The sequence below is a fragment of the Ascidiella aspersa genome, chromosome 2 (assembly GCF_963924565.1).
Source record: "Ascidiella aspersa chromosome 2, kaAscAspe10.2, whole genome shotgun sequence".
Classification (NCBI taxonomy): Eukaryota; Metazoa; Chordata; class Ascidiacea; order Phlebobranchia; family Ascidiidae; genus Ascidiella; species Ascidiella aspersa.
In genome coordinates this window covers 15,393,318-15,454,493 of record NC_139448.1, presented here as the reverse complement: position 1 = coordinate 15,454,493, position 61,176 = coordinate 15,393,318, and the positions used below count along the sequence as shown (strand labels likewise).

The 61,176-nt window shown below is 35.9% G+C and overlaps 4 protein-coding genes across 4 annotated transcripts; 1 reads left to right on the top strand and 3 right to left on the bottom strand.

Annotated features, from left to right (window-relative positions):
- Positions 1-11,397: 11,397 nt before the first annotated feature.
- Positions 11,398-15,724, bottom strand: LOC146163924 (dynein light chain Tctex-type protein 2B-like). The gene is made up of 4 exons (XM_083383153.1): positions 14,615-15,724; positions 14,286-14,404; positions 13,893-13,993; positions 11,398-11,563 (listed from the first exon to the last, which is right to left on the bottom strand). The coding sequence occupies exons 1-4, from the start codon at positions 14,694-14,696 to the stop codon at positions 11,398-11,400; spliced, it is 468 nt and encodes a 155-aa protein (XP_083239279.1). The 5' UTR covers positions 14,697-15,724.
- Positions 15,725-15,782: 58 nt separating this feature from the next.
- LOC146163923 (desert hedgehog protein-like) lies at positions 15,783-24,118 on the bottom strand. The gene is made up of 4 exons (XM_083380631.1): positions 23,610-24,118; positions 18,751-18,880; positions 17,978-18,109; positions 15,783-16,495 (listed from the first exon to the last, which is right to left on the bottom strand). The coding sequence occupies exons 1-4, from the start codon at positions 23,907-23,909 to the stop codon at positions 15,783-15,785; spliced, it is 1,275 nt and encodes a 424-aa protein (XP_083236757.1). The 5' UTR covers positions 23,910-24,118.
- A 9,207-nt stretch (positions 24,119-33,325) lies between these two features.
- On the bottom strand, positions 33,326-36,443 carry LOC146163922 (small ribosomal subunit protein eS17-like). The gene is made up of 5 exons (XM_083383155.1): positions 36,407-36,443; positions 36,180-36,331; positions 34,285-34,456; positions 33,524-33,616; positions 33,326-33,394 (listed from the first exon to the last, which is right to left on the bottom strand). The coding sequence occupies exons 1-4, from the start codon at positions 36,407-36,409 to the stop codon at positions 33,524-33,526; spliced, it is 420 nt and encodes a 139-aa protein (XP_083239281.1). The 5' UTR covers positions 36,410-36,443; the 3' UTR covers positions 33,326-33,394.
- Positions 36,444-42,357: 5,914 nt separating this feature from the next.
- Positions 42,358-57,023, top strand: LOC146163921 (transient receptor potential cation channel subfamily M member-like 2). Its single transcript, XM_083380629.1, has 26 exons — positions 42,358-42,408; positions 42,643-42,744; positions 43,896-44,162; positions 44,690-44,867; positions 45,076-45,220; positions 45,536-45,704; positions 46,072-46,144; positions 46,210-46,310; positions 46,479-46,619; positions 46,930-47,107; positions 47,358-47,513; positions 47,678-47,780; positions 48,900-48,990; positions 50,598-50,732; positions 50,930-51,013; positions 51,167-51,221; positions 51,386-51,549; positions 51,618-51,755; positions 52,355-52,457; positions 53,119-53,276; positions 53,903-53,997; positions 54,651-54,817; positions 55,624-55,714; positions 55,906-56,081; positions 56,185-56,314; positions 56,552-57,023. Exons 1-26 carry the CDS (start codon positions 42,358-42,360, stop codon positions 56,652-56,654), a joined length of 3,354 nt encoding a protein of 1,117 aa, XP_083236755.1. The 3' UTR covers positions 56,655-57,023.
- The last annotated feature ends 4,153 nt before the right edge of the window (positions 57,024-61,176 follow it).

Sequence of the window (61,176 nt, the reverse complement as noted above, 5' to 3'; positions counted from 1 at the left end):
TTTAACAAATGTGGCAATTCCATGTTTCCGGCTAGTGGTATAATCCGCAAGGCGATATTGCTGAATCTTTAGCCTAGCATCTATGTCGCAATGGGTTTCTTGGAGTAGAATCAAGACTGCATGATGTTCTTCCGCCAGTCTTGTGATTACTTCCAGCTTAGCGTTGGTAAGGCCCTCTACATTTAACTGGAGAACCTACATCCTCTCATCTTTGACGATTGTCCGCCCTGAAAAGGGCGCAGTGTGGGATTCGTGGATGTGGTTCGACGTTGAAGCACTTGACGTTTTCATATCTTCGCATAAGTAGCAAGTTTCGTTTCTCAGGGCTGTTTCTCTTTTAAGTGGTATCGCTGGCGATCCGATATTAAAATTAACTTAAGCAATTTAAATGCGTTTTAAGATATACTTTAAAATGTAAATTGATGTCAAAAAGTAATTAACATATTATGAAGGTAACTAAACTTAACGTTAAAGCAAAGTTTGTCTTCATAACCTAAAAATGTTGCTTTGAACGTTTTTTATTTATTTATTTGGCTTGTTGGAGCACAGTAATTAGCCTATGTAATTTCGTATCCGATCGGTATCGCAATAAAAGAAAAAGAAAAATGAGTATCCGACATCACCACCAGTCATGTTCTAATAGTAGGCTACTATTACATATTCATGCCTAGAAATTAACTTTGTTGCCAAGGATTTAGAATGGCACACATCAAACGAATTGGGAACTTGGCAATTGACCAACATAATGTAATCACAAGAAAAACGTTTGCACGTCTGTCAATCAAGTCATATTTGCACAAACAAAATCGATATTTAAATCTACTTAAACAATATTAACGTAGGAGTACCGGCGAGGAACAAAGTCACATTCTTATAACATTGATTAATCGTGGTAAGCGAAATAAAGTGGCTAACTTGAAAAGGAGTACAATGGTATGTCATTGGTGATTAGTGAACTGTGGGCGCTCGGATTTTGACATTTTTCACACTATTACCTTTACCCAGGTATATCATACTTGCTGTTACTTTTGGCATTATATATCAGTTATTATGAGGCCGTATTAGGTCTAGCATTATTAGCAGCAGTAGCAGTTCACTTTCGTCAATATAGGTGTAATGTATGTTAAGTTAAGAAACAGAACTCAGCTAAAATGTTACTTGAAAATAATTGTGCTATTTATTTGAAATAAGTACGTCGACAGTTATATTTTTTGTGCAACCTTTAGGGAATTTTGGATGAAGTTAATCATATCTAATTTCAAGATATGCATACTATGTTATTATGTTGTATGATACACAATTTAATTTTGTACACGTTATTTGTTTTGACATTTCGGTAGCACAGTTGACAATTTGTTATTCCTTACTTTAACCTGATAAAGCGCAGAGTTTATGTTAAAATACAATTTGTCAATGGTGTCCCTACATTTTATTGTAGGCTATAGTAAGTTATCGCCTATATAGAAATAGAATCATTGTTTGTTAATTAAATATGTCGACCTAATATCAAAAGTGCAGTTTGGGCTTCATCGAAATCCTTTGTTACTACCATATGACCCTAGAATAAACGGCACTGTATGTCTGCTTAACCAAACTAATTGAAGTTAACGCAATTAGTGCGCTTCAAGTATTTTTGTAAACTGCGGTAGCATTTTTAGTTTTACTGTGAAAACTTAATAAACATAATCAAGATGTAGCCTATGTTTTTGAGGAAAATCTGGCAGCCACATGTCGTCGATAGTATGGCTCTTTTTAAAACTAAGATTTTCGCAACTATAACCAGATAAGGCTTTAAGTTTATAACAACCCTATATTTCTACATTATTTTAGCAGCGCAAACAGACATACATACGTGGTTTTCCATGAAGTCACGTAACGATGTATTTTTTATGAATTGTTGTGTAAAAAAATATGGATCTCTAAACAAAGTTTATAGATCCGCTATAACAATATTTAGAATGTTTTGGCTGCAGTGTAAAATTGCTAACAGTAACATGATTACAAATGCATATAAAGTGGCCGAAAGAACATCAATCAAAAATTATTATGGTCACCCGTATTTCAAAGCCGTAAAGACTCATGAAAACAACAGCAGCAATAGTAAAGCATGTTGTATGGTAAGTCGACCTTGTTGTACTTTCTTTCTGAAACAGAAATGTATTCTTCTACACTTAAGAAAATATTAAAAGTTGCTTTATTTCTTTTAATGCGGCCCGCGTTCTGCTAACAACATAATAACATTTTTCGGTATATTAAATTACCGGTACTCCTGTTTTAATAAAGTGCGGACTTGCTTGTGTATTAAGCAATGGCGTGAAGATTTTTGCCACGCCAGAGTACGTGAAGTATCAGTTAGTTTGTTTGGTAAAACATGGTCACAAATATGGGATGACCCAGGGGGCTACCAGGCCATACCCCCTCAAAGTAGATGTTTTGCCAAGTGTCAAACCAGCCTTAGTTACGTAACTAAATTAAATCACGACCTAGTATAGGCATGAATTTTCGTTTTTCAGGTTTGCAGTTAAACTAGTCACTTGATGTGGCCCCATGACGTTTAGTCGTTTATACAGGGATAAAACTACTCGTATCCTACTAAATATTGGTTTGGTCAAACTCTATTTAAAACAGTAACCAAGTGTCTTCCTTTGGAGACTGTTAGTGTAGAAATGCTGTGCGCACGTTATAATTGAACTTGACCTTTTATATAGTTAACTCCGAATTGCCGACAACTGGGTCTTATCAGTACGAATTCGGCCTTTTGATTTGCGATGCTTGTACTTGTACTTTCCGAACTAAAATATTTATAAAACGTGAATTGCTGTAAGCATGGAAACGTTTCCCGGGTCACGGTATATTTAACGTTCATTTATTTTGCAACAAGCAGGTTGAAAACTCTCGCGCTTAAGGTATGAGAAAAAAAAATCTGCTTATATTACTTAACGCCACAAATTGTGTGCGAAACAGAAAGCCACGAGGGCTCTCTAAAGGTGTTCCTAAAGCCATTTTCATGCAGATAAACAGTATCGCACAACTGTGTTTGATTTTTTTGTGTGGAATTTCATGCAATATCTTTAATATTTTTTCTAAGCGATTTTCGATTTGCTGTTTTGTCATCGGTGTTTCCATCACCGTCAGTGGCCTTGTCTTCATCAAGCTGAACTACCGTGAGGGGGAAGTGAGTGGCTTGTTGGTGTGCGGCGCCATTCTCTTTCTAGGCGGCGCCGCGTGCGCCGTCCTGGCCTCAGTGTGTTTTTTTACGGCGCGGAATCGGTTGGCAAAAAAGTTATGGGAGAAGCAGCAGCAGAAGCATCAGCAGCATCAGCGTTCGCACAAAGCAAAGAGACGTAGGAAACTAAGCACAAGGACCGCGACCGACCCGCTGATGCGACGCGCCATGACAAACGTCAAGTTTCGGTCTTGTGATGAAAGATGGGGAAACGAGCAGTGCACAACAACACGGGGTGCGGTGGCTGACAAGAAGGCCGGAAAGATTGTTCTGTTTCCGGTTAGACGATGCAGCTACGAGGTGGTTACGTCGCTCAACCAGGTTCCTATTCGACCACAGTTGCATAGTCGGCGTTGACGAGCGTTGCCCTCATCACATCGAGTTGAAACTTGTCGGCCGATTTTGGAGTTACGTCGCTTCAGACATGTTTTCAGCATGGACTGCAAACTGCTGTATGGACGCAACAAAAACCTATTTTGGAAGAATGTTTTACCAATGAAAACAAAGAAATACGGTCATACTTCTTTTGTTGGTTATAGGCCAGTGGTTCTCAACCTTTTTTTAGCTTACGAAACGGTAAAATTTCAAAACAAATTTTGCGGACCGGTGGGCCTTCAAAAATCAAAATCAACCCAAAATGCAAATATGACAAAAGTATGCAACTTAAAAGCAAAGAGTGGAAACTTAAATTCATTGAGCAATTTGCTGCTGTTTTTTTTTATATTATACGTGTTATACGTGGTTCTATTAAAGTTTTTCATATAGAACTGATCCTAAAATTTACGACTTAAACGATCAGTAGCGTAATTTTAAACAGTTGGGCACAACACTTGCATTGTGTCGTACGATAAAGTCCAAAGTAGACCATTAACTCTATGTTACGTCGCAATGTTGCAAATTACGAAGCTGGCGAAGTTCTAAATTTGATGGAAAGCATTCAGCATCTTGCATTTTGTAGTTGAGATTTAAGATTGTAATATATTTGGCGGACCGGCAGGAAAGTTGACGCGGACCGGCACCGGTCCGCGGACCGGCGGTTGAGAACCACTGTTATAGGCCATACTTTTTAGGTTCTTGTATTATATTCAAAGAGCAATTGCGCATTTTTGTAGAACTTTCGGATATCGTTTATTCCGTCGTACGTCTCGTTTCACAGACATTAACCGAAGTGGCAATGCCTTCGGAGCAACTGCATTATTTTGCTACCAATATAAAAGTTTATATAAAAAAATTGTTCGTTTTTTTCATAAATTTAAAGTTCATGGTGTTATTTTATTTCAATACCTGAATATATTAAACGTTTGTTATACTACAAAGCCAACCTTCAAAATAAAGAATAGATGTTTAGTTTTATAAAGAACGAAAATTCATTTAAAAAAGACAAAATGCTCAGCGCTTCATTTGACAATATTCTTGTTACAAGTAATGTCGCAATGTGCAAGGACGATTTACCTTAGGCTCACACTTAGTTGTGCAGTCAAGTGGGTTTAAAAATAACCTAACGCATATGGCGGTCATAACATTTCAACTTATAAGGCATAAGCCCTCAGATTAATGCGAACATCAGTAAGGACACATATGGATTAGATTGTCGATGTCGATGTCACGAAATCATTAGGCGGAAGATTATTATCGATCTATGGTCAACAATAAGCGATGGGGAAGAATTGAGTTTGTAGACCTACTACAGTTTTTTTATTTAATAATAATGAGGAAAGACTGTAGGGAATCATTACCGCTTTGTTGGCTTGAGAGATTTTCAGATTGTCGATTTTATTCCTGAATTTGAGTTAACATATAAAGTTGTATTGAAATGACAACTATACCTCCAAGGGATGAGAGGTGCTTTACAGTTCAACAATTTCATCCATATTTAGCAGCAATAGAAAAGTAGTTGGCTATAGGAGCGTTCATTTATACTTGTATTTTATTAGAAAATAATAATTTTAAATAAATGCAAGAAATTTAGCAACAACTCCCGTTCAGGTTACAGTCAGCTAAAGGCGTACGTAGGAAACGCACATTTTTGGGTAACAGTATATTAAAGGCATAATAAAAAAAACTTATTTGCTTATCCCTCTGGGGGTTAAAGCAGTTCTTAAAGCAGTTACAAGTTAAAGCAGTTCTTCTTAACCGGGGCGCTACTCCAGTATTTAACTTGTTATTTTCATTGGTTCCATGTTGGGGTTGTTTGTTGTTACTTCTGCTTTAATGCTGTCCTATGCTTTACATCAAATACCACATGTGTAGATAAGTAACCGAAGAAAAATGGTTCATGATTTTGCAATTTGCAAGCTTTTGGGCTACTATGTTTCAATAGTTTTGGGAAAATTTGCTACTTATTATTTTTGGACATTTGCTACTTATAAAAGCGAATTTGGGCTATGTTTGGTCAGAACAGTATGATATGGTTGAAGCCACCCTTTCCACAAATTTCGTTTTTGGCAACTTGAACAACAAAACTGTGAACTTTTTTTGGAGGAATATTACTGAACATTAATATTTTTATGTTTTAAAAAAAAAAATTTGATTGCTGGCTAGCTTAGGTTGCTTTGAGTAATGTAATGTGTAAAAAATTCTAATCGATATCTTGTTTACTTCCGGAGATATTACGCAAAGAATTTCGAGCTGCCAACTTCCCTTTGGTGCCATTGTATTGTGTGTCATCACACCGTTTAAAACTCGATTAAAGCAATGTTTAATTTTTGCACTTCGCGCGACATTTTTAGACGGTTTCCATGCAGCCTTACAACTGTATACACTGTCAGAACGGTGTTTAAATTTGAACACCAAAACGGTCTATACACGTTTAAAATCTAAACACTTAAACACCTAATTTAAACACCTTTGTGTTTAATTTTAGTTTTGGTGTTTAAATTATAAACACCTGAACGCTTTTATGTTAAACACCTGATATTTTGACGTGTTTAACAACGATTATTGGGTGATTTTAAGCACAATTGACGAATTTAAACATGTTTACGATTAAACACTTCATAATTTAACACGTCAATTATTAGACATGTCAATTCGATACATTCTTGTAAAGCAATAGCTCAAGTCATTTATGCTGACGTTATAAGATGTTGATTAGGGGTATTGGTATTTTAAAGCACTGAACAGTTGTTTTATGTACGATTTCAAATATTTAACTATACAAGTTTGCATGTATGATCGATTGATCGTAACAGATCACAATAAACGGAATGACTTAATTCATGGTTTCACTTAACATCTGTACGGCTTATTAGGCGTCATTTCATTTTTTAAATATAACGACAATCATGAAAATACTGGTTTGTGTTCTTGACGTGCCATTAAATCCAATATTTGATTTCATTATGTAGCTTGCGAATAACTTTGTACTACCCAAGTAAAAAGCGAAGCTGTGCGGTCTTGCGCCGCCATGACCTATTTAAATTGCGCCAGCAATAAAATACGCGTGATGAACACAATCTTTGGGAAGGACTTTTTCTAGGGCAATGCTGTATCGCTGTGAAGCTTATATATTTTTCAAGTTTAAATTGTTTAACGTACGACGAATAGTAAGTATTATTTATTAAATGTTTGATTTACGATATATTTTAACTATTTATAGTAAATTTTGTTTTGTTATAAAACAAGTTTTTGTCATATTGTACATTCTAAGTACATTCAATAAATCAACTCATGATTGAAATTATTTGAAATTGATTCGGTCCGATGAACATCAACAAAGCATATCCACTGGTCTGTGACTGTGACCAACGCGGGAATTCAAAATGCCGAAAAAAAGTTTGACTTTTAACCAGTACAAGTTATACATTACAGTTAAAGACGGTTTGGCGTATTTTTGGCTTTCGAGTTACTAAGATTGATGTAAAACAAATACTAATGTGTATAGTGGTGATTTATATATATATTATTTATTTTAATTTGCTTTTTCATAAATGTGTAGTGATAATGTTTTATTAGCTGTGCAAGACGCTTGAAGACGGGCAGGTCTAGAGTGTGAAATTTATGTTTAAAAAAAGTTTTCCAAGCGAAAACGAAATGTCTGAAATTGGATTATTGTTTCAGAATTGTAGGTATTTCATTCATAAATCCAAAAGCAATGAAAGTTGTAAAAGACTACTTCATAATAGTTTGGTGCCATACAAATGTAGACATGGAAAATTAAACGAAACAGGTTGGTAAGCTATTTCTTGTCTAAAGTAGCACTTTAATTATTCTGTTAACAGCCAAGTATGCTTTTATTAAATCATTATTATTAAAGGTATTTAGATTACACTGCTTTGTTTCAGGGCAATCAATGACAGCAAACCATTTGCTCTTTTCAACTTCAGAAAAACTTGGTTCACAGCAGATTAGGTTAAAAATGTAAGTAAATTTTACTTACATGTTTTACATTAATATAGTTTATTCCCATTTGGCTTTTATTTTGTTAGTAGCAGCCAGCAAATTATTTTTTTTATCTCTGTAAAATTTCTGAAGTACTTTAATATGTGTTTTAGTTTTAATTTATTTAAATCTTACATTAAAGCTTTAAATGTATTTGTTTAAATCTTACATTGAAGCTTTAAATGTAAAATTTAATATGTAGTACTTTTGGTATGCTACTGACGCTTTAATAAAATGATATAGTTTACATAATTAGAGTTTTTATTTATTTGCAGAAATTTTAACTGCAGTGTAAGATGGTAAAATAAAAGTCTGTGACAAAGTTCAATTGGAAAACAATAAAAGAGTATAGATCTACTAAAATTGATACACAAGGTAAACAAACTAAAAGTTTCTTCTTCCCAAGTTCATTTATCGAACCTTAAAATTTGTGGTAAATACATATAATTGAATAGATATTTAATTTATGTGTTGTGTTCCATAACTTGTGTATAATGTTTGGTCTGCATGTCCCAGTAATGGGCGACTTTTTTTGGTCAGATTGTTTATCACTAGTTTAAGCAATTATTTTGATAAAACATAATGGCCAATACAATATTTTGGTTCACATATTTACTTTTGATCTGAAATTATTTAATGATTTAATTGGGTTTTCATAGTAGGGTGAACCTTTTTTTTTTATTTTAGTGGGTCATGAAGATATTAATACAATAAAAATGAACTTGTTTTGTAATCATTGCGATGTCTTTAGGTTACAGTGTAACATAAATAATACATTTTCTAATGCTATGCTCAAAGAGTACATTGCCACCAAACCTAGTACATGTCATAATAATATGCTTTTGTAGTGATTGGTGACAAACTAAAACATATTTTTATGACATGACATGTAGTGGTTCTGGTGAATAACTTGAAAAATTTACTATGAGCAAAGGAATAAAGAGTTGTTCAGTGATAGTGTATAATTTAATCACTGCAGTGTAATATATTGATCTAAATTTATTTCTTAGGCAGCCATGCTCAACTCGTCTTCTAAAAAGAAAAGCTCTTCGAGGCCTTTATTGGGCAAACCTTTGGGGTGGACGGCACAGCAGCTTTTCTGCATTGGTATATTAGTGGATGGAATGGACATTACATTTGTGGAAGAACAACACTTGTTGAACGAATTGTTAAATTATATTTCATTGATATTCGAGCCTGTTAATATACACGAGATTTAAGTTATCCATCCTACTGCTCTGTGTTTTTATATGTTTTTAAACAATGTACGAAAGGCCCCACCTTAAAAATTTGCCAAACATAGCAATTATAAATATTAAAAAAAGGTTTCAAATTTGTAAAATATCTTCTTTTTCTCTGTTTTTCTTTTTATCACATACGCATTTTTGTTTGCATAAACACCTGCATTGTATTAAAAATGCGATATTTATATTATTATTCGCTTTGTTTGGAATAATAAAATTGTATACCTCATAATATATTGTGAAATTTGTTTGGAAACACTGAATACTAGCATTAAACACCTGGCAGAATAAACGGCAAAAGCCTAAACACCTGGAATTTTAACATGTTTAATTTTAAACGTGCTGACATTTCGCCCCTTTCAGGTGTTTAATTTTGGTGTTTAATCGAATGACAGTGTAGTCATTGTTTTCATATCAGGTTTGTCAAAATCAACTCGATGAAAACCAATATATTGAGCACGAGCATTTTTTTTGTGTGCCCAATGCTTTAGGGCTCCTATATTAAAGTTTACCCAATTAAAACCAAACAAACACATTTTTTTCGCGCTTCGCGTGATTAAGAATCAACGTTTGTGCTTTCACGTTGTCTCCCTGATAAGTAATCGAAAAATACCGAATGGCTTTTAGTATGATCGTTATTTAATATCTAAAAGGTGCGCATGGCACAGGACACTTACCAAAGGTCGCGTGGTAGAAAAAAGGTTAAGAACCACTGATCTAAACAAATGTGAAACTATAAAACGGGTTTATTTGTGACATCAGGGTTAAAATTACGACAGGGTAAGGTACGCAACAGGAAATCAAAAACAGCACAGCTGCACAAGTGACAGCCATACCATGAGACTATTTAATTGCTTTAAAAATAGATCAATACTTATGTATTTTTTCAAACGACGCCCCTCAAATATAAACTATAATAAGAATATTTATATATAGATATAATATTATAAGGTGTGAATAAGCGACTGATTGATTTCGTTTACTGAAAAAACACACACACTCCGCCATACTCATCGAGAATCTTTTAGGCCAAGAATGTATAGCTTACTACTTATAAATTACTCGAAGTTATTATTTAAAAATTGTTTTTTATTTTTCTCAAAAATAAACAATAAACAGCCCGGGACCCATCAGCACTGTTTTAGTTAAGTTATTTTGCAATAAGAATAAGATTTGTGAGTGCGACGAGTCGCCACTTACACCTAAAAAGGTGGCTGTGACACTTTTATCATTCATGGGCATTCGTAGGTTTGGGTTAGGAAATTCGTGACAATGAACAATTTGGGGAAGAAATTATGCTGAACGTTGATTACATAAGACGGATTGGTGCATTATTTCTTTTACGGTGTGAATAGAGGAGAATGATATCAAATTTGCAAAAGATACAAACAGCAAAGAAAAACCAATCGATCGCCAAAAGTCAGGGCTCGGAGCAGCATGTGGAATCGTACATACCGAAGCAATTTGAAGGACAACAGAGGTTACCTCTTCCGGTATGTTTTTTTGCACATAATACCACCCTAGAAACACCAGATCAAAGGTATAGTTAACAATGGTTTCATGGCGATAGTTAGAAATGAGTTTTCGTTCATATTCGTTCATTACTACTTTTCGGACAAGATGGTAATGTCATTAATTTGATTGTCAAAAGGGTGTGTTGAAAGCCAATATTCACTGAACTAACTAATAGTTTGCGTAAACACTTTAGGAAATATATTCATTCTTCTACAACGCAAAAACTGCTTGACATCATGTTATAACTTTCGCCAGACTTGCTTGTCCCATTGCGCTCGCTTTTTCAGGTTCAAATACTGCAGAGAAACCCGCGCCTTCGCCCACCTGTCTGCAGTCTCCTGCTCTGCCTCCTGCTGTTCGTCGTTGGTGTCGTCTGCATGAAGATTAGCACCACAAGTACCGACCTCTATATCTACCTGACCGGTGTACTCCTGCTGTGCACAGGCCTTGCATCTGCCGCCGTTTCACTGCTGGTTGTAACCACGCGAAAGCGTAAGCTGGACAAACAAGCCAAACTTCGCCAGAGCCGTGCCGAACAAAAACGTCAGACACAATGCAAGAAGCGTCCCGAAATTCCTATGGACGGTCTGATGCTCAACGCAGTGAAGAACATTGCCTTTCGGCAGTGTGATGAGGCTTGGAATCACGCAGGCGCCGAGGGCGTGTCGAGTCAGGGCGTTCGGGTCGTTGTCCCGGCTAGGCGCTGCCAATATGACGTTTTAGCGCCGAACAACATCTGGCAAACCGCATACGGATGACCGCAATTACGACTGGCTGGTTAAACTGCGCAGCCATATATACAGTAACAACTTGCAATTTTTTGGGAGACGCTTTTCGTCGAAAGTTAAAGCACTTTTTCCAGAAAGTTACCGCGAACCATAACAACTGAAAATTAATTTTTAAATTTGTTTCACTGTTGTCAAAACATTATCAGCATTATTTAAAAAGATGTATTGTTGCGTAACAGTAGTGCGTAAGTGTCTGGCTTCCCGTTAGTGAAATTTTAAACAAATAAGCAATTAAAGAAAATAGCTATTCTTGGTAAACGCCGTACACGACAGCCACAGCGCACTTGTCGCCGCTCTTCCACGTCGCTTCAACGAAGTTGTCCGTCGACTTGTCCCACATAAAGCGACTGACACAGAGGAAGTCGGCGTTGACGGATTCGCCCAGCAGAAGGTAGACAACGACCTTGTATCTGCGCCAATTGCAAACACTGTTCTTAAAACACCGATATTTAAATTTAATGAATATAGTCATTTGGCGTTACAGATAAAGGAAATTTGGCGTTACAGATAAAGCCAATTAAATCGTCCGCTAGCGCCTTTTACTTCAGTCACAAATGAGCTGTTTTACATTGGTTTCAAGAATGTCATTGTCACCATTAGTTTATGTGTTTTTACAAGTATTGCTTTCTTTTATACCAGTACTTCCCAACCTTTTTAGGTTTGCGACCCATTTGATGTTGTGCGACACACAATAAGACATGACCAAACGGATAAAGTCACATATAACCTGCATCTTTATTACTGGCGTACGCAGGTTTTTTTTAAGGTTTGGTTTGGGTGGCCGCTAAGTAGTTTTAAGAGACCGCAAGTGTTTCATTTAAATACCAAATAGTTGCAAGTCCAAAATTTGGGAAACCGCTGGAGAAATTTGGGCGACCGTTTCGGTCCCCCAAAACGCCTTAAAAAACACTGCGCGTACGTACTGGAAAAGCTAGTGCGATACAACATATCTAATTGTTAAGTAATTGTGATATTGTTCCATAAATTTTAAGTAATGACAATGCAATAATTTCCCGAACAATAAAAAACTGTAACACGTAGAAATGCTTCGCGACCCTCCTGAAATAGCTTTGCGACCCACTGGTTGGTATATAAGCACTGTTTTATACAATATGCCGTTTGGCAAATGCTCATAAATGTCGCTCACTGTTTTCTAATATACGAAAATCTGCGAGAGTGTTACTTTTTCATATTTACAATATTTATTTTTGAATTAACTGCATTTACATGTAGACTGTAGCAATCAAAAAAAAACATGAGACATTTTAAAAGAACGAAAAACGGCAAAGAAACTACGATGTGATTCAGATATATGGATGTATGACATGTGCAACCATATGGTGGTTTAAAGTAGGGGTCACCAAACTTTTTTCATGAAGGGCCGGATTTTACTAGGGCAGTGTTTCTTAACCTTTTTTACTTTGGGGCGCACCTAGAGACGTTTGAAAACGTGGCGGCGCACCTTACGAGCGAAGCGAGCGCGAAATTTTTGAGGTGTACAGATATTTCTCTTGAATTGCCTGCATTTTTTATTAGGTTTTACATTTGCATATCTTTAAAGGGACTTCCGGCTTTAATCTTTGAGACTAAAAACGTTATTTTGTTCATTAAAGTCTTAATCAGATTAATTTTGGACGGGTTTCGGCATGTTTTTTTTCTTTCGCTCGCGGCGCACCTAGCAGCCTTCCATGGCGCACCAGTGCGCCGCGGCGCACCGATTGAGAAACGCTGCACTATAGGGACTAGCGATTGCGGGCCGGATTTAAAATGATGTACTTTTTAAAAATTAAGATTGAGCTTTATAAAATTGTCGTTTAGTTTTAAATTTCATAGGGTTTACCAAACCTTTTCATTAAATAACTATAAGACTGACGATCGCGGGCCGAATATGAAAAAAAGCTTTATTAACTTGATTATCGTTAAAGGGAGGACATGCAACAAAATCTGTATTGAGCTTTAATAGATTGTTGGTAAGTTTAAAATTTCGTCAAAATTTCGTTTGAATTGCATCCGCCAACATTTGAACTGTCATTTTTATTGCGAAACAAGGTCGACTGTGCTGGCCGTATTTGGCCTGCGAGACGTAGTTTAGTGACCCCTGATTTAAGCTGATACAGCATAATGTTTTTGGAATTTTCTAACCCGACTCTTTAAGAAGCTAATTTCGAAGTCAGGTTTTCACTCAATATTTTGCATTTCAACAGTGTACAGCATAACCTATGACCTACAACAACTTAAGGGCCTTAATTAAGGGGTGTTCGATAATATAGGATTGGGACCGATACCAAGTGGTAGTATCGGCAGTCTTTTGATACTAGAGTAATATCGATACCGATCCGATACCAAATTGGTATAGAAATTTTAGTTATAATTTGCAAACTAACGCAACGATTCTACCTTGAAAGGAAATCTTACGAAAAATTAGTAAGTTAACAACTGGCGGTAACTAAACTTATTAGGGCATAAGAATCTAAAAGAAATCCTTCGAACGTTTTAATTTTGTCTAGTTTGATAAGTTTTATAGCAATGACGTCATCGCAATTTTAAATTTCGGATATCGGTATCGGACAAAATATCCAAAATCAGACATCTCTGGTCTCAGTTGTTAAAACATAAACTTTGGTTCATTGCATTGCCTTTAAGAAGGTAAAACGTTAACACCACCATTTATATGTTGAGAGTGCATTACAGATTTCATTTATTAAAGCAAAACACCATTACAAGTAACTTTATGCCCACCGCGAACCACCTTCCGCTTGTATCAAGTCCTTTACATTGAATTTTATGCGTTCGCACACCCGTAAAGTCAATCTCTGCTTCTCGTCAGAACTTTGAGTGGTCTGAAAATGTTCAAATAATAATAGCAGCAGAATGTCATGACTCGGACTTAAATAGTATTGCCTAATTTCATTTCAATATTTTAGTTTAAGGCCAAAAGTAAAAAGGTGGGGAGCGGAATGACAAGGGCGTTTGTCATGTCTTTAGTTTGCATAAGAAAGTTTCCTTTTTCACATTGTCCTGCCTCGGGTTTAAATAATTTCAACTTGATTCTGTAACATTCTAACCAAAGCAAATCGGACGCATCTAGCATAACAAAACGTCAGCTATACAGTAAGTTAGTCGGACAATAACCTGCAATAATTCACTCTCCAAAATATTTTGAGCAATTGTTTTGATTTTTTCACAGGGAAATGATAGGATTGTAGGCCTGCACTGCTGAGATGTGCTGTCTTGGGTTTGTTCGTTACAAACTGCGGTAAAATAATTTGTGTCAATTAACTATCGGCAAGTCCGTTCAATAATTCAAAAACAACTCATATTTAGGTTTTACTGTTATAAAGCTTAGGTAATCGTGCTAACAGCTTAGATTATAGAGTTCTAACATAGTTGCAGCCTGTGCATCTCCTTTCCTTGTATTTTTTGCAAATATACACTACAACTGTTAAAAAGCTTATACGTACGTGCATTGTTCGACGTATTGGCGAGTGATTTATTAGTTTTGGCAGTTGACTGTCTTGATGAAGATTTTTTCTTGCTTTTCATATTTGCATCTACCTTGCAATACTGAGAAGTTTTAATTACTTAATATAACAAGGCCGCTGTGAAAGCTGCACGAGTAAGCTAAACTCCTGGGGCCTTTTTAAGAATACCCTTTTGACTAGTCGTTTTTCTTTATTCCGAACGCTATAATTCCATTAAGTGTAGAATCGGTTCATCGTTCGGCGGTAAGAGAACGAAGATTGACAACGCCAGCAAAGCAAATCAAGGAAAGAAAAATAGTAAACACAAAGCGACAGAAACTTTTAAAAGCGAAGAGAAAGGGTACTTTCTAGCGAAAGGGTGAAAAACACTCGACAGACTGTACTGCTACGACGTCGATGCGACAAAATGAGCTGGCACTCTTGAGGTATAAGGACTATACTTGATCAGATCCGCTCCACCGGCGCTTGAGCGTTCATTCCCGTAGCATACCGCTGCCACTCCAAGTGTCCGTAGGGCTTGACGGGTCGTCGTATTGTCGAGCACCGAAACTATTGTGACAGGAAACAGCAATGAACTAGCATTGAAAAAAAAACGAATTGAAAACTTCTTTAAAAGCTTAGTTTACAGGTTGCGCTTTTGAAAAAGAATACTTACGTCACTGATAAGGTTGTGCGGCGCACCACTTATTATCCTACTATATACGTTTGGAACAAATTAAATTCATGCGAAAACTTAAAGAGATTTTTAAAGAAATAATACAATCTTCACAGGAAATTTGTGGCTGGTTAAATGCTGTGGTAAAAATAAAAACGTCCATACTTTGAAGAAAATAACTGTTCTGGTCAGCAGAACGGACGCATTGTATGCTTTGGGGGATTAAAAGAACACCTGGCGTAAATAAAAAGTTCACAAACGAAAATCAGTAATTTATGTGCAAAAATAATAAAACAATTCTACAACATTTTAGTAAGACTAACAGAAAATAAGTGAAACCATCGGTTGACGATTTATACAAAATTCGGAACAAGAGATAGCCAAGAAAACGTGTGCTGTAGTAAACAACTGCTCCAACCTCTACCACAGCAAAGTAATTTCTTAGCCTGTTGCCAAGTTTTATAGCTGAACTGGGATAGGCTAATTTCGCAATCAAACAAGCTGAAACATGGATTTTGGCAAAATCGTTAGGGCGCCTTGCAAAAGTGCTTTGGGGTACCAGTGGATGCCTGCATCACTTTTACCCATGGTACTTGAAAGCTGAAAAAATGTAAAAGTCCTTAACGGATAAAGGGCGGCATGCGCCAGGGGTTCGCTGAAATAAACGCCGTAGCAAGACGCCACTATATGGTCAACCACCAAAGTTCCGTGCTTCGTCAAGGGAGCGAAAACGCCGCGTCTCTGCGTTCGCCTTAACCCCGCAACTTTGGCGCCTGCTAGCGTCAGCGAACCGATAGGTTTTAGTCCGCCCGGTGGCGTTGCGAACACGATTTGGCCGACTTTTAAGCGCGACGCGTGAATTGCGTTTGCGCAGTTCCGCCAGTCCGGCGTAAAGCTTCGGCCCGACTCACTCGTAGTAGAGTTGCGTGGCATGCACGACTGGTCAGCGACGAAAAGCATGTGGTTTGGTGTCAGGGTCAGTTTTCCCCGATCCGTATTGACTTCGATGAAACTACTTGAAACTGATGAGTCCTTGTCGAGAAAGGCAACCACCTCGCTGTACTGCAGTGCGCCACTGGACCTTACGGAAGCCAGGATAGAGTCGCCGACCTTCAGTTGACTCATTGGTATTGTTTCTCCGCTTTTAAGGTGCACGGAACTGTCAGCTGTGAAGCACCCACCGTACAATTCCATATCCGAGTTTTCTGAATAAATAGGTATAAAATAAAGGTAGTTCACTGCAAATCAGACATTGGAAATAGTTATAAATTTAATGACCATCAAAGTCTTAATTTCGGTTTAAATAACGCTTGTTAAATGGTTGTTTGGTCTTATAAAACTTTATAGATGTTCAACAAAACTTTATACAGTATGTGACCATTTGGTTTGGGGATTATTTCTATGGTTTGGAGATTATATCTATGAAGGCGATTTAGGGGGAAGCTCCAAACGGATCCCGAACTGTTTGTGTAACCGACACATATACTGTTAGTTTTGACGTGGTTTTGGCATCGGTTGATAAACCTCATGTTGTCATTGTTGAGCACATTCGATGGACATGCTTTCTTCCAGGTGCCGCGGGTAAGCAAATACAACGATATACACTTTTATTTAGCGTCCCGATTGCTTAACGTGCGATGGGTTTGTTTCACCCCGTAAAGCCTGTGCAACTGTCGGTGCTTTGTTCGATCCATCATAATGCTGTGTGAAATACGCACCTCACGTGTGGTTATGAGTTTATTTCCTTTGAAATTTCCGCTTACTGTTTGAACAGGCTGCTACTGCGATGGACGGCTAATGCCCAAAAATAACAACTCGTTCAAAAAACGACGTAAGGCTCGCGTTGAGAAATCACACACAACACACACGCATTTTCTCGGCTCTTAAAAAGAGAAACAGTTGTTCCCCTAAATGTATACTTCTAACGAGAGATGAAAGAAGCTTAACGTCTTTTGAAAAGTTTCTGTACTTAAAATTGCCTAACAACACGGTATAAACGGTTTGAACAAGTCAATTTGGTCACAGCCCAATAGGTTTTTCATAGTACAACACAAAAAAGTGTGACTGGGTATGTATTTTAAAAACGTTTTTAATCCGAAACAGGTTGGCCCTTTTATTTAAATTGGTATGACTAATTTTAAAGCATTTGTTTTTTGACAACATGACACAAAGTCGGTTTACAATTGGTAAATAGGCGTTTCTTTCGTAAGTATAAGGTAAAAAAGTTGCAAAACAGCCTTAAATATGTTCAAGTGATTTATAAAGGATTTATTGACTTCGTTTAAATCGCATCTCTAAGTAAAAGTCAACTCATTCTAAATCCCGAATATATAGATTTGCAAATCACATTTTTTGTTTTGGTTTGTAAAAGTTGGAAGATTTTATAATGGGACAAACTTGTTGGATGTTTTGGCAAAACACCGTTTGTTGATGTATATAACGTTTATATATGTTTTCCTGGATGTTAAAGTATACTTCAGTGTGGGTTTATGTTGTAATAGGGATGAGGTAGGATAAGGATTAGTAAAAAAATAAAAATCAGCTTTTGATGAATATTGATAGTGATAAAGAAATAATTCGTATCCGCCAAAAACCAAGGTCTTGTCTGCCATTGTAAATTTTATCAGCATTGTTACCGTCATAAATATGGTAGACCTAAGATTTAGCGTTAATTTTGCGCCGCTCACCTGCTACGACACTTGCGTGGACGAAGGTTCGTTTATGGCGGACCCAGTCGAAGCCCGCCATCACCGCCAAGCGGGCGAGATAGCCGATTTTGTTTCGGTCGTTGTCGCTTGTGATAAAGTCCACCGCGCGCCCTTCAGGTAAACAAAAGCGACAAGGTTTGACGATGCGACAATTCGCAATAAAGCGATGCCAACAAACAAGCGCTGATGACAGATGGGTTTGGCCGCATACTTACGGGCCGTTTCCAAAACGGTGATGGTACTGCGTCAGGGGTCGCGCGACGTTTTTAAAGGGCGAAGTGGTATAGGGTTAATACTGTTTTTTGTTGACTTCGCGCGAGTGAGAATTACGACCTGCACCAAAGTGGCGCGGGGTCGGGTAGTTATATAAGTAAGTTTGCTAAACCCCGTTTTTATGCTGAGCGAAGGCCTGTTTAACACACAACGATATGTATTTCAAAACTTATTCCCTTTAAAAGTGAACTTAGGTATAATTATTCTCCATTTTATTATTTTTCAAAATGCGTTTAAGTCGTTAATGAACATATAGTCCTAAAACTTAATTTCTAACTTTTCAGTGGTTACAGATGTTACAGGCGAATATCCGCTACTGGAGTTGTTTAAAATATTTGCTGTAAATAAATAATTAGTTCTCGAATCAATATTATATGAAGAAATCGGGGTGTGTATAGTCAAAAGTAAATACCAATAAACGTAGGTGTAGAACTGTTTCATCGTTCCCTTTCTTGGCTATTACTCAGCATCGTTATTACCTTCGTAATGCAAAGGTGATTCCAGTTTGTAGATCTGATGGTCGATGTAGGATCTTAAAACTCTAAGCCTCAGACGGGGCCATCGGCTTTGCACCAAAAGGGCGAGAGCATTCACCCTGTCCTTGCACCTCTAACAACAAAAAAATGGGTTATTATAAGACCGGTCCATCTCGGTGAACGGTAAACCATTTAGAACATAGACTACGAGATGAAAACACACCAAGGTAAGGTCCAGAGCACTAAGTAATTTACCACAAAGACTGTTTCTTTCCTGAAATTAGGGAATTTCAAGTTTATAGGGAATTTATATTTAAAGCGTCTAGCTTCCTGGTGCCTAACTATAAGTGTGACGTTTCTCAACAGTATGTGTTCCATGTTCTTCTTTTTGTGGTTTTTGTGACTTGTACGACATTGCTGCACTCAAATGGCGACATTAATGTTAAAAAGGTCAAAGTGCGAGTTTACGTGACCCCATCATTTTAATTTTATGATAGCTAATGTTTGTTGTTTCCACATAAAATAAATTACGTAATCTAAGTCCCTGCGTTGTTCGCACGCGACAAATATTGATTTAAATTAATTTTCAAAATATTTTCTCGAAAAAAAAAAACATTTTGGATCATTCGTATTTCAAAAATGCTTTCAATCACCGTGAACCATGAAACGTTTTTCGCGATTTAATAGTTTGCATTACTTTCTGATTTTATTATCATTTTTAGCTTACTTTTTAGGGAAACGGCAACTGGCAAATTGATTTACATAACTGATGTGGGTAGTCATCATTTTGCGGAAGTAGTTACAATTATTTATTTATTAGTTTACAGCAGCATCCCAGTTTCATGCTGCTAGATAACTTCCTACACATAACACATCATAAACTTTTTCGAGCCAAAGTTTTCGTTGGGTGGACGAACCATGGCTAAAATATTTATGCTTAATCGTTTTCTCAAATTACATCGTATGTTTCTTTAAAAATTATCATCCAAGAAGTGAAGAGAATTACAAAATGGAATATTATCCTAATCTTTGTCCCCCATTATAAAGCAAAAGATAGGTGCTGAATTTTAAATAAGAGGATCCTCAAGGAGTAAAAAAAATGTAAAAAATTTACATTAAATTTGCGGTGAAGACCCTTCGGTGACTATTAATACATATTCATGTAAAGTGCCTCTCACACCCTTACCCATCCCACAACGGATAGGCCTACTTGACTATAAATACCTAGTAATGGTACTGGGGGAACATAAATCCCCCTTAAATGACTTGACAGTTGCACACAATTAGAACCAAAAAAGGGTTTTAACTTTTAAGAAACCAAATGCGACTTTTTCTATCCTAAGATTTGATAGCTTTCATCCCGAATTAACTGTGTGATACCCTATATAGTTTTTTAGGTGTGTTTTAGTTTAAATACGTACAGTATAGACAGTATTGTAAATGTGAAACATAAACTTGGCTGGCTATCACTAAAGGGGGAGGCAAACACAACCATAAAGGGGCCACAGGGGATATTACGAACTGATCCATACAATCAAGTAAAGACGACTCGCCGTGCTGACAATTAAGGGCTTTTTCCTATAAAGAGGGAAAGTCATAAGTGGGGACCTGGGCGAATCTGAAGTGCTTTCCAAACTTCGCAGTTTACTACACTTACCTCGCTTCGGTAAGCGGCCAGCGTTTTGTCAAGGATTCGCGTTGCCCTAACACTGCGAAGAAATCTGAATGGCGGCGACTCGAGGTGGGTTTGGAATTAACGTCAGTCGTTATCATATAGTCACAACAACCGTGAAAAAGCGCACCCAAGGCTTCAGGGCCGTCATTGAGCCAAACGCGATTGGGTAGCGACCTTTTGTCTGTGCCTGGTCCCTATTTTCTGAGAAAACACCAAACCAAAACATCCTATGTTTAGAATGGTACGCCCGCTCGTTAGGTCAACAACACCGGCACGGGGCTAACTAAGAGCGTTAAATGTAACAATTTATGAATTGTAACACAGGACAATTGCCCCCAAAACAACTGATTTACAACTTACAATCGGTTTAGGTATGCAGTAAACCGTTTTACTCGGTTTTGTCAATTTGTTGCAAACGGGGAAGCCGCTAAGAAAGGCAAACTCTTCAAATGAACGACGAAAGCGGGACAAACTAATCTAATAGAGTTGACTATAAGAGTTATTGGATTCAAATTAAGTGATTTTTACGTGATGATTAATTATGTTTTCCTCCTAATAAAATTCCAAACAACTAAAACGACCGTTACCTGTGCCACCACAATTAAGCAATACATAAGAAAATCTGACGTAATGAAGCAAACTATACAGATTAATCATTATTCGTGGCATTATTAAACGACAAAAAAACGCACTTATGGCACTGGTTGTTGGGTTGAGACAACAAAAAGGCATTATTCGTAGAAAATTTTATAAACCCTTTTGTATCCTAATTATTAACCTAGGTAAATGTTCTCAAGAACGTGAAGTTGTTAGCTTTCAAGTTACTCTGTTCAATTTATTAATATTAATATCGCTGTTACAACCTGCATTAATTTATTATTGATATATTTGTCTAATCGTGGTAAAATTACATACGGGTATTACTTAAAATTTGTATTTTCATTTTAACAACGGAAGTGTATATCAGTAAACAACTTATTTGCTTGTATAGAAAACTGGGTAAAAACATCGACGTGTTTGCCAGGGTTAAGCAACAGAAAAGTGAGTCTGAGTGACCTTGTTTTATATGTGATCTTATAACAGTTGTGAAACGACGATCACTATTTATGCCAATCGAGAAAGACAAGATCAATAGGAAAAACATAAAATATTTTTTTTTTTTTTTTTAATTTTTTTTCAAAAACGGTCACGTATAATATATTTTACGGTTGTATCTGCCCTATATATATAGCAAAATTGTGAACCGGTTGAAGAGCTGTCCTTCAAGTTTGTCACATGACGAAACGTAGTTGGTTTAATGGAAAACGTTGTGTTTTTGGGATCGTACGCCAGAAGCAGTAAAATGAACAAAGGCAAGACATTTTCAAATATGTCATATAAGACCCGTAGTAAAATTGGAATGTAACCCTTCTTGAAACGCAACCAAAATCTTTGCTACCTCGGCCGAGCTTTGATCTCGCAGCCACGATCAATCAACAAATTCTTGGCAGAAGTACAAAAACGTTTGACACACATATCAGCAACACACTACAGCCACCCTCAAACATTTTTTCGTGTTTTTTTGTAATGGGGTTTTCTTATCGCATGCTTCAAAATAAAATTTTGTTGCATTATTTTGTCAAAATCTGCGCAAGATAAGAAAAGGGACTATAAAGTTCTACTATCATGTATAATTTTGATTATCAAAAAGATTTTTTTTAGTATTAAAGATTTTATTTTCAACCTATTTTATGACCTTCACAAGAATCATTTTTTTAAATATTTGTCAAAAAATTGTTTTACTATTGCAGGCCGGTGATATATAAAGTTGAAAATCTAACATTTATATTCAAGTTTACTCTTTTTCTCTAAAAAAGTACCGTCGCCTTATTCGCCCGGCACACGTTTCTCCCTTTACACAACATTTGCCGGCGCAGATGGAATAATGGAACTGCGGTCAAAAAAACGAGACTATTTGCGAACCGAGAAGGTTGGACAGCCGTCGCTCGATTTTGCTGACGCCAAATGACGAGCGGTCGTTGCTGCTTCCGGGCCACTTCTGGGGGAAGTTCAATCGACAGCTTGTAAGGCACCGAAGGCAGCGGGCTTGTTTGCCGAGAGAGTGGATTTTTCTAGATCTAGATCAATCGTTGCGGTTGCGTAACCGCATGTATAGCATTGAGACGGCACTAGTTTTGCGGTGCTGCGGACAATCGGCTGCGGTAACCGCAAATGGCGTGCGCGCACATGGGTGTGTGAATGCGTCGGCTCGGCCGTTCTCATTCGCGAGAGCATTGGACAAACGATAGGTGACGTAAAGTCTGGCCCGTCACTTATTCTCCCAGCCGGTGACGTGACGTACTATACACCCGTAAAGGCAGGCAAGGCAGGAGGAGATCGATATCGTAAAAGTTTCCGGTTCGGTCAAACGTTAAATATTAACTCGGAGTATAAAGCAACTGGCTGCCGATGCTGATAACCCTGCCTCCGACCAACCTCGTCGTGCCACAGTATTTCGCAAAATAAACTCCACCTTATCACCGCGATTGTCCGTAAAGGGCGTAACTAATGTCGCAGTTTAGTTGTATATCCATGCACCTAAATATAGGTAATGGCCATTTACGCAGAGCAAAACAAGGCGTTTCCCCAGGTTACAACCGACGAGAAGCCGGCACCGTCACTATCCGTTTACCGACTAGTTCTTTTTGCGATTGTTTTTTGTTTAAAGTGCAAACCTTTCAGCTCTGACGTTTCGACTTTTGAAACTGTTTGTAAGACGGTCGCTGACGTTGCGAATTCGCGTGTGAACGTTTTTAAAATGGCCGCCGATCGGCCCATATCAACGGGTGGATCAGTTTGATTACTTAGTGACAGTTGACCATTCGGGATAAACAGCCTCAGTAAACAGTTTGAAAACCAGAAATATACTCGCCTACCCAGTCAGCTCACTTCTAACAAATTTCTTTGCTGATCGGCAAATGTTTAAAGCACTCCCGGAAGTGCTTAATGCTTTAATCAAAAACACAATGCAAATTAAACCACTGTACCAGCTTTTTTTGTTTAGGATAGAAACATGCGCCAGAAAACATTTATTAAAATTGTTTTGGTTGGAGCACTTTTATAAAACAAAATGTGGGGAAACAAGCGATATTAGCCTACATTAAAAACGGTAAACTGCGTAACGAAAATACCTTGAGACAAAACCTACCTTTGTCATTAGGTGCAGCCTCTCGTTCGCCCGATCGTAGATAATGTCGTTGGCCCTCACATTGGTCTGCAACGCAGCGTACCTTGAAGTGCCACGAACTATTCGACCTTCACTGGGACCGCTTGCCCCAAGTGTTGTTTCCGACATAGCTGGAACACTCTCGCCTATCCTTAGGGGCCTCGCGTTCCTGTTGACACGTCGCCTTCCGGTACCAGGGCCGGGGTTGCATGCATAACATGCCATAATCAAAAGCAGCCAGGTGGCGACCGCTCGGACTGGAGAGGTGTGAACAAACATCATCGTTCAAGCAGCAACTGGCCAATTCATCCATACAGGTCGCGGTCCATGCCGCATCTATAAGGCTCTTCCGAACAAAACCAGCGATCAGCCCTTTCAAGTCGATTTTTGGTGGGAATTCGCACTCTCTTCTTCCCCTCCTTTCTGCACTCAAGTCTTATACGGCCGACGCGCGAAGGCTGATGATTTCACGACAAAAACGATTGTAGCTTGTAACACGCCGCGTTCCTCCTGTCGCTCTGCTGTTGTGCGCGATTTAAGCCCGTGGAAGCACCGCGGTGTTGCTCTTGTTGACTTTGTTTGGCGGCTATCCCGTGTAACGATGCAAACGGCTAAGACGTCGAGCAAACAAAGCAAAGCTTATGCGAGAAGCGAGAGAACACTCTATGTAAAACGCCACCTTTTGATCGTCGTAGTGGTCGTCTTATACTCGTACACAACTCACAACTGAGTCAAACTTGCGCATTTTCTCAACAAATCCACGATATACTTATCCACAGTAGTGTTCCCAATAATTGCTCCGTCGCGTCACCACAGCGTCCAGACTGTCTTGAGTCGTTCTATTGTCAAATAAAACAACTTTTAGAGTTGGAATTTCGAGTATTGCCTTTCCTTTGCTCATACCGAATCACAAGGCCCTTTTTCGCCAACTAGTGATATTTGTGTTTGCGAGCTTATTTAGTGCGAAAAAAGGTTTGTTTCCCCTGCTTAAATTTGTCTAATTTAAACTTTATATATCGCGCAGAACAAAAAATGTTTTTCATTTGCTTAAAGTCCTTATTTAACTTGCTATAAAAGGCCCTGACAGCGGTCGTACATTGTGTTTGTCGTAACTGAAAACGGTATATAATATATACAGGTTAAAATCAAAAGCATGAGATAATAATTTATTTCCAATATGGGCAGACAGGTGACGCAGCAGATCCTTTCTACGTCACTCCTTTATCCAGCTGCGAAGATTTGCCGCAGATGTCTTGAGTCGCCTTCGAGGGGTCTCTCGCTTCTAGACAAGTTATTAATTCGCCTTTTTGAGAAACACTCAGGGAAAGCCAACAACAAAGATTTTTTATCGTCTGCGGCTGTCTGAAGAGCGACGAAAAAACATTACTTTACGTCATAGCATAGCATACTGTGGTATACACAGATATTAAATCACTGAATTAATTTGACAAAAGTGTGGGTTTTTTATAAATAAAATCAAGTAGCCTACCTCTAAGGGTGAATAAACACAGCTAGCGTTTTTATGATGACAAATTTATTTTATATGTATAGGTCAACTACATTTCCCTTAATAAGTTAAAACTAAAAAAAAAAAAACATCAATTAAAGTTAAAAACATCAATTGAACAAACTTAGCCTAGCAAAACATTCCTTAAAAACTCTTCGAACTGTGTAACCACATGCAGTTTTCCTATTGTCATATTTTACCCCAATGCAGTTTTGGGGCTGCCAGGATTATAACTGTTTGTCAAAGTTTATCAATATGAAACGGCCTATCTTAGGGCTACTCAATTGGTGGGACGCGGTTCGTATCTTTTGAAGTGTTGATTGTGGACCTCAATAATTTAGGTTATTTTGTTCGTCCTACTGAAAAAAATATCTAATTGGAATACGATTCAATGACAAGGTTGTGCAAAAAAAGTTGGCTACTTCATCATCGGTGTACAAGAAATAACTCAATAGTATACTGCAAAGGCAAAGAGGTAGATCCTATTGTAGGAGGCTTCGGAGGCGGACGACGATATTTGTTTGTCAATCGACAATCTTGGGAACCAAAGTCACAAGGCAAAGAAGCTTAAAACACCATATCTAAGTTCTGAACATCAAGGGATTATCAAGAGTTCTCCGATAAGGAACCGGTAGGCTTTTGTTTGCAACCAAGCCACAGCTTCCGCGTGTATTGTGTACAGTATAATGATTGTCCTTTATAGTTATATTTGCTAGTGGCGCTTTGCACTTAAGTATGGGTTTCTAGCGGCCTTGCGGTATTTACTTGGGCGCCGAGTTCGAAAAGAAGCAAACATACACCCCCGGTGTGTGACGTACAAGAAATAGAACATTGTTTTAGCAGCAAAGAGACATTGTTTTAATCTTGAACTGGGTAAAAATATTTACATTAGTTCTCTAATATGTTAATTATCTTTTTAATTAAATCTCATGGCATCCTGTTTTTTTTTGTTCGCCTCCGTTTAAATTGTGAATTATAATTGCTTCAAAGATTAAGACTGTTGCATTTACTTTCGTAATCAACAAAATATTTGATAATACTAAATGAAAATGTATTGATAAATTAATACGTAAAAACCTACAGCATCGCAGTTGCTCATCGGGCACAAATAATTACGTTCTAAAACGTTTAATATAGATTTTTGGCACAACATTTGAATGACATTTATCCAGTGTTCTGCAATGGGGTTAAGTATTTGTTAAAATCGTGACAGTTTTGAGTTTTACAACAACTGATTACTTTCTCGCCATTGTGAAAAAAATATTATGAATGTTATAATAAAATTAGGTGCCCTTACAACTTTTACATTTATCATATGGTTGGTATTGCGACTGCCATGCGCCACCTGACGAAGAAAACAATCAACGAGCAGAAAAAAAAGTGTGCTGTTTAGAAACGTGAAATAACACATGTTATATTGGATATTACTGGGAAACCTAAATCATTATTAAGAGTGCCCATATTTTTTCTGATAAAGTAAAAATTATCTACAACAAGTAAAATATTTTTGTTGCGTGTCAGTATTAATTTTTTCGCTTAACTGAAACTTTTTAAGTTACAGGCCTACAAATTAGGCCTATACATTCCCAGCTAACACACAACGTATTTTCGACGTTCGGATTTTTTTTTTAAACTAAGTAAACGTTGTGGGAATGTGTCCAAACGAACGTTAAGAAAATACGTCGAGGCCGTGTTATCAAAACGTAATGTAAAACGTAGCATTAACGTCAAAATTAACGTTAAGAAAAACCGCAATGCGACCAAATTTCAACGTCATTTGTAACGTACAAACAACGTTGATTACAGACGTCGATCTTAACATGTTTTACATCATTTTGGACGTCACTTCGAACGTTTGTGGAACGTTATTTTTTAACGTTGCGACGAACCACAATGAAACAAATTTACAACGTCATAGGTGACATGCAAATAACGTTGATTACTGACGTAAAATCTAACATTTTTAAACCGGTTCAGACGTCTTTTACACGTTTAATTGACGCTATATATTTAACGTTCCGTAAAACTATAACGCAACCAGCTTAGAACGTCATACGTGACGTAGAATTCACGTTCATTTCTGACGTCACAATTAACTTAACTTCAAACGTTTGTTTAACGTTCTTTCGTAACGTTGAAACAAACCAAATGCAACTTATTTTAAAACGTCATAAATCACGTACAAAAAACGTTGTTTACTGACGTCAAAACTAACGTCTTTTCAGCCACTTTTGACGTCGTTTAAACGTTTTTTCAATTCAATGGTATTCTTTTAAAAAATTGTGGCGCACCACAAAGTAACCTGATTATAACGTCAAAGGTGACGTACGAACAAGGTTAATTAATTACTTCGAGGCTAATAACTTGTTTTAGGCTATTTTGTACGTCAGAGCGAACGTTTTGCTAACATTATTTTTAAACTTTGTGACCACCATTGATGTTACTAATTTACAACGTGATACGTGACGTACAATCAACATTAAATTTTGACATCAAAGCTAATTTCTTGGAGACCAGGACGCCATTTTAAGCGTTATAATAACGTCATTTTACCGTTTTGACTAACTACAATGTTATATAATTAAAACGTGAAACGTGACGTAACAACAACGTTACCTTTTGTAACAAGGATAATTTTTTTATGACTATTTTGTACATCATTTCTAACGTTTTAATAACGTAATTTCTCAACCTTATTACAAACCTTAATGTAACCAATTTAGAACGTCATAGGTGACGTACATGCAACGTTAATTACTCACGTCAAAGTAAACTTGATTTCATGTCATACGTTGTCGTGAGAAACCACAATGGACCCAATTTAGGAAATCATACGTGACGTACAATCAACGGTGATTTCTGACGTCAAAGCTAACTTATTTAAGACCGTTTTGGATGTAATTTTAAACGTTTTAATAACGTTATTTCTTGACGTTGCGTCAAACTAAGATCCAACTAACTGACAACGTCACGCGTGAGGTATAAATGATGTTGAATTCTAAGGTCAAAGCTTACTTCTTTGACAGCATTTTGGACGTGATTTTAAGCTTTTTAATAACGTTATTTTTTGGTTTGTAACTAACAACAAAGCCATCTAATTAGAACTTCACGTGACGTAAAAACTACGGTAAATACTGACATCGAAGCTTAGTTGTGTTTAGAATTAGACTATTTTATACGTCATTTATAACGTTAATATAACGTTATTTTTCAACGTTATTACAATCTTCAATATAACCAATTCAAAACATCATACGTGGCGTATATGCAAAAAGCAATGATAACTGTCGCTGAAGATAACTTATTTGAAACCATTTTAAATGCTATTTTCAAAAGTTCCAATAACTTTATTTCTTGACATTACGAAAAACTAAAACGCGACCAAATTTGCAACATCTTAAATGATCGTAGTCATTTCGAAGGTTACGGCAAACCACAATGCAACCGGATTAAAACGTTAAACGTGACGTATACAACAAGGTATATACCTGACATCGAGGTCAACTTGTTTTAGACTATTTTATACATAAATTAAAACATTTCATTAATATTGTTTAGCGTTGATACAAACGTCAAAGGAACCCTATTAAAACGTTAAACGTGAGGTAGAAACAACATCAATTAGCCTACTTACGTTGAAGGTAACTGATTTTAGACGAATTTGCGTATCATACACAGTTTTTTCGACTGAGCTGAAGTACAATCGAATCAAAATGTCATACGTGTCGTATAAAAAACGTTGTTTACCGACGTCAAAACTAACTTTCCAAGTTTTAATTTTCGTTAAATAGAAATGCTTTCTTTTAAGGAATGCGTCGGGATTATGTAGCCTATTTACAAAATATTTGTTTTTTTCTGTAATGTGTTTTGATTAACTATTTTAGAAAATGTAAAGAAGTATACTTAGTTATGCTTACATAAAATAGAGATGTGACTTAATTTAAGATAGCATTTTAGTAAGGGTAACATTGTCTTTACATGAAACAAATCGCATAAAAAAGTACTTAGCGCAGCGACCGCTATAGACGCAGTTTCCTGGATAGACAAGAATGTCGCTCCCTGCTGCTTTTTTTTCGCGGTTTTCGAACGGCGCGTAAACTCGTGATTGGCCAATATGCGGATGACATCACAGTCCAGTTTGAACATTTGCTGTCAGGACATTGGAATTCAAAATAAGTTTTGGCAGCTCAGCGCTAGAGTGCTTGTTAGATATTTAGGTTGTTTTCCTTAAACCATGAAGATTAGGGTTACATAAAAAGATAAGGCTTTGTTATCAAATATATTTTCAGGTTAAATAGTCTAAGCTGTATTTGTAGTTTTATTTATAACTTTTATTTTAAGTAGGAAAAAAAATGATTTACTGAATAAATGACTTTAAAGCCTCCACTAATTTTCATCTAACATAGAAAAACAAGCTCTATTACCTCTGTGGGCAATTGCAGGCACTGGTCTAGAATCCTACCACAGTGCACAATATTTGGGTTAGGGTGCGGGTTAGCATTTTGGATTAGGGTGGGTGAAGTATTAAATAATAGATATAATAATACTTGGCCCACCCTCACCCAAACGCTAACTCGCACCCTAACCCAAATATTGTGCGTTGATTTAATCATTGTGGTAGGATTCTAAACCAGCGCCCAATTGCATTCTACGGCGAGTGAACACCCAAACTTTTTAGACAATTTTAATGCAAATCTTTATATTTGTATCATGCCAGCGTAAATACCTTGGGTGTGCATAAAACCCCAAATGAACACTTGAAAATTCATTACTGAAGATCTCGACTAAAGGCTTGATTAAAAGTTCAAGGTGGGATTTGAAGAAGGGTACACGTTAAAGATATTCCTCATGAACTTGGCTGCTCATCAATATTTACAGGTAAATTAGTGATTAATATTTTCAAGATTTTTGTTAATTATTATATTTATTTGACTCTTACTGTTTTGTTTTATGATTGCAATTGCCCTAGATGCTAACAACAAAGACTTTAAAATGTATCCTGGCTGCGTTTAAATTTCTTTATTTGGGCAGCAATTTTTTTCAAAACCTACCAGTGATAGTTATACAATGTCACCAGAATTTTAATTTTATATATTTCTGACCAGTCTGCATTCTGTGGACCAGAAGCTACACAGCACAAAACGCTATCACACAATAAGTAAAGGCAAAATAAACATAATATGACAGAATTATTGGGAAAAAATTATGCCATAGACTAGTACTAAGAATGGTCTATATTTTTTTAATATAAAAACAAAGTTTAAAAAATGTAAAAAATACTAATATTCATTATTAAATGTTATTATTGGCAAAAAACTGAGATAAAAATTCTTGATACTAAATTTTACCAAACAAATTCAGGTTGCACAAGAAAATACATTAACAGTGATATAAAATTTCTGTGCTTGGCTAAATTAGTAAATGGCACATTCCCTATTCCCTAATTTTTATATTATTTGCCCACAGCTCTCTCGATGTATCACACATGCATTCAGATTCGGATTAAACTGCTGGATTTTCGTTTTACACCGCTGGATTTGTATTGTTCTTAGTTTTTCAATACGTTGTTGTTGTTAACGTTACTTTCCTGTTTTAATGTGCATTGTTTTACACATAGTCTGTGAAATGCAAAACTTTTTCAATTTTGTCTTTTAGACTGTGTTAGTGTAATAGAGCAATTTAAGTAACACTATAAAATTTGTGTGTTTTGCAGGTCCACAGACCAATTTTCTCAGTTTTCTTGTCTTTTTTACAGTTCTTTATTGTCAACATTTTTATACTGCCGTGTTTGTTTTACTTCAATACTATATTATTTCTATATTTTCCTGGATGGTAATTGTTTAGAAGATTTAGTAAGAATTTGCAAGTGTAAATAATTACAGTCAGATATGTCACAACAAGTATAAGTGTTTTAAAAGTTCAAAAACATCGTTATTATGTTTCTTTTTTGCGCATTATACCGTAGTTGCGAATGTAATTTGTAACTTCATTGCAAACGTAATTTGTAGGGCATGGAGTCCAAACTATTACGCAAACATAACAATGTAAACGCTTTCAATAACCTAGTTTTACAACGTAGTTTCCAACGTCGCATGAACTTTGTCCGGATCACACATTTTTACGTAAAAATAACGTCTGTGATAAACTTATAAATAACGTCGCTGAACATCGTAATTTGCAACGTCTAATCTACGTCGTCTGGAATAGACACTTCTACGTAAAAACAACGTTCATGATAAAGGTATAAATAACGTAGTTGCACAACGTCGCATCTAGGTCGTAAAGTGTCGACGCTTTTACGTGAAAATAACGTTCATGATAAACGTCTAAATAACGTAGTTGCACAACGTCGCATCTACATCGTTTGGTGTCGACGCTTTTACGTGAAAATATCGTTCAGGATAAACGTATAAATAACGTCGCTGAACATCGTAATTTGCAACGTCTAATCTACGTCATCTGGAGTAGACACTTCTACGTAAAAATAACGTAGTTGCACAACGTCGCATCTAGGTCATAAAGTGTCGACGCTTTTACGTAGAAATAACGTTGGTTGCAACGTCTTATCGACCAAACTTAAACCAAAAATCTACGTCGCTGCGACGTCAAATTGTTAGCTGGGTTACCATATTTTATCGCTCTAAAATGCGTCAATGAAGAACAGAGGACAAAAAGCACAATGGAAACTCAGTCTTGCTTTTAAAGAATTTATCACTATTTTTGAATAATTGTGCGCATAATCAGTAACAGGCGAAAAGACACAAAAAAGAGGCAACTTATTTTGTAGGCCGTATTTTATTTTTGATTTACAGTGATTGTCGCTGATCTGCTATGCTACCCGATGTGTACAAGCTCAGAAGCACTGTTAAACTGAAAAAAAATCCACATTTGTTTTGCTTATTGATGTCGGCGGGATGATTTCAGGGACATCAAACTGACATCTCTTGGTATTTATAAGAGTAATAAATGAACATATTCCCATCGGTCGTGAAAACAACTTTTTGTAAACTTTCAGCATATAAACAAGTCTGACTTTGTGACCTTCACGATGTCGGAACATTGGACCTGTAGGCCTTATAACGAAAGAGCATTAAAAAAACAAAATTTTCATTGCTATATTCTTCCTTAAATTTTACGTCAGAATACTAACTGATAAATTTATCCGGTTCGCCCATATTTCGGTAGTTATTGCGTGGGTTGTTTGAATTTATATAGACTAGCTTGTGTCAGTTTGGTATGTAGTTCGGTAGTTCTCAACCTTTTAGTAGTTTGATGTTAACAATTTGAGTTTAACTAATTAAGATATTATACATGCATTTAGAAAAGGTTGTTTTAGGACAGCTAACACCGGCGTAAATCGCAGTGAAGTAATTGTGCGTTGTTATGTGAAACAGAGTACAGATTTGCAAAGCTAATTTATTTCAATTTTGGAACGATTAAATATTTTTAATGCAAACAAAACCATCGGCATCGTCGGACGATAAATCTATACAGTGGGTTGTTTAGCACCATACATTTTTGGACTCTTGTAAGCATTTCGAACGCGTAAAATCTTCAAAGATAGCTACTAGTTTAAGAACAGATTTTGTTCGTAGCTCACTAAAAATAGGCCATTTAAAGAAAACAAAACTAAGTAAAAGTTAGGCTAAGCCTTTTTCTCGCAAAATTAGAAGTTTGAAACATAGAAGCCTAAATGAGGAGAACGCAGACTTCCTTGGTTTCATTATTTTTTTGAAAATAGTAAGCCCCTAATAGGGATGATTGATGTACAAAATCAGATGTTCAAGATTTGAAAGCCAAGTCTGCTGTTTATAACGTGCAATTGGAAATTTTATAGGTTATCGTTTTAACAAAAACAGCTTACGTAAGCTTTGGAACATTCTTATCACTGCAATTATTTTAGGCATTATTTTGTAATATGTTGCTCATTGTTACGTTTAAGCTTGTGATTTCTAGTTTTACAGATTCTACTTGTTCTGTTAAACCTTGTTATTAAAAAAGAACTGATAATTGCGCAGGTTCCGTATTGTAGATATGGAGATTTTTCATCGCAAGACAAAGCTAAATTATATCTTGTAGACTACAATACACAAATAGCATATTACAGGAGGGTCATTAACAGGGGCACGGGGCCATAAAACTAGTTTAAATTAAGCTACTCTTTGACTTCTGTTGGACAACCAAAGTACTGTCAGATTTCAGTCAAGCAATTTTATTGAACTGGTTGTAAAATATTATCACACAATCCGATTGTTGACTTCTGTAATAAAAAAAAAAGTATTTATAGAAGTGAGTATAAATGCAGGTAGAAATGTAAGGAATTAATTAAAAACTAATAAAATATAATAATATACAGTGCAACCATAGATATATTTTTATCCTGACTTACCTATCTTTGACCATAGCCAGTGTTTCGGTTTTGGCCACCAGAGAAATTGTTAACAGATTGCGTCAATTGGATGCCAGGAAGGTTTCCAAAGTCCTGAAAGACAGATAACAAACTGAACACATTGTCGCTTATATGTTTTGCAACAAAATGAAAAGTTATATAAATACCTTAATAATTATTAATAAAGATATAATTTTAAGTTACCTACTTTTTACCAAATTTAAATGTACTCTTTTGTTTGCCTGTTAGATGTTAGTAAAACAAATCGACAGTGAAAAATTGATCCAGCCACTTATGGCATACACCAGCGTTTCCTAATTGTGGCCCTTAGCCTAAAAGGGGGGGGGGCTAAGAAGCAGTTTTTAGGGGGCGACAAGCATATCTTATTTCAATTGTTAGCCAGTTAAATTCAACTCTGTCAATTTTACTATAACTTTAGAGAATAGCAAATCTAGAATTCTAGTATATTTTTATTTAATTGCTTAACTTATATTTTAAATTAGGGTAATCAGAATATACCCTTGGGTGACAAAACAGCAATGCCAATAAATCATAAAAAAATTACTATTATATTGTGATACTTCATAACTACATAAAAAACTAAATAAAAATTTGATACAAATAGAAACTTAATTATGAGGCACATGTAGTGGGTGCAATACATTGCAACATTGAACTAAAATTCCGCCAGTTTTATAACACAATTTTGTGTTTTAGTTGTATTTAAATTGTGGAGTGCAAATAATCACATGCATACATACCAAAACCTTAAGCATCTCCTTGGTGGTTGGGTCAACCTCAATAATGTCCTGGTCCAGTGCCGAAACGTCGGGTACGAAGTTGTCTCTGCGTTCACGTTCCTCTTCCTGGAGTTTGATGGAAATACCACGAACTGGACCAGCACGGATGCGCTTCATCAAATGGGTCACAAACCTAAAGTTAAATATCGATTGTAAAGGTTGAAAGTACCATATTTCACAAAAAATTAAATTGGAAACAGTACAAATATTAGACTTTGACTTTATTCGATAAAAATGCTTAAACCCTATGCCGAAATTCTTTAATATCACTACTGGGTGTGGGGGATTTTTTTCCACATACCCTATATACAGCAATAGATAAACAGGGTTAATATTGAAATAAAATGTCAACCCCCTACCAAATAAAAGTGTGCATCTCAAAAGTTCATGGTTAAGTATCTCTAGCAGTATAGAAGCTGTCAATCTAACATTTTACTAAATTATTAATTGATAAGTGACCTAATCTATCTAGCATTAACACTTCTCAATATGCCAGACAATAAAGTTATTTTTTATTGTAAACCAACAAACTAGTACAATCAATATTGTTTTGACGCAACAGGGTTACATAATTCAACTTTATATAGTAAACTTTTGATATTGCATGGGGCAGTTTTACGGTGCTTAAAAGTATTCAGCTGTAATAATGTTGAAATATCAAGCGCTGGTCTAGAATCCTACCACTTGTTTTCACATTAACTAAACTAGTTTAAATATGGGCCAGAGTAAATATAATAATAGTACTTGACCCAGCCAAACTCACACCCTAACCCAAGTAATGATAGCAACATAAACCCCGGAGAAAAATGATGTACGATTCTAGGCCAGCTTCAAATATCTGCATCTGTAGTTCAGATTGTTTTATACTTTTAAATGAATAATTTCCGAAAAAGTGTAAGCATAATTTTTTCTGGCGTAGAGTGAAACTACACAGGATTAAAAGTTATTGAAATGCGCAAAATATAAAGTAAATTACTACTGCCAGCACCAAGCAAATGTTAGAATACCTGTATTAATCACACAAAAATTTTTCGCGCTGGTCTAGAATCCTACCACAGTTATGAAATCAACGCACAAAATTGAGTTAGGTTGCGGGTTAGTGTTTGAGTATGGGTGGGTCAAGTATTATTAAATTCTTTATTTAATAATAATACTTGACCCACCTTAACCCAAACGCTAACCCGCAACCTATCCCAAATAATGCGCGTTGTGGTAGGATTCTAGACCAGCGCCAAATTTTTAGCTGCATAATCATCTCCTTAAAGCAATATTAACAGCTTCCAATCTGGGGACCGTCAATAATTTGGGCGCTTGTCTAGAATCCTACCACAACGAACATTATTTTGGTTAGGGTGCCGGTTAGCGTTTGGGTTTGGGTGAGTCCAGTAATAGTGTTAAACAATATTACTTGACCTACCCACACCCAAACACTAACCGACACCCTAACCCACATATTATGCATTGCTTAATAATCATTTCAACGTTGTGGTAGGATTCTAGACCAGCGCCATAATTTGTCCTGAATTTAGGTCATAGTTTGAAAGTGAAAGCAAGGTGCACTTGTTATCAATTGTTATGTCACTTTGTAAGCCTCGCAGCTTATTGAAATGTGATTTAAATTTCACTCTAAATTCATCCAAGAAATGTTTTTAATATCTGTCTTAATGCTAATTAAGGATAGCACTAACGCGAAAGCTAACCAAACTGTGTGCTGTGTTTTAAGAATAACAACACCAGATGAAATTTAAATTTCTTTTTTTTGCCAAAAAAATACAAATCCCAAATTTTGCTCGTCACTTGCAACAATATTGATAGTGCACACGTAAAGTAACACAATTACATTTTACGTTACCTACCCGGCGATTTGATTTCTAAGCTTTTTGCTTGGAATGATAGCGATCTCCTCACATACTCGTTTGTTAGTGTGGAAATCAAGAGTCAATTTCATGTAATACTTCTCGATGATTACCCTCGCTGCTTTCTTAACTGTCTTCGTGCGAACTCGACCCTGTAAATTAAGTTTGCATTCGGTAATATTCTTGATTTAGTCAGATAAATACAACGTACGAAGATCATAACATACCATGGTGAACGGCTATCTGAAAAAGACCAAAACGCAAATGTACAATTGGAAAGTTTCGTCTAGGTGGCGCTGCGCAATTAAAAAAATACAGAAGGTGGCGCGAAACGTTGAGTTGATACCATTTGCTACGTCCAAAAAGGCAGATTTCCAACATTTAACCAAATTCCTTAGGGTAAATTAGTCTGTCAACTGATTTTTTTGTTTTCATTTTCTCATTTTTGGTCTTTTTTACTTTTAAACTAATTTTTTTTATGGTAGAAACCTAATTTTTTATGGTAGAACTGCGAAGTCACCCGATCCGTTAGAAATTAGTGCATTTCTAAGCAAAAAGGACTACGACAATTAGTGCACCCAAATGATCAAAAAGTCCTACCTTTAGGCTTTGAGGTCTTGGACAAAATGCACTAATTTGACTTAACAATGTGCTTAAAAAGATTACGTTTAATAATACTTGACCCACCTAAAGCTAAACTCTAACCAGCACCCTAAACCAAATAACGCGCGTTGAATTAATAATTACATAAACGCTTTAGGTCCCAATACCTCAATTTGCGACGTAACAATTAATCTTATATACCATGGACGAGATACTTGACCCACCTAAAGCCAAACTCTAACCAGCACCCTAAACCAAATAACGCGCGTTGAATTAATAATTACATAAACGCTTTAGGTCCCAATACCTCAATTTGTGACGTAACAATTAATCTTATATACCATGGACGAGAAAACTATCTTATAATTGCCCATCGAGTTTGTTTTTTTACCAGCGTTTAAATAATTATTACATTAACGCACAATATTTGGGTTCGGGTTAGCGTTTGGGTTAGGGTGGGTCAAGTGTTATTAATTCTATCTCACACTTTTTTTAATCTTTTGTGAAATTTCAGCGAATATTTGCAATTTATCTACGCCGGGAGTTTACCTAAAGGTCCAAATTAGTGCATTGCCACGACCTCAAGATCTAAAAGTCAGACTTTTCTGCCATTGGATGCCCTAATTGTCGTAGACCTTTTTGTTTAGAAATGCACTAATTTCTAACGGATCGGGTGGCGAAGTCGACGGATTCGGGAGTCGACAAATTCGGTTATTTGGCTGGAGTCGTGCGCTTAAGCGGTAGCAAGTTTAGAAATGTTCTATCTTCCAAATCGTAAAGGTGGAAATGGCACAGGAGCAAGGTGTAATATTTTGCCGATGAGTTATATGACAGACGTGTGAGCAGGTCTGCGGAATTGGGTAAAAAAAAACGAGTTAGATTCCCTGGTTCAACTGCGGCCGAAACAACATAGTCGAGTCGGACCCGAATCCCGAATCCTGAGTTCAATGCAATACAAATCGGTCGAGTTCGGCAAGTCCCGAGTCTGGTCACGAGTCTGTAGCCTGTATGCTACCTATTTAAACTATATAGCCTAAATAGGGTGGATATTCTGAATGCACTGATAGGCAGGGCGTATACAGAATTTTTGTTTGTGGAACCCATCAAATGTTTTCTGACATGAAGGCGCCAATTTACGTCAAAAAGTTATTTTTGCTGTTTTAGGTTAAAGAGTTTACTCATGCAAATGCCACATAGGCTACAAAGACAAATAGATTTGCGAAAAGAGCAAACAAATTGCAAAGATTCGCGATAGGTTTGGTCACGTACAAAGATTGGAAAAATATTTTAGAAAGCCAGAATATTTTTTTATCGTAGCCTACATCCAATTTAAAGTGGTAAAAAGTTTTAATTAAAATATTCCTTTTATTAAAAAAATTCGCTTAAATCGAGACGTGCGATGTCTTTGGGCTACAGCGATTTTATCAATGGGAGATAAGAAATACTATGTTTTCAAAATAAGCAAATTTATGCAGTTTTGTGGCCATGGCCTCGCTCCCCTCTTGATCCTACTCATGGGAGTGGCATATAACCGATATGCTCGCAATAGCCTACTTTTGAAAATTTTAGACCATTTGCCATTCATCTTGGCAATTTAAAGTTTGTTGCCTTACCGGTATCAAATTTGTTGCAACTTTAACCAAATGCCAAATTTGTCGAATCCCGTTCGATTTTATACTATAGTTGTTTTGATCATTAAAAAAAGATTTAGCCTCAATGCGCAATTTAAACCTTTATACGAAAATCATATTGCTGCCAAATTATCCAGGTAATGTAGCCTACTTGTTTGTTATTTGCACAAATATACAACGTACATGGTCATTGTATCATAAGTAGCACCTTTAAAATCTTTAAATCGAGTTAAAGGCACTGGTGAAAACATTCAGCTAGGCCTATGCAATATTTTGCTTGGTAAATGCGTCTTTCGCTTTGCGCAAATCAATTACATCCTTATAGCACTTGTATTGAAAGTAACACTTGTACCAGCTTTAACCAATTAAATTAAACGAACTGGTATGGGTGTTCATAAGGTTACTTTTTATGACGTCACGTTTCGATGTAACTTTGTGAATTCGCATTTTGACGTAACCTTGTGACGTCAACGGTATTACGGAAGTATGCGACGTCACGTCATAACGTAACTTTGTGTCATCATCTCAACAAAATATATATGTTGTCATGCCAGCCCAAACAAAATTCCTAATTCCGCGCCTGCTATAGTGACAAAACTAAATTTGTTAAAAAAAGATATAATTTACATTTCCTAAACGCTTAAGCAATTATGGACCTTTACCAACCTCCAAAATACGCCTTTTAAGTTTCATCAATAGCTTGTTTAACTATATGGTTGGACCTATACAAATTATCAAAATCGCTATATTTATAGTTTTTCCAAAAAATGTGACGTATAGTCCAAAGCTTTGAAGACAATTAAACTCTTGCGAAAACTGGTTAACGTATTTATCGCCCTAGTCGGTTGTTCAATACTAGACGAAATACCCGGCGTTGCCCAGGTTAAATAGAATGTTTACCAATTATTCTAACTGGTTAAAAATTAATTACATCTACAATAACCACGATAATATACGAAGTCTACCTGGATTTTGTCTGGTTAAACAAAACGAAACAATCCACCATACTGTGGGCTCTTTGTCACTATTGTACATTACGTTGTAACATGTTAAACTGCTAGCATCGTGTTATAGCCCATGATTATGGAAGATATTGTGGTAATCAGCATATACCTAAAAAGTAATGTTACGGATACCGTGAGATCTTCGTAAGAGGCATAAATAATGCAAACATATTTTTTTAAACTGCATAAACATTTTACTTATGCCTAAACGTTTGCACTGCGTGTCACTAAATTGAAATTTCAAATCATGTGATGTGTTTTAAATCATGTCTTATCGTGTGTCTAAAATCGGTTAACCTAATGAAACCCCACAGCCTGTGTGAAAGCGGTATTAATGGAATGTCGTGTTAAATTATGTCACTTGTCTGCGTGGCTCTAAAGATCTAATTCTTGGTCTCCGTAAATTGTCATTAATTTTTGCATTTGGTTGAAACAGTGTAAAAATAAAAAAATTAACGTATAACCTAAAAAACAGTTTTGTGTCTGAAATAGGTCACTAAAGGAAATGCGCGAACGCACTATGACCATTTAATCACTAATCACGTGTTATCAGCATTGTATAACCTTCCTCGCATATTTTACGTAACGAAAACCCATGACATATGTCGAGCGAAAATTACTAACAAACGTAAAAAAGAGGGACAGTTGTTCAATTTGCGCGAATTTAAACAAATACGTAATCCCGGTAGGTACCATACTGCATCCAACGAAAGAAAATCCCGTTTGAAAAGTAAATTTGCTTAATTATTAAACCGCTGCAATACATTGTTTAGACCTGCTTGATAGCGCGATATACGTAATCCCGGTACACTAAACTGCGTCAAACGTGAGAAGAATCCCCATTAAAAAACAAATGCTTTACACTGCTGCAATAAACGCAATATTTTGCGAACTCTGCCAAGTATTGCCTGGTTAAACACGATTTGTTGTACGATGTCTGTGTAGGTTTCCTGATGTTTATTCAAAGTAAGTTTAAAAAAAGTAAAAATTGCTAAACCTTTGCACTAAAAGCCAAGCTGCGTTTAACGTCAGACAAACCCGTAACCGGTTGAAAAATATAAATTGCTTACAGTTAAAACTGCGAAAACAAACGCGATATTTTGAGAACCCTGCCTAAATTTGGTTAAACTTAAATCTTTACTTGGAACGTTGCACACTATCGTTAACATGAATTAAACCATGTGATGTGCTTTTTAAGTAATCCCGGTACCACAGTTCTTCGAACTTAAGTAAAATCTCGGTTGAAACTGAAATTTGGTTACTATTAAAACCGCTAAAAGGACTAAATACCCAAAGGCTAAGCACGTCAAACATCTTTAAGTTGAAAACATTAAATTTAATTTTTATTAGAGCAATATACCTAAATTATTTTTTTATGTCAACGCAGGTAATTGTCCTTGAAAAAAAGTTTTTTGCGTTAAGAGGTTTATGATATGTAGCGCGCGAGTTTGTAGAGAATCGAGCACACGACGGGGTGTCGCCGATCCTTTTGTTGGTTAACGACGACGTTGCTCTGCATTCGACACTATAATTCGACACTATATCGGAAACCTTATTCAACGACTTGGACAGTACGAACAAAACATTAGGGTACTTTTCGTGCCATTTTCAACAAATGTGAAGGTAATGGTCAAACTTACTTCAAGGTCAAGTTTTTATGTAATTACATAATCGAGTGTGTAGTATATTTGTGTCGTAATATGTCTCAAAATGTCGTAAAAGTTTCGAAACATGTACGCAAACAAGTCTATTTTAAGATCACTGAAAACGTGACACAAACTTGATCGTACTATAGTTAATTGACTCAATTTAAATTCCCACTGTCTAATTTAAACTGCAACTTCGTCATTGCGAGTCTGGGTCCTGAAATAATTTCCAATGGTCTTCGTTCTTCGCGAACTCGTCATATGAGTTTCGCCTTATTATTATGTGCCCCCCCCTAAAAAAATATTCTTTTGGACACCAGTTGTTTTTGTCCAAATTATTATGTGGCCCGAAAAAAATTTTTGTTTTAAAGTCAATTTATTTGTGGATCACTTTTGACAAGGAAAAAAAACAGAGTTGCATCATGAAATTTCCACAAACGTTAGAGATTATCTCAAAGTTGTTTCTCATATAAAAGTTGGCGCCTATAAGCAGAAAACAGTGAAGAATGGTGTTCGAATTAAGAATCTTGGTAAATAAAGAATATAGCTCTTCCTGGCGCGATCGAACGTTTGCCAAATTATTGTGATACGGATTGGAAATCGTTTCAAACCAGTTGTTGAAAATAATAAACCGTCTTTAGACGGCAGATGTGGCAACGTGTTGTGACTTGTTACAAGCCCAGGAAGCATTGATGATAACAAGATGGGCTTCGTCATTTGTTGACTAATAAGTGCTAGGAGTTCGCGTGTAAGCAATACGCGTTAGTGCAACAACGCAGTGCCTTGACTTCGTCTTCATTCTAGAACTATTAGCACGAAAAGTTTTGTAATTTTAGCTTTTATGCAGCGTGCGCTGGGATTTTCCTTTTAGTCAAAAAAAGAAAGTTTTAGAATGAGCTAACTTAACTTTTAGAATTTCGTTTTAAGACGTAGTACTAAAAGATGAGATTTTCGTTTATCTTGGCGAAAAAGTACTGACAATTCTTATATTGTGCTATTTTATAGTTGTTGCAATAGATTAGTTGGTTTAAATGGTTCACTGTCAAAACTGATTGGCGGGACTTCGTCAACGTAAAAACGTGTCGAGAGTCGGCTGTATCCGCAACGTAATATCACCTGTCCGAATCTTATCAATCTTGTTTATTGTATTACTACGTACGAAAGTTTATGTTATTTTATAGCAGGCGTGCTCACGTTCTTACTTCCCCCAACAGGAAAACCGTGTGCTTATTTGGCTGTTTCCATTAAATCAACATAAAAGTGTTTGCAAAGAATTTGCTTCAGTAATATCAATATGGAGTTAAGGTCATCAATATCAGGCGGATCTTCGAATCACCAACTGAAGGCGAGTTAAATCGTAGTAGTCTGTAAATTGCTTGATTTTGAGTTAACCTTTTGGACCTTTACTCTAGTAGGTCATTGTCGCCGAAACCACGTTACACCTCTAGGTGTTTTTAAAGTTTCGTAAGTTCCGTCTTGTTAAGCTTTCGTAAGCTTGTATTTTCCACAGTTGTACGGATATTATATTGTTTGTTGTTTAGAAAGTACATATATTTTTAACGATGTCTTTTTTGGACAGACAAAACTGCGCAAGTTCGTCGCTGGATCAAATGGCATCAGTAAACATTCATTCGGAGAGATTAAGTTTGAACAAGTGGGAAGGAAGAGTACCTACTCGCCGGTAATTATTACGTTATACAAAGAAATGCAAAATAACAACTCAAAAAGTACGGTGTATTAGTTTTTTTTATAAATTGACAAAGCAGTTGATGGTCAAACAATTATGATAACCCTGGCTGCCTGCATGAGTTTTTAGTAGGGGTTTACTAGTAACAAAATGATCTTGCAATTTTTGACCGACATTTAGTTAAAGTAATATTCTCTTTTAAAGTACAAAAATAACTTAATAGCAATAAAAAAGTATGTATAGGAGTTTTGTACAGAGGCTGAAATAACAGCACAAACTAATTAGGCTAAAGTTTTCGAGTTTTTATTTTCCCTGATTTAAATTCATTTTTTAGTTCTTTTTGAGTATTATGAAAGAGCTAAAGGCAAAATCGAATCTCGATAGTTTGCTTTTATTAGCAAATGTAAAACTGAGATAGGCCTGCGTGTTATGGGTTTAGTCACAAGGTTGACGCAATAACTTGTTTACCGTATCTGCTTCATGTGTGCGCACATGCAATCATTGCTGCGATTAAACATGTTGATGGTTTTGTGTGCGACGCAGTGCTATATACGAAAAACAAGCAACTTAGGGAAATTACACATCTGATAAAAAATATCAGAAAAAAAACTACATTACAAAAAAGCTATCTGCAGCGTAAAGCGAAAAAACACTTTTATACCGCTGAAGTTGCCGAACTTTTCATTTTAAAAAGAAGTGATTGGACACACGACACCCTTTTTCCATTCAAATAGAATCACTTTTAAATTATTTAGTTTTAACGGATTTAAGTCCTTATTTAAGTAAGCATGTTTCTACTTTTAACGTGAAGTATAAATCTAACCTAACTGGATACTTCAGGACGTTTTCTCTGTTGCTAAAATTGGCATACCGTTATAAACCTTAAATTGTAGAATATGAGTCAGCGTATATCTACGTGTTTTATTCAGCTTACGATCTAAGGAATGTCCTTTTCACCGAATGTTGTTGTTTGTTACGTTTTGCGACTCGTCTGTCATTTGTGTATTGATGCAATAAAACTCGCTGCCAAGTTGGCTTTTACTTATCAGGTTTTAGCTGTAGACCTTTTAAAAACAGATAAATATAGTTTTGGTTGTATAAAAGTACACCTTGAATAAAGATTTAAACTCGCTTGATATTTAAAGTTCGCCACGGTGTCGGCGCAAACCCAGCCATCAGTGATCTGGAACTTGTTCACCAAACAGTGGAAGATTCATATTCCCAACATCATCCTTATCATCGCAGGAGAAGGCCAAGCGAAAGAATCGTCTTGGCAGCTCGTGTCGGAAGGAAGCTGGATCATCACCTCAGGATGCTCCCCCTTCTCAGGAACATCCAATGCAAACAGCATAGCTGTAATCGGTATGGAGACTGTGCAGAACAAGGACGTATTGTACACCTCTAAGCAAGGAGTAAGTCTTGTGCTACCGGGGCTATAGTTATGTTTATATTTTTACTCGCATGATGTTAAACAATGCAATATTAAACTAAAACAACTCTTTTTTTGTGTTCGTTATGACAACCAGTCGTCTCCTAAATGCATAAAATACAAAATTAGTGTGGAGCTTAGAATGTAAATTTATTGTGAAAAACATTTCGGTCAACTACCCCAACAACTTGTCAAGTTGTGTGCACCTATAAGATCCTATTTTCGACCCGGCTGGCTACAACATTTTATGTTTCTCATGCGGCCCTCTGTAAAAAAATATTCCCCACGTCTGGTGTTGTATAAAATTTTGTTGAAAAGAACATTAAGCAAAATTTAACCGTAAGAATCGTTTCATCTTAGCTTTTTATTCGTTTTCTAACCTACATTGGCTGCGTTATAAAGCAAACATTTTGAAAGGGCTATATTGTTGCTGTAACAAAAAATACATAAATAAGTTATAAAATGTTTTTTCTTAACTTATTTTCATGTGACGCGTTGCTTTTTATTTAGGGTTTGTTCCCCGTCGTTTATAAATTGGACGCAGTTGGCTCCAAAGGCTTATTAGATCGAAACCACGGCTACTTTGTGTTTGTGGAGGGCGAGCCGAAAGATGTCTCATTGTTTCGCCATGAAGTTTCAAATTACTTGGGATCCATTCCAGTCGACGTTGATTCAACGTTTACCGTGTGTAAGTTAATCGTAAAATAACGACATAGGCAGGTCGACTAAGTGCTGTTCGCGTTCAGAAAGAGTTCTTAAGTTGCACGCTCTGAGAAAGTGTAATATTATTATATTATAGCTTACTTTTACCCTTTATAGTTCTTTTTATATAGCCGAAGTTTTTTGTGAGCATGACCTTCCCTTTGCACAATAAAGTAAGTAGTATATTTTTGTAGTCCACACCATACCAGTGGTTGTCAACCTTATATCCGACAATTGGGAGCACATTTCTGAGTGTGCCAGGAGGAATCAAAATATGATGCTTTTCGTTCACCAAAGCGCCAAAGAAACTTACGGCATACTAGAAAAGCATAAGGCAATGTAAGTAAGGCTACCACAGCATGACATTTTTTAGCAAGGTTTTCGAAATTAAATAACTTTTTCTACCGGTACGTTCGTCATTGATCCAATGGATTAGTCCTTTATCCTATGCAATAGATTAATGGAAAATATGTAAGTTACAAAGAAACTGTTACCGCACAACGTATCTCAATCATAACTTTTGCGTTTTTATATCGTTTCTTAGTTCAATCTATAACCATTGACTGTATCAGCAATAGATATATCAAAAGTTTGCATCAGCTCCCGTAATATTTCCACCTTCTACAATGCTACAGCAAAACCATTTTGTGGCAGAAAAAATGGTGAAAGAAGCGGTGACAGTTCCGACAATGAAGAAGACCTGTCGTGTAACCTCACCGATTGCCTTTCACATTACGAAATCTCACAAATAAAGTTGTTACTGCAGGGTTCAAAGAAGACGGTAACGTATAATTTATCCTTTTGCAAGTGCTTGGACTGTGGCGTAATGGGGCAAATCGAGTAAAGAAATTAGATTCGACTGACGAAAACGGTAGCAAATTGTTCTAAAACCTAAACAACAGCACCAGATAAATACTGATGTAAAATATATTGTATAAATAATAACATAAGTAAAGTACACATTACACATATAGATTCTTTACAATAACGGTGTGATTTGCAGTTATACTCTTAACTATACTTGATAAGCACTACATTTAAAACTTTTAACTGGGAATATTGCACTCGGTTCTAATGAAGCATCAGAGCACGACTGACAAAACTATTTCCGTACGTCATCCCGGATTTAATCTTAGTCTTTCAAGTTTTTCTTTGGACCATCACGCATAACTTAGAAAATGACTGTTTAGATGCCGATAATGTTTTCCGACTCATTGAAAGGCCGAACATTCGACAATTTTTTGCTGGAAAACGTTATGTCAGGTAGGATTCGTTGCAAATTTGTCTTTTAATTTAAGCCATCTAACCAAACATATACCTTCACACAGAACCGCGGTATTCAACCAGGGCTATTTTGCGACTGGCATTGTCATGGGGAAAGATAGACACTATCAAGCAGCTGTTACAGACCAAAATAGAGTTTTCGGCGGTCGGTATAAGTTTGACCAAATAGTTTTTTACCAAAAAAAAAGAAACTCATTTTTTCCTTCTGGAAGTTTTGTCCTTATACATTATTATACCTTTGGTTTTATTGTAATAACGTTATTTTGATAGCGAATGAAAATTCACAGCTTAAAACTTAATATACTTTGTTTAGCCTGAACCCGAGTTTCTGCAATCTTGCCTGGTCATGGCCTTAGGATTCAACTCACCTGTGTTTCTCGACATGATGCACTCCGGAAACATCGACATCTATCGTGCGATAACAGTAAAAACTCTTTCCCAAATGTACTATCAGGTAACGCTCAAATGTTAAAATTTTATTTTCCTATTTCCTAAAAGTGATTTTCTCTCTTTACACCCCTGATAGTTTCGATGTGACTTATTACAGGTAATCAATATAGCAATGTCATTAGCAAAATTTGGAAAAACAGCACATAAAAATGCACCTTAGGGTTAAATATGCAAAGTTAAAGTAACCTTAACACATTTTTGTATAGGCTTGGTTGTTTTGTATAGTTATTTTATAGGCTGCATTATTTTCCTGTTCAAATATTTATTAGTAGCTTGTCTATAGTTATAGTTATATTCAGTTCGTCCACTTTTAGATTTTGGCCTTTGACGATTTTACCACACCCTCGATGCGATTCTTTCGCCCCTTTCTGGCTAGCACTAGAGGCGAAGTGCCAAATGTTATCCACACAGTTCAACACATCATCTCTGATTTTACCAACAAGGAGGTCCAGGACATTTACGAGAAGTACACAGATGGCTTAATGCCTACACGTAGGTCGTTAAATAGTATATAAATCGTTTTTGTTAGGTCAAGTTTACTGCGTTAAAGTACAAAGCTATAGGGCTATAGTACACTCAAAGCTGTTGTTATGTTATAAAACATTACATTATAAAAGTAGTATTGTCTGCAACTGGGTAACTGTTTTAGAAAAAAATAGACTTTTAAGACCATTATGCAGGTTTTAATGGGATTGTATACGGATATTGTGACTAGTACACTGTTGTTTGTTGCAACTTTCAGCTAAATTAACTCGCATCGATCGATTGACGACTGTATATGTTGCGGAACATTTTGAACCAGTGGATCACCCGATACAGGACGTCTTTATTTGGTGCGTCATTATGGGCCGAAATGAATTGGCAAAAACTGTCTGGCTGCACGGAACAGATCACATAGGTAGCATAAGTCAAGCAACTTAATTACGTTTAATCAAAGTATGATTTCATAAACCCCAAAAAAGCTGTAAGCTTGTTATTCGCCGTGTAAACAACTTTTAATAAATTATCATATCTTCTAAATTTTCTCGAGAGAAAAATAACAAACAAATCTTAAAAAAACAGCTTTGGCTTTGCTAGCCAGCACCTTATGTGGAAATATAGCGCAGCAAATGATTGAAAGCAATGAAGATATGATTACTATTGAGGAACTGAACAATTATGCCAGGTAAGTCTTATACGTTGCTTTTAGAAATAGTTGGAAAATGTTTATTCAAATTTACGTACATTACGGCGCCACTATACTTTACAGTCATCACAATGCCGCTGAACCAGGCTGAGCGCAAATAGCCCATGATTCAGTCTCTTGAAACGAACGAAATAGGTAGTAAATCAAAGAAGCAAAACATTAGTGTTTGTAAAACAATCTTCGAGTTACTCGCATTTTGACTGGCACTTATTTATCTATGTTAGTTCTGTGTTAGACTAAGATTATCATGTGCAAATTTAAAACATTATAATATTTTCTAGGGCTTTTCTTCGAAACAACTTTTTTACCGACTTTGACTAGGCTTAATGGCGTATTTAACACTTGGAATATGTAAATGTATAACCGATGACTTTTAGGACAGGGTTGAGAATTTCACGCTATAAATCACATACTACTGGTGTTGTTGAAAAATCCCACGCTCATGAGTTTATTTCCACCTTTGTTCACATGGTAGTGAAATTTAACACCATATTTGTTACAAATTTCCACCCCAAGGTGGATTATAACAACCCTCGAAGTTTACAGTGTAACACAACACTTAGGGACCATTTGGCGTTGTCCGAACGAAATGAAATATTTACCGTTCATCTTTGCATTTTTAGGAAAGAAAACTAGCGAACCGCTTTGGAAAGTAACGAAATGTCAGAAACTATACTTTTTCATACTATTGAAAAGGCCTATTGCGTGAAATTTTTTTGAACACGAAAAATTAATCAAAAATGGTCGTGGTCACGCATACTATAAAAATGCTGTAGTTGTTAATAAGCCACGTATACCACTGCAGTATAGTGTAAAATGAAAGCGCAAGCCATTAGATAGTTTGACCATACTCTTTGTACCGTGGAGCTTATTGTGCTTCTGATAGCCGCACAGGAGCTATGTCACGTTTACAAGTCATTATATACATAAAATATAATAAATGAGAAAATATATATAACTTAAAAAATAGAAAGTTAAATGCTGCTAAAGAAGATCACCCATATACTGACTGTGATGTGGAGACATAACTAAACGTAACCAAGCATCGGTTTTGGCATCAACAGGTTATACATTTTTTTTAAATACGTTTTATTACAGATTTTGGGAAGAGAAAGCAATCGAAGTTGTGACTTTAACTTCAAAAAAGCATGAACACACAACACGCTCTATCCTTTGCAGTAAAATACCGGTAAAAAGTTATATAATTTATCTGTACAATAGACTTTTATGAGTAACGAACAACATATCTCTAATATTTTTATTATCTGATTAACTTTAGCCGCTGTAAAACTTTTTTTTAACTAAAATCTACTGACAAATTTTTCTTTGATTTTATTAAATCTCTGAGTGGCAGTGCTCGCGTTATGTTGTTTGTTTCTAGAGGTTTTCACACTTTTAATTTTTTTTCACTTGGTGGACTTATTTTGCTTCTTTCTAGGTTTTCAGTTTTTAAACAACGAAATAAAAAAACGCGGTGACATTCCAGTCATACAAATTATCATACGATTTCTTATCCTAACACTAAATAAAAATAATGTGTTTCAGTCAACGTCATTTTCCAGTCATTGTATTTGAAATTAGTTTTCGGCCCCTGGAAGTAAGAGAAGCATCGGATAACGGTATATTCTAAAGCACAGGGTTGGCAAACCGTCAGAGACCAAAATCCACATTTTTTACTTAGCTAACCGTAAACTGCCACACTACATCCTGTTTCTTTACCACTTACCAAAATAAATCAGCTAGATTTATTATTAGGGAAGTTGCACACTTACAACATTGCTTATGGGCTACATTGAAGCCATTTTTAATCAACTTGCAGGACCTTTCGATTAATATCATCCAGTGTTGTAAACAAGTCATTTTGAAATGACTTAAGTCCCAGTCAAGTTATTTGTAAAATAACTCAAGTCGAAGTCAAGTCTTTTTGAATAAATAACAAGTCAAGTCCCAGTCCAAGTCATCAGTTGCGCAAGTCAAGTCCCAGTCAAGTCATAATTAGAGCAAGTCAACTTCAATTCATGTCCTTGTCGTAAAAATAAAACGTTGAACTATTGGAATTTTTAATCTCGTACGATTATGAGCAATAACTGAACTAAAAAATGAGAAAAACGCAACTTATAGCAAGCAAATTGTTTTATGTGCAAACATTTGGATAAATAGCTCAATTTTATTAAAAAAACACTTAAAGAAAGCACTTCAATTCAACCTAAGTAATTTGCCCAAAATACTTAAGTCAAGTCAAGTCATTTGCCCGAAAGACTTAAGTCAAGTCAAGTCATTTCGCCCAAATGACTTAAGTCAAGTCAAGTCATTTGAAAACAGTGACTTAAGTGCACTTAAGTCAAGTCATTGACTTAAGTCATTACAACACTGATATCATCACGCTGTCAAAGTTTCTAAATCTGTTAACTTGACTCTACGAAAAAGGATATGAGCAGATCGGAGATGGATGCTGTGATCTAAAGTGTCAAAAGCTTTTCCTCCACAGGATGTTAGTGAAATGCCATAAGACATTACGGCGTTTAAGCTAACACGATTGCTAAAAAGTTAAAACAGACTAATGGAAAAGTAAACGAGTTTCCAGTAAATCGCGAAAAGTTTTTGCAATAAAGTAGTTAAAATATGCATGAAATTTGGCACATGAGAAGTATCATTGTACATCTTGAAAAATGCATACTGTGTACAACCTGATCGAAAGTGCTGCATAAAACTAAATGAAGATTCATATGCGGCCCGCGCGTCGCATTCGACTGCCTTAACTTGCCTGTACGGATACATCATTCAATTTTTCTTCAGCATTTGGGCGGGTTTTCTTGTCTGACTCTTGCCTACATGGGGGGTAAACGTGACTTTATGGCACAACCTTCCGTTCAGAGGAGTTTGGATACTATTTGGTATGGAAGCCTTTCGCAAGAACAGCCAATGTACAAGGTAAACCATAAAAACGAACAAATATTGTAATCATTTTAATATTCCAATAGTATCGCACGTCTTAAATTATTTTAGCATTGTTTACGCATTAACACAATTGTTTGCAATATTTTTCTAAACTGCGAAGTGGTCAAAGCAATCCTATTTTTGTTGTGCTTATTTTCTAACATACAGTATGTGATTTCATGTTTTTGCAGACTTTTATTGGAATATTCTTCCCTTTATGTATTCCTTGGCTTAACATAGTAAGGGACAAAAGTTCAAGTTATGGAGACCAAAAGGTAGGTGAGATTTGTTTTTATAGTGTTAGTCATGTTTTATTGTGACTTTTAAAGTTTTTCTCCAAATTGATCTTTAAACAAAACACCAATGTAACTATGGAGTATCTCACAAAATAATTTATAATATTCAAATATTTTCTCATATTTCTGCAGAGATTTTCTCCAAAATTTTCAAAGGAATCTCAAGCCAGTTACAGAGAAAAACATGGTAACTTAAAAATAAGTTTTCCTTTAAGAAAAAATAAAATTAAATGAACTAAAAACAATACTTCTAGTAAATATATAACAATCTAAAAACTAAACTTAGGCCCTGAATTGTTATTATTTATTACCGCTTGTCAGGCGCAAAGTTAAAATACGTTTTATTCAAAGGTCAATCGATTAGTGAAAACGGTAATCTATCCGACCTGTTGCAAAGAAGTTTAACCACTGATACCCTTCGTGTCAAACCAACCTTGTCAAGACGTTTTTTAGGCGCATTAGATGACATCCGCGATTTCTACGATTCGCCACGTATAACTTACTTCACACATACGGTAAAACAAAGCATACAGTGAGTATTGTAAGAAAACAAATAACCTTTACTCAAAAAATTTATGTTTAGCTTTTTTTGCTTGCTGCCATCGTTTTGCTGAGCTATGTACTCCATTTTATAAACGCCGAGCGGCTAAGTATCTACTGGACACAAATCATCATTCTATTATTCTACGTATTTGGCATCCTCGCAGATGAGATACGACAGGTAAAGTGTGTTTTTGACAGCTGATCGAAACGAAATTTACCCTAAAAAACACAGTACCTGTAAACAAGTCAAAATGGAAAAAAATTAACCTTCCCCATACGATTCAGCCCCGCTTCAATCGATTTTTTACAAAAAGAATAACCAAATAAAATGTCTCTCGGATTAAAACGAAGATTAAAACGCGCTTGACATAATAAAATATATAACAAAACATAAAAAAATGTTTTTGCGTCATTAAGACAAACGCTGAGGATAAACAATAGTTCACAACATTATGATTCATCATACAAATACCAAATTCGCCCCCAGAAAGTAAAAAAATCAAATGGGTAATTACACCCGGTTAACACACCATGGTCAACCGCCCCTGTTCTGGAAGTAATGTTTTATTGCCATAACATTGGCGGCTGCAGCTTAGATTAGAACAGAACCGTGAAATGTATTCAAATTGCCTTATTTACGTGCACGCATGTCCAATATTGTACACGATACTGGTTACCGACGTTCAGTCGACATAACAACAATAATTAAAATAGTAGTTTTGTTGGGTATTTTGTTTGGATATAGGCCTATCTTTAATTTCCTGTGTTTTTTTACAGATTGCCTCTGTTGACAACAAAAGTTACCTAAAGCGAATTTTGACTTGGTTAAGCGACAAGTGGAATTTGTTAGACATCATGATGACCGTGAGCTTTACTGTTGGTATGTATATGAAAGAAAAATCATTATTAGAGCGGTGCATATTTCAATAAAAAGCGTTTCGCTTAGCAAAACGGAACTTTTTAATAAAAATCGTTAGAAAACTTAGAACTTCATTTAATTAAAAAATCTAAATGATCTACTTTTTTGTGTAAGAGAGCTTTATTCATTAATCATAATTAGTTTAAAAGTACAGAACTCAAATCCTTTCAGCACTACATTGACCAGGGAGAAGGTTACACGCGAAATATATCCTGTGTTCCCAATAGAAAAAGTAATAAAATATAAACAGTATACAAAATAGTAATATGTAGTCATAGGCTATGACTGTACACAGAGGCTGACCCAAGGGGCACCCATAAGTCGTGTTCCAGCAAAACTGTTTTTCTATGTAAATACACTCATTTTAGCTACGCGCGATTTTACTGAACTTCCGCTACATATTGACGCACAAGTTAGCTGGGGATCAAAAGTTAAACAAATTAGTTCTGTGAGCGCCACGCTGTGACTAACTTTCGTCACCTCTAGAAATGTTTTAGGTCCCTCGAAACAAAATCTTAACTTTGTGTATATCTTTAAAAAGTTGTGACACTCATATTTTTACAACAAGTAAATAAATAATTATACACTTATTTGTTATTTACACTTCTACACTTACACTAAGGCATTGGAATACTCTGCAGTGAGCAAACGGACAACAGCGTTTGGTACATGGGTAAGCTCTCTCTGTGCATAAGCCTGGTGGGCCTTTACGCGCGCTTTGCACAGACCTACATTACCTCGAAGTACTTCGGACCCAAAGTGTACATGATAGCCCAAATGGTACGTGTGATTTTTTGGAACGGTAGGTTTACATTAAAAAAAACCTTCGTAGTATTTTATTTATTCCGTTGGTCTTGTTTCATTCCCCCTAGGACAGTGGTTCTCAACCGCCGGTCCGCGGACCGGTGCCCGTCCGCATCAACTTCCCTTCCGGTCCGCAATATATTACAATTTTATGTCGTAGTTGCAAAATGCAAGATGTTTAAAGCTTGTCCATTGAATGTAGAACTTCGCCACCTCCGTTTTTAAATGTAGAACTTCGCCAGCTCATCATAATTTACTGGCCAAACAAAAATATTTTCCGGCCATTTTCACGATAACTATACATTCGAGGAACTTTAATAGGTGTTAAATAAAGCTGAGAAATTTTCAAGTACGGCACCTTGTGTCGCACTCTTGACTTTTGGCTGCAACATATAGTTGTTTTTTCTATTCATGAGCAACTAACGAAAGCAAAAGTAAAAATAAGGCCAACGTAAGGCAGTAGTGAGAAATGTTATTGCTATATTAATGAACTCCAACAGTTTTGTAATAATAAAATGCCACCGTAGGTCGCCCTTACGGTTTAACGTCTAAATTTACCTCTAAGTTAACTAATTTGTACTTTTTAAAAACTTTGTATTTAGATGCATGATACAGGAGTATTTTTGGGTTTGATGGGAATGATCTTCTTTTGCTATGGAGTAATAATCAGATCGTTGACCTCAGACATCATGCCAAGGTAATTCTATAGAATGACCTCACTTGAAATCTAGCGTGCAAAAATACTTGTTTAAACTTTAAACGAAGCAGCAGTTTTGCAGTGCTGTTGTGACTTAAGTTAATTACTTGACATAAGTGCCTTGAAGGCATTGTTTTAAATAACTGGATCTGAGTCGTTTCGGTGGAATGAGTTGAACTAACTAAAGTAAATTGGACATTAAGTTTTTTGCATGTTAACTAATTAGCTATTGTCGGGTTTTTGGTAGTTGATTCACTACTTACCAATTTAGTACTTTAACGTTTTATTTTATAACAATAACTTGATTTGGAGTTGCTTGCTCTAATAAGGACTTCGGTTCAAAAAGTTTAAAACACTAATATTTTCATAAAATCAAGGGTGAGCAGTTTTTAATAGTTATGCACTTAACATTGAATTGCATAAATCCACGAATATTTATTCAACAGATACTATAGTCCACATATTTTCTTTAAATTGACATACGCTTAACATTCTATTACTGTCAAATAACTTAAATTTCATATGTTTAGGAATGCCCTAAAGAATAGATGTTTTTTATAAATAAATGTGCTATATTCAAATTAACATACAGCAATTGACGCAAAGTTAAGGATGAATAGAGTGTTAAAAATACAATTATAATGTAATCACAGCATCAACGCGAATTATTCCACGCATTGCATCTTTGGAAATGTTGTAAACGGGACATGTCTTCAGTCATTTCAATCAGGCGTGGTCAAAGTTTTTAATGCCATTTTGCTCGACCCGTACTGGCAAATATACGGAAACAACCTCGATGCTGTACAAATGCCTCAAAAGCGTAAGTGTTTTTAATTTATCGGCAGAGCGGATTCAGTGAGGAGTAACCAGATCATGGCACGCACAGGAATTACATTTTTTACAGATAAAAAAACTTTTACTATGTAAAATACCTTTTTTTGCGCTTTTTCCAAACTTTTATCCGGTTTTACTACATATTTGTTAATTTAGGAAAATACATGGCATGTAATACCGTTTGAACGCAACAACACAAGTTATGTTTAATTGAACTATTAATGCCGTTATTTTGAGCAACATACGAATGTATTTTATGTATAGGTTACCTAATGCGGAACGCATTCTTAAAATTAAAAAAAAAATTTTCGCCGGTTCAAACCAAATAAGAGCATATCTGCAGCTTTGGGCGATTATACTAGATTTCTAAATAGTTTAACTTACCGTTTAAGATGCTTATAGTATAATGGGTTATTGCTATCTGTGCTTTCCATTTACTGGTGGTTCTTTACGGTGGTGAAAGTAATTTACGACATTTAACGATAACCGTAGGTTTCCTTTTAGACGTTAAGATATGACGTAACTTTGTGACGTCATTTCTAAAAAAATTAATGCTTTTCGGTAAGAACGATTTTCATCGTTACGGTGAGAAAACTACTCTACTTTCACTCCTCGTTTTTCATGAAGGGCCTGCTTTTCTATGATTTCCGTGAATTTAACATGTATTTTTTCAAGATAATTAAGCCTAAATCAGACCGACTTTGAATAAAATAACTGTGGAGAAACTCTAAATGAGGACACTTAATTCTCCTTCTTTGAACCCTAAAAAAAAGATATTTATTTGTTTTACAGATTTTAGTGGCATTATACGATTTATATGTGCAGCAAGCTATGTTCTATTTACCAATATTTTGATGGTGAACCTTCTTATAGCGATGTACAGGTATAGTGGATTCATAGCCTGTACCAAATAAAAAAATCAAAATATAGTCATGAATCGTAAGCTGAACCTTTTGTTTCATATATATATACTTAGGTAATACACCTTGAAGAATGTTTGCTGTTCAAGTAAAAGTTTTGTGATGAAAAAGTGATGATGACGACAGCAGTCATATGATATGTTTTTTTCTTCAGTTTCACGTTCGACAACATACAGGAACACACGCATACAATATGGTGTTATTACCGGTACGAGGTGGTGCGCGAATTCTCCAGCAGACCTTTTCTTCCTTCGCCTCTGATATTAATTAACCATGTGGTGACACTCATTCGTGTCTTGTGCGGCAAAGGACATTCGAAGAGTGCTTTTAGTGAGTTGGACGCTATTTAATGTGAACGCAAAAAATGCATAAAATTTTACGTTTCGACCTGTAAACAGTTTAGCGCATATGTAAAAAAAAAACTTTTGTGCAGAGATTGACATCAGCGTGGAACAAAGCAATTTCAACAGCGATTTTGAACACACAGTTGTTGTTGAATTAAATGAACAATGTATTAGGAACGAAGCCAGAAAAAAGACAATGAAAGAAACATTCGGTGAAAGGTATTTCTATCCTTAATACTTAAATACTGCATTGCTACCGCTTGACAAATAAAATTATTCTACAAGAGCAAAAAAAGCAATTACTATTATAGTTCTTTATCAAAAAGAAAAGTGTCCGATTTTCACACACTTAGAAAATATAAAAATTTATTTGAAAAGACAAGTCGTCGGGCGTATGTTACTTAAAATAGGTCAATCTTCATTTTATTTTAACGAGAGAACTAAAATTACGCTCAGGCAAATCGCGATGGAGTACAAGTTAAACGAAGCCCTTCTTCTTCTGAAAAAGATGAACGAGGATTACAAGCGAAAGTTTAGGAGCTTAAAAGTAAAAACATAAAATAATTAAAAAAATCAGTAAGAAATCCGTGTAAAAGTATTTGTTCAATTTTTCTCCTGATAAATCTTCAAAAGATTTGTTCAGAAGTAGTAATATTTATTTTGTCAGCAATGTTTTTATTTATTTGCGTTTTGAATTCTGTAACATTTAAGTTCGTATTCTACACAAATAACCGTATTGACGAAAATTGCTGTTTCAGTTGTTAAATGGTGAACTACAGCTTCCTCAGAAACAATGAAAAATAATAATGATTTTTGCCCTGTGCAACTTTTCGAAGGGATTGTATTATACATATTTTTTTAGCAAACCTATATTGTTTTCACCTGGCAAATTTTAATTTTCCACTGTTTTTTTTAGTTTATTGACTTTATCGCCATAATCATAAGTTTTCACTTGTGCATGAATGACAGCTCGTGTCAATCGTAATATGTTGAATTTTTATATACACAGGCTGATTTTGAAACATTTATCTATGTTGTCGTCTAAGTTTTGCATTAAAATAAAACATGCTGTTTTTTATATTTCATCCAAAATGGTATGAGTATATTTTTTTACTGCTAGCCAGGGATATGCTTTCTCCTGTCGCTTTGAAGTAAAATCATAGAAAAATAATAATTAAATAGAATGATTTTATATGAAAATAATAATCTGACTCTACACTATATTATATTTAAGATCCTATTTAAAAATCTAATGTGCTGAAATACCAATGACAACCTGAAAAAGAATATGAGAGTCAAAATGGTCGAGTAAACCGACATAATCTTGATATTATTGGATCATCATCAGTTAATGTGTCTTAGTATATCCAAACTCCACTTATAAAAGGTGGGACGCAATATAATTATCATTATCAGTTCCAGTCACATTAGTTGATGATGATACAAGTACGTATAGAAACGACTTTATCAAGATGATTTCGATTTGCTCGATCTTTTTGGCTGTGAGATTCAATATTATCAAGCCATACTTTGCAGACCCTTCCATAATTAGGCCTACAGTTTTCGTCACCTAAAAAGAGGACAAAAAGTACAATGGCAAATATAGTTCATCTATCTAAGGGTAGTTATAGGCCTGCATATGCACAGATAGTAGTAGCCAACACGACACAAAACAAGGAAAACATATTTGGCAGATTCTGATCGTGAATAGTTGATTAGAACTCATGAGGTTGCCGATCAAAAAGTCATTTGATTTAATTAAATTGCATACCAAAACACACACATAAAAATATAGTTCTGTTGTGTAGTTCAATTATTATAGAAAAGAGAATAAATCCTCTTAAAAGATGGTTTATAATAGTCCAGTGTAGACACTCGTTTTTTACAATGAAACACTTTTACTTTATTTTAGGGCCTACAGTAAAAGTTTGAAACAATTGTAACAAACTACGTAACTCAAGATGTGGCAAAAAGCACGAGCTACAGAAAAAAGTTTCGCAACATACCAGCTGAGAAGTGCTGCTCTAAATTATAGTAGTTTTAAAATCATATAAAGCATCGCTGTTGGTGCTACTATATTTCCTTGTATAAGCAGTACACCTGACGTATGGTGGTAATTCCCCCAAAACGTCTGCTGCCGTTTAAATCGATCAGCCTAAAAGACCACTCGTTTGCTTCAAGCGTTGAAGACAAATGAAGTCGTGTTTTGGTATTGATCACAACGGTAAAACCGTTTAATACAAGACGTTTAATCCTTTAAGTACGTTATTAATTAAAATATTTACCACATCTTAAGCTTTCTTACGGTAATATTTTGAGTTATTATTTATTTAGTTTTAATAAACAACCAGCCTTGTCGCGGATATAAATTTAACTGTACGTGTGACCTGTGCCGTTCCCGAGATTTAGTTTGGAGACATAGAATATTTAGGTATGACGCCATAAAACGCTAATTTGATAAGTACAACAAAATTAGATTTACTTTCAATTTTAGCATATTTAGCATATTTTAGGCATAAAGTATATGGAAGTTAGTCGCATATTGCTCAAAATAATAGCCTTTTTAGTAACTTAACAAAAATCGTACTTAGTAGAGTTTGTGTTCATACAGCGCAACATATTATAATGTGCACATTGGGTAGAACATATTACGTGCTACAAATACTTTAAATGGTCGTTTTTTTCGTTACCCATTTTGTGCATTGCATTTTTAACTTTAAAGCGAACTTAGCACGTAATAGAGCAAATATGATCGAAGCAGTGGTAAACCGATTTGTTTTAAAAAGCTGTGCTGATTTCTCAAAAGATACGGACGTTTCGACGATAATAATCGGTAATTTATGGCATGTGGTGGTTTAAAGAAAACTAAGAGACATAAATAATTGAAACCCAATGCCCGGACCAACGTTAAACGATTGCAACATTGTTTCTTATCTCTTCGACGGCAAACTCATTTTGGCAAAGTCAAAAAGTTGTTGTCTTCTCAAGAATGGATTTCGCTTAACAATGTCATTGCGAGCAGAATATTCTGTAACATTTCAAAACGGAGCTGACGATATTTAACTGAACCAAACACCCCAATATACCGGGGTATGGTTCTTCTGGGTGAGGACAACCCGAATATAAAGAAATTACGGAGGACCTCGTAATTACGTAAAAAAGTGACTTTGCCGTATTTGTTTAAATAAAAGTACAACATGACAAACTGTTTATGTTATTGATCTTTCTACGTCTTTTCATCTAATGTAGGGGTGAAAGTAAAATAATTTTCATAGGGGAACGATGTAATTTTTTTAAAGGAATGCGTGAAAGATTTGACAGATGATGTCACAAAGTTATCTCATAAGACAACATTCAAAAATGTTACCTTTGGGGAACCTTATGGTTCGAGTCGAGCACAAACCAGCAGCTAAAATCTTAGTTAAAACACCATTCAAGGTTTGGCGGGTTAGCCTGGTGAAAAGGCACATGGTCTAGTAATTTAGTGTTACCAGTAGGCTACAGCGTATTTGGATTACCGTAACGCCGATTAAGACCATTCCGGCTTACTTCAACGCTGATCTAGGGCATTTAATAGTGTACTTGATTTGTGTAACTCACAACTTGTCTCGTTTTTATAGGATATTCTTTGTCGTGTGCTAGCATTTTTAAACGAAGAATTTACATCAGAAAGCAGTGTGTCTCTGAGCTGAACAGTGGTGGGGGAAATAAGTTAAAAAATACGTCGTTAAAACTGTTGTGGCGCTGTTAAGTCGATATGAGTTATCTCCAATCTGCAAGGCACTTTCCGTCCCTATAGGGTGCAACATTATAATTATGACATGAGTCTGAAACTTGCACTTCAGTAATATTAGCTTATTGTGATGGTGCTTATGGTAACTGGTACACACAAAGCCTAAGAAACAGACTGTTGGCAAATCAAAACTAAAGAGAAAAAAGTAATGAAGTAAAGTTAGTTATGATAGTAGTAAAGAAATTATTTTGTGTCATTTTTTAGTAAAGTTTTACGTCATTAAATTTGTATTCAGGTTGCCACTTGAGAAAACATTTGGAGAGTTTATTTATATCGTTACCAGCGTGAATCGTAATCAAAAGTGTTGCTTCTTATATGGAAAAGTTACGTAAAGCAGCGAGCCACCGAATAACATTTGCATTGGCAGTGGTTTCCCAACGTAAACACGCAATTAGCTTAACCATGTAAGCCTATTGTGCGCGTCAAAAGTCGCATCGCGGCTGTCAGCGCTGTTAACTTGCGAAAGGTCGTCTCCCGTATTAACAGATTAACAAGACACACGTACTAACATCATGCAAACAACCAGAGGCCCAAGGCAATACTCGCAGTCGTACGTAGCGGTCAGGTTTGCTCCCTCGCGCAGTCACAATCAACACCAATATGGCAGGTTCGTCCCCATAACGCTTGACAGCAATTGTGTCATAAGAGTAGCTGTATTTTTACCAACAAGGATGTCAATGCATTGCCCTCTATTGACCGGCATGCCAGTTTTTATTTTGGAGGTGAAACCTATTTAGACGCTTTACCTTAACTTCTGTGATGCGAAAGTTTGATATTCAAGAATTATTTAGATACTTTTGGTTTTTCAGTTATAGCTCTTTGGTTAACTTTTTTAATGTGTTTTGAGCACCGAGGCTGCCCTCATATATTTGTTAGATTTTTAGTGTTTTAAAAAAATTAGATACTACGTCATAAAGCGGTAATATTGGGGCAAACACATATTGAGGTATCAATATAAGCCTGTTATAATAATGCGATGACTACGGGATACACAGCAAATACAGCAGTTGTTCTATCCGGAAATACCACTGGACTATTTCTAAATATGCAAACTAGTATATTTCTAAATATGCACACCAGTATGTGTCGCGAAACTCTTTTGTAAATTTGGATAACAACTTTTTGTTGTACGAATAGGTCTACAGACAAGCATGTGAGACCGAATACACGCTCTCCAGTAGAAAATGAATTAGATTATGGTATTTTTCCACTGCCTAGCATTGTATTAGCAACAGTTGTCAAGTTATGAAATTAATGTTGTGTAAGTTGTGTGCCGTGAATATTAAGT

Excerpts from the sequence above, each read along its gene's own strand:
- LOC146163924 (XM_083383153.1), bottom strand. The coding sequence starts at position 14,696 with ATGAAAAGCAAGAAAAAATCTTCATCAAGACAGTCAACTGCCAAAACT. Across the intron at positions 14,405-14,614 it reads CAATACGTCGAACAATGCAC|TTTGTAACGAACAAACCCAA; the intron begins GTACGTATAAGC and ends ATTTTACCGCAG. Across the intron at positions 13,994-14,285 it reads TGGAGAGTGAATTATTGCAG|ACCACTCAAAGTTCTGACGA; the intron begins GTTATTGTCCGA and ends GAACATTTTCAG.
- LOC146163923 (XM_083380631.1), bottom strand. The coding sequence starts at position 23,909 with ATGATGTTTGTTCACACCTCTCCAGTCCGAGCGGTCGCCACCTGGCTG. Across the intron at positions 18,881-23,609 it reads GGCTGCACCTAATGACAAAG|AGGTGCAAGGACAGGGTGAA; the intron begins GTAGGTTTTGTC and ends TTTTGTTGTTAG. Across the intron at positions 16,496-17,977 it reads CCACGCAAGTGTCGTAGCAG|AAAACTCGGATATGGAATTG; the intron begins GTGAGCGGCGCA and ends CTATTTATTCAG.
- LOC146163922 (XM_083383155.1), bottom strand. Across the intron at positions 34,457-36,179 it reads CTTAGAAATCAAATCGCCGG|GTTTGTGACCCATTTGATGA; the intron begins GTAGGTAACGTA and ends ATTTAACTTTAG. Across the intron at positions 33,617-34,284 it reads AGGAGATGCTTAAGGTTTTG|GACTTTGGAAACCTTCCTGG; the intron begins GTATGTATGCAT and ends TCTGTCTTTCAG.
- LOC146163921 (XM_083380629.1), top strand. The coding sequence starts at position 42,358 with ATGGAGTTAAGGTCATCAATATCAGGCGGATCTTCGAATCACCAACTG. Across the intron at positions 46,311-46,478 it reads CCAAAATAGAGTTTTCGGCG|CCTGAACCCGAGTTTCTGCA; the intron begins GTCGGTATAAGT and ends TACTTTGTTTAG. Across the intron at positions 53,998-54,650 it reads ACCTCAGACATCATGCCAAG|CATCAACGCGAATTATTCCA; the intron begins GTAATTCTATAG and ends ATGTAATCACAG.